We start from the raw sequence: 60,948 nt of genomic DNA, 5'->3' as shown, positions 1-60,948 counted from the left end.
CGGCAGGAGCACCCCTGGCCCCAACGGGCCTCAGGGCACCCGGGAAGCCGCACTCAGCAAGAGGCCGCGCTGCAGGCGAGAAGCCTCCTGGGCCCCGCCCACACCCTGCTGCGACTTCCCATTTGCCGCCGACCGACGCGCGCCTGTGACGTCATGACGCCCGCCGTCCGGACGTGCGTGCGGCGGCGACGGCGGGGTAGGTGAACGGGCGCGCGCCGCAGGAAGGGGCAGGGAGGGGCGGTGTAGCCTGCGCGGGGCCGCGACTAGGGGAAGGCGGGAGCTGGGGGCGGCGAGAGGCCTCCTCAGCTGTGGGGAACAGAGCCCAACGTGGAGGGGCCGCGTCCCTGCCACGTCTCGCCTGGCCGCGGGCTGATTCATCGGGCTTCCCCTGGCACTTTCCCTTCCTCGCGGCCGGGCCCCCGAGGGTCTCACTGATTCTTTTCGGGCCAGCACCTGGTGTGGGGGGCGGGACACGCCGTTTCAGGGCCAGGGTCCCCAGTGGGTTTTTCTGAATTGAGGCGGATGTGGAAGAAAACGGGAGTGTTTTTCTTCCCCATGTGGTCTCGGTAAGAGGAACTCGCCCTCTGGGGGGAACCGCCGCTCTTTGAAAGCCGCTTTCCAAGGGAAGGCATGGTTCTTCTCTAGTGGTTTCTGTTGGAGTCACCTGGAGGCCCACCTTATGTGGAAAACAGGGTGTGATGATGGAGAACGGGAGGCAGAGTGTGGGTGGGAGTCCGGACACGGTATGGTGGCGGGAAATGGTGAGTGGCAGCAAAGACGAGTCATGGGAAAATGTCCATTTTATAGTGCTTAGGAAATATGCCTGGGTCATACATTTCAGGTGTGTGTGGGAAAGTACGGTGATACACACATGTGACTGTGACATGTTCCGGAGGAGACCGAGTGTTCCTGCAAGTCTCTGAGTTACATTTTCTGGAACCACTCTTCTTGGCAGCCCTGTACCCCTCACGCTTTAACTGAAACCTGCCTCTCAGGCGAGTTGTGTAACAGTAAAATGCGATATGCAAGTATGGTAGTGTTTCAGGAGTACGAAACTGGACAGCTGCAAGCGTAACTGCCCCTCAGATTGCCACTTATTTCAGTTTTTCATCTGAACAGGAGATGAATGTCTTTCAATTGGTAAATAAAATTTCACTGTATCCCTTTGTTTTCCTTCACTTACAAATGTCATTGTTGTGCATGCATGTTTGTCTTGTAGGTGTGTGGTTGGTGACTTTCCCCCCAGATGCTGAGGTGCCTGTATCCCTGGCGCAGGCCCTTACTGAGCTGTAGTTGGCGTAGACTGTGCCTTCTGAAGCAATACCTATTTACAATGAAGTTGCAGTCTCCAGAATTCCAGTCACTTTTCACAGAAGGATTGAAGAGTCTGACAGGTGAGAGATTAGGATGCCTTTTCTTGCTTTGAAAGCCTGTGTCAACGGAGGAGCAGAGGGTTAACATTTTTTATCTGGTTTTTGTTGTTCTTGTTGAGCTAATGAGAGAAAGGTTTCCTATGGGTAATCCAAAACTATAGCCACTAAATCACGAGAAGAGGCTAGAAATGGCTGCAATAAAAAGCATGGCTTTTTTGTTTGCTATCCCGAGTACTTTACATTCCAGCATTGGGCCTACTAACTTAGTAAGTACGTACGTTTTCTCTTGTTTTATGGATGAGGCAACAGAGACTTAGGAATGCAAAATGCTTTGCCAAAGTTTTTATAACTAATAACTGGAGAGCTGGGTTTTGAACTTGTGCAGTCTGATTTCAGAACCCAGCTTGTAACCGCTAAGCTGTCTTTCCTCCCTAGGTATAAGTGCTTTCTGAGAGAACTGAAGGCAGAAGGAAAGAGGAGTCACCTCCACTTGTGCACGTACAAAGCTTATCTGGAAGGAACACAGGCAGTGGCTTTAGCTAAGTGCCTGCCGGCAGCAGCTTCATATTGCTTGCTACAGTTTTATCATTCCTTATATTGGTCCTCAATATCAGTTACTGCTGTTGCTGAAGCAGCCACACAGCTGCGTTTCAAAGCCTGTGTTATTTTAGTGGTGCTTCAGAACTATATTAAGGTGTATGTATGTAGACACATGACCTAAACAGGCTTTTTGGTTTGCAACCAAGGTTTGCAACCCTGGCTGTCCATTAGATTCACCTGGCGAGCTTTTAAAACGTAGAGATGCTGGAGTCCCACCCCTGATCTACTGAACTGGAATCTCTGAGGAGGATGGGCATCTATAAATTTTTATAAAACTCTAATAATTTTGATGCACCGAAAGTGAAGGAACCATTGTTTTAAAATGAGTTTGCTGGTCTTAGCTTATTCCCAAAGCTATTTTCCTATTCTTGAAATTAGATGATTTTTTAGGTACATGTCAGAGGTAAATGGTCCAGAACTTGATTCTTATAGGTTCTTCACGTGGTCTTGAAGTAGAGGGCCTAAAGCTGATGCTTCACTGTGGTTTTTAATTAAAGTGAAAAATGCTAGCAACTGGGGCCGGCCCAGTGCTGTAGTGGTTAAGTGCGCGCACTATGCTGCAGCGGCCAGAGGTTTCGCAGGTTCGGATCCCCAGCACACACCGATGCACCTCTTGTGAAGCCATGCTGTGGTGGCGTCCCATATAAAGTAGAAGAAGATGGGCACGGATGTTAGCCCAGGGCCAGTCTCCCTCTGCAAAAAGAGGAGGACTGACATCGGATTTTAGCTCAGGGCTAATCTTCCTCACAAAAAAAAAAAAAAAGCTAGAAACTCACTGTCCGATAGAAATATAATATGAGTCACATAGGTAATGTAAACTTTTCTAGTAACGACATTAAAAAAGTAAAAAGAAGGGCTGGCCTGCTGGTTGAGCAGTCAAGTTCACGGGCTCCACTTCAGCAGCCTGGGGTTCGCAGGTTTGGGTCTCAGGCGTGGACTGACGCACCGCTTGTCAAGCCATACTGTGGTGGTGTCCCATATAAAGTAGAGGAAGATGGGCACGGATGTTAGCCCAGGGCCAATCTTCCTCAGCGAAACGAGGAGTGGCAACAGATGTTAGCTCAGGGCTGATCTTCCTCACGGGGAAAAAAAAAAAAAGTGAAATTAATTTTAATAATTATTTTTAGTATATTGTCTCATTTAATCTCATATCTAAGATACCATCATTTTAATAGCAAATTTGTATACAAATTATTAATGAGATATTTCACATCCTTTCTTGTAAGTCTTCAAAATCTGGTGTTCAGCGGGTACAGACCATCTTAATTCAGACTTGCCCATTTCAAGTGCTCAATATCCACATTTGACCACTGTTTGAACAGCACAGGTCTAGACGCTCCAACTCTGGGTTGAATTCAAGCTTGTTCTTTCTTTATATGCCTTTCCCAGTTCCATTGCAAGAGGCCTCTTGGAAGAAAGGTGCCAAATAATTGGATGTAGGTAATTAACTCTTGGCAGCCTATCTCAGATCCTTCTGCATTTTTCTTTTGGAAACAAGGCTCTGGATATTGATTACTATAGGTTCTTGAACATCTTTTATTTTAACAGTTGCATTTGGCTTACTAACTCTGACTTCAAGAGCTGAATTTTCTCCACTTTGAGAGGTGAAGTCCTAAGGAAGTGAGAAACTAAATAGTGTGGTAGGATAGAAGTAGTATTTGCCCCCAGGGTCTTGTCCTTGAAAGACTGGCAAACGGGAGCATGGGCGTGTTCTGAAGGTGACTTTTCTAGGCTGTAGGGGAAGTGGCAAGAATGGAATACTAGTGCAGTGCTCAAGAGTTAGAAAATCAAGTAATTGCTTTTATGTGGCCTTTGCGTCTCTCTAAAGACTTGGGGGTTCTGGTAAAATACAATGTTCTGTATGAAAATATGCACAAAAACACAAAAAGGAAAAAAATGATGGCTGTTGTATGGTGATACTGTGTGGTTTAATATTCTACCAGTTCTCAAATCTTAATAGCTGCTTTGCCACATGTAAAATTAGTTTCCAGTGTGCAAGAATTTGGGAGGTTAGGATAGTTACTATGCTCATACGGGGTTTTATAATTTGTCAGTTTATTTCATGTAATTTATTTTTCCTTTTGCTTGAGGACAACTGTATAATGCTAGTGGCATATAAGATTATTTCCCCATTCTATACCTGAGACTGAAGTTCCAAACGTAGTGATTTCTGCCTAAGTTACACAGTGGATGAGCCAGGGCTTCTTCGGCCACTTGGCTGTGGTCCATACTCACTGCTGGGTGATAGGGCTCAGTGGTTAGCTATCAGCTGCTAAGGTATGTGATATCAGAAAGTCATCATATTAACATTTGGGATAATAGGAACAGCTGATCACTCTTGAAGTTTGGGAGTTCCAGCAAGTGCTGAAGAACAGATCGTTTGTATTCTGGGAGTGATAGTCATGCTATGTAGTAGTCTTCCTGCTTATATTCCCACTCACTGTCCATCCCTCCAACCTCCAACACTCAAAATTCAAAATTGTAAAGGGAAGAAGTGAATGAAAATTTGACTGGAAATTAAAATAAAACTAAAAAGATAGGAGACAATTATAAAAGTTTTCTGACACATTAATGTCATGGGCTTTTGGATTGCTAATGAGAATAATTAACCATAGCTTACTATGAGATGTGGCAGATGAAGCAAATTAATGCAGTTTTGGAATGATGAGATTCTGCATTACTTGAGTCTTAGGCTTAAATTTACAATTTAGTTGCATTAGGTGTTACTTTCACTGAGTTTGTATGTAGTTTACAAAATTTGTTGGAAGTGGAATGCATCCCTGTTTCTATGAGACTAAAGATGTCAGTAATTGAGGAAAAAAGGAGTCTTTAAGCTTTATAATCCCTACTGTTTTAGGTCAATTAAAAAATCATGCCTTTCTTGTAGGTTTTTTTTTTGGTGAGGAAGATTGGCCCTGAGCTAACATCCGTTGCCAGTCCTCCTCTATTTTGTATGTGGGATGCCTCCACAGCATGGCCAATGAGTGGAATAGGTCTGTGCCTGGGATCTGAACCCACTGTGCTCTGGGCTGCTGAAGCGGAGTGCGCGGAACTTGAACCACTTGGCCATGGGGCTGGCCCCCCGTTTCTTATAGTTTTTATGACTACTATTCCATACGGGCCCATACATATGCCTTTATATGCCTTTCTCAATTGTAGTAAAATGTTAGAAGTGTGAGGTTTTTGGAATTAGTTATCCATTTCCATAGGGCTAATCAAAATGATGAATAGATTGAGTTCTGGATCTCTTTTTCTGTAGTACAGTTGATTTATTGGGTGACTTTCAACTTACAATTTTATTTTAGTGGCACCAGCATCTTAAAACAGTGGTTATCTATGTATTCAGCCTTGGTCTTCTTCAGGCTGTTAAAGTAGATTCAAATGAAAGTAAAACTTGCCCATTTTTTGCATTCAAAAACATTTTCTTAGATACTGTTTTAATTTGAAGGAAGAAAACCTTAAAAAAAAATACTTTCCAGTGAAGCCACTTTTTTTTAAGCTAGGATATCACATTCACTTCCATTGTGAGCCAAGTTGGTATAAAGATGAGTAAGATAGATTTTCTACCCTCAGAGGTGGGGAGACAAAGACATAAACAGGTAATTTTAATATAATTAGTAAAGATAGGCCTCTCTGGTAGCTTAGAAGAAATTCACTTAACTCCATCATCAGGAGAGGCTTCCTAAACTGAATCACAAAAGATGAGTAAGGGTGAGTGTTTTACCCACTGTGGGTGGAGACCCATTAGTAGCCAGAAGTCAATTTGGTGGTCATGACCAGTATTGCAAAAGGAGAGGAAAAGAGGATAAAATAGAATAGCTTAAATTGCATGGTATGTAGTGAGGGTAAGTATTATTTCATGAATTTTTATTTAACCCCACTTCCACACACACACAAGTATGAGTGACTGCTATGAGAAATGTCTTTCTTAGTGTGGGTTGTGCTCCAAGACGTTTGATAGCCAGCCACTCAACTAGATGAATGAGTTGGGAAGGTGTTTAGATGAAGTGATTCACATGAGCAAAGTTACAGAGGGAAACTACAGGGAGAGTTCGGTGCTTGTAAGGTGTGATATGAAGATTAGTGAGACATGAGACAGAAATAGGTCACGGAGGCTCTTGGATATTGTGCTAAAGAAATTTGGATATTGTGATGTGACTAGTTAGAGGAGCAGTGGCATAGTGTAATGAAGCTGGTGATTTAGATCCCTACATCTAGACCATGGAGGCTGGATGTAAGGGGAGTGGTGCAGCACTGGAGGCAGGGAGATACATGAGGGCACTCTTGTGAGACTCTTATACCAGTACAGGAAGGAGATTAAGAGGCTCTGGACTAGGGAGAAATGAAGGTAGAGTCCAGATATATTTTGGCAGTCGTTAACCTTTTGGATCATGGACCTCTATAAATCTCATGAAAACTGTGGACTAACATACATGATTTTTATATTTTATTTTAAAGGACCATGGACCCCACGTTAAGGAACCCTTAATAGGGAAATGTAGTCAGTGGGACTTGATTGGAAATGTGGAGTTAAAGGAACATGAACACTTCCTCTTGGAGAGGGCTCATGGAAGTGGTATCCTTCTGGGAGAGCTGTTGGTTAAGGCAAGAAGGTAGAGGGAGGGAGCATTTGTTATTTTTTAGCAGATCATTTAGGGAGTCTACAGAGAATGGGGTTGGAAGGTTTGGGAAGAATAGGTAAAGGAGGAGATGACAAAGAAAAGAAGTTAGAGTAGGGATGGAGGATGACATTTTGAGTTGTGATTAGGGATGCTAGAACTTAGATGCATTTACCTGAAATCGCAGGTCAGTGCCCTCCAGCCAAAGACCACTAGGAACTCACCAAGTTGAGCTGTTACTTCTTGCAGTGAGGGAGAACACTGACCATGGAGAACCTTGGGACATCTTAGTGCAAGGGTTTTAGAAAGGACTTCTTGTAGGATTTGGGCTATATTACATGGTTTGGGGGCGGGTTTAAGCAGTGGGGCTTTGCTGTGGATTAGGTGGTGTCAGGAAGCAGGGATAAATCTGTGATTTATAATAATTCTTACCTAGAAGGTGAGAATACAGTGCAAGATTAAAACTGATTGGTAAATGAGGAGCAATCACACATATTAACTGCTATAGGGTGGTGTCTTAGTGTTCATGTCTTGTCTGTGTTCGGACATGATTATGAGTTGTCTTATCTTGATCCATCATAGTCACAGGGTGGCCCTGTCTGATGTGGATGTTCTCTGACATTATGTTCAACAGGAGAACAGCAGGGCCTAGTTGTGAGTGCCAGCCCAGCTCGTAACAACACCAGGGCTTAGCTGGTCATATCAGGCCAGTTCCTGGATGTCATTCTCACTAGGTTCCATATGGTGTCCTTTGGTCATATGGGTAGTTATAATGGACTTTGTCTTGTCCTATAGCTATAGAGGCATCAGCTCTGGCTCCTGGACTGAGGCCCTCACAGTAGTTCCAGTGTTCATATGGCTTTTCCAGAGCAGAGATATGAGTTGGTTTTAAACATCATATGCAGATTATTTCTTGAAGGATTCTTAGCTATAACATTTATCATACTTGGTGTGATAGGCTAATGTTTGATAGTTTCATGCATGAACATATTGCTTCAACATCAATACACAAAGAGAAATACATACAAGAACACTTCACATTTTTAAAGTATGCACATAAACCTGGAGAAAGAAAGCAGAATTGTTCACTTTACTCTTTGGTAATAATTCAGATTTATAATAATGACCTTGGTGCATTGTGGAATTCTGAATTATCTTCCAAAGCAGCAAAGAAAAATTCTGCAAGTTCCCTGCTTCTCACAGTTGTTGCGGGCATTCTAATGTAGGCAAGTCACTTCATTTCTATGGGCCGTGTTCTCCTACTTTTCATATGAAAAGGCTCAGTTAAATAATCTCAGCTGTCCCTAATAGATTGAAAAACTTTGTACTTCTGTGCTTCTTAAGAAACACATTGAAATAAAAAATATTCTTTGTCATCTCAGAATTATTTGTCAAAGAAAATCATGAATTAAGAATAGCAGGAGGAGCAGTGAGGGATTTATTAAATGGAGTAAAGCCTCAAGACGTGGATTTTGCTACCACTGCTACCCCAACTCAAATGAAGGAGATGTTTCAGTCTGCTGGAATTCGTATGATAAACAACAAAGGAGAAAAGCATGGAACAATTACTGCCAGGGTGAGTGAAAAGTGTGACAGTAATTGCATTGCCTTTTTTCTAATTTTTAAAATTTCTATATGTTTTTTTCTGGTTTAAAAAAAGAAAACAGCAAAAAGCCTAATAAAAAAATATCGGTGTCCTCTACCCCACCTCCAAAACCCTGCATCCTCCTTTGTTGCAGCCACTTTCAACTAATTTTTATGGTACTCACCTGACCTCCACATTTCTAAAAAAGACCTTTCTATGCTGCAGTGTTTTGTTTTTCTTTTTAATTTCCCAGTTTTAAGATGCTATCTATTGACTTCGTACGAGGGAAGATGATTTAGTGTTCTTACCTCACCCCTCCTCAACAGCAAGCTCATGTAATTCTCCTTCCCTCATCTCAGTATATTTATACCATAATTTTTGGTTAAATCAATATTCTGGGTTTACATTTATAAGTGTATTGTTTACAGCTGGATCGTGTAGTATATTATGACTACATTTCTTGTGTTGCATGGTTGGTTTTCCCTGCAGTTAATAGCATTTTTCTTTTACATAGCTTTCCATGTGCCACTAATTCATTCCTGTACTCTGTGTCAGAACTATAAAGTTCCTCTCAGTAGACTTAAACACATCAAGTTTCAGTTCCTTTTTTTTTTTTGAGCCATCTCACCTGGTGCAGTCTGTCTTCTGCTCCCATCTGGACATTCTAGGTGGGCACCCCACTCTCATCCTGGGATTTTCCTGCACCAGATCCTGGGAATTTCTTTGGCCTCTTCCTTATTAGACCTCCTGGTTCCTGGATCCCATGTGGTCTTCGTGCTTGGTTTATGCCCTCATTTTAATAGTCTGAAACCTGAGAAAGGCTTACGTGCCTGAAAATATTTTTATTTTGCCTTCACAGTGGTCTGATAGTTTGTTGGCTGTGGAATTCGAGGCTGGGAATCATTTACGCTCAGAAACGTAAAGGCTTTGTTTTCTACCCTCCGGCGCTGCCGCTGAGAAGTCAGAGCTCATTCAGATTTCTCTTTTGTTTGAAACCTGATTTTTTTTTTCCTTTTGGAAGCTTTTCTGATCTTTTTTATCTCTGGTGTTTTTAATTTCAAGATGAGGTGCCTTGGTTTGGATTTATTTTTTCATTCATTATATAGGGCACTTAGTGGGCTCTCTTGTATTTTGCTCATAATTTCATCCCCTTTGTTAAATGTCTTCTCCTTTGGAAACTCCTATTGCATGTCAGACCCCAGGGACTGATCTTCTAGTTTTATCTTTTGTCTCATGTTTTATATTCTCGTCTTTTATTTTACTTTCCATGAGATTGCCTTAACTTAATCTTCCAATCTTTCTATTATATTTGCAACTTTTGCTATTTTGAATTTTCAAGAGGTCTTTCTTAGAATATTTCTTTTGAAAGCTTCTTGTTATTGTTTCAGAGGTAACATCTTCTCTTATTTTCCTTGCAAAGGGGTTGGGGTACTAATTCCAACGTGAGGTGGGGCGGTTTCCCCACACCAATGAGCAATGCTCCCGACACCAGCTGGGTGTCCTACAATTCAACTCAATTCTGACTCTGTCTACCTGGCGATAGCATCAGATCCCATAGATTAAGGGCTCAGTCCTACAAGACTACACCCCTCCTCCCCACAATTTCAGATGCCAAGCACAAGCCCGGGTTGTTACCTGTGCTTCTGACCTAGTGACTACAGATTGGAGGTTCCAGCAACCACCTCCTTGGACTTCAGTCGCCAGTTGCAAGTCAAGGTTGTTACCGGTACTTCTGATCAACTGGCTATAAATCAGAGGTTCCCATGACTTCCCCTTGGGTTTGATTAATTTGCTAGAGCAGCTCACAGAACTCAGAAAAATTTTACTTACTAGATCACGTTTATTATAAAAGGATATAACTCAGGAACAGCTAGATAGAAGAGATGTATGGGGCAAAGTATAGGGAAAGGGTGCAGAGCGTCCTTGCCCTCTCTGAGTGCGCCTCTCTCCCAAAATCTCCACGTGTTCACGAACTCAGAAGTTCTCCAAGCCTTTTGGATTTTTATGGAGGCTTCATTACATAGGAATGATTGATTAAATTATTGGCCGTTGGTGATTGAGCTCAATCTCCAGCCCCTAGCCTCTCTCCCCTCCCCAGAAGTCGGGGGCGGGGGGCGGGGTGGGACTGAAAGTTCCAACCCTCTAGTCACATGTTGGCTCCACTGACAACCAGCCCCTGTTTTTAGATGCTCTCATCACAGGAAATTCCAAGGGTTTTGGGAGCTCTTCCAGAAACAGGTATGAAGACCAAATGTATATATTTCTTATTATAAATCACAATATCCCGCCTTATGGTACCAATTACACTTATTTTGACAATGGCTTTATTTCCTCTGAGCTTTTTCTTTTTTGCTGGTTGGCTTTCTTTAAATGTGGGTATTCTTTGGCTCTCTCTCTATATTATGGGTGATCTTCTAGTGTTAGCATAATGACTTGAGAGCTTTATTATAGTTTTGCATGGGAAGGGTCAGCCAGTTAGTTGTGGGAGCACCAATGTCAATGTCAGTAGGACTTTTCATTAGGAGAAATCAGAAGAATCCTCCAGTGTTACCCAGGTTAGAATAAAAGCCTACTTATTAGCCTTTTGGAAACCAAATGGGGAAAGAGTTGGCGGTCATGTTGATTTTTTCACTTAATCTTGTTTTCATTGTGCTTCATTCCCATGATCATCTGTCTGGTGCTCCAAGTTCTGACTATTTTCAGGTCTTTCTAGTGAGTTAGTCTCTGGGTCTCTGCCTGGGTAAGGGCAGTCTAATTGTTTGTGTTATGATGATTCTTAGGCTGTTTCTTATAATTTTTATGATATTTCTTATAATTTTTATGATGTTTCTTGTGATGATGTTTCTTATGATTTTCAAACAGTCTTCCTATTTCAAACCCTTTGCTTACCCTTTGCCTTCAGAGATACTTGTGCTTCAGTGCCCGAGTTCTAGAATTCTATAGAGAGAACTAGCTTGTTTCCAGAGAAGAATATATATGAGATTGAGAGGAATTCTAGAACAGACTTCTGGTGATCATTAGTGGCTTTCAGTTCCTAATGAAGAGATTCCAGACTTCTGCTTGGCATGTAAAACCCTTTGCTGTCTACCCCTAAATGCTAATGTGTTCTGTGTCAGGTATACTTCCTATTTCTCTCCACTGTGCCTTTAGTCACCTTTTCTCTTCATTTGAAATGTTCTTCCCACATCTGCATGTACAAATCCTACTTACTTTTCAAGGCTCAGCTCATGTGTCACTCCATCATGAAGCTACTCAACTTTTCCCAGCTGGAGGTAATCTGTCTTCCCAAGATATATGTAACACTTTAACTTCATTGATGATTACTAATAAAGGAGTTGCAGCATGTGTTAACTCTTTGTATTTCTTTATCAGTCCTTTGCTCAATGGTATATAATCTATAAATTGGTATTCAGCTCTTTGCAAACTGAAGCTATTCAAAAATTTTTCAAAGAAAAGCCTGATCTGAAATCGAAGAACCAGAATACAGTCATGTGCCGCATAACGATGTTTCAGGCAATGATGAACCGAATATACAACCGTGGTCCCAAGAGATTAGTACCATATATCCTAGGTGTGTAGGAGGCTATACCATCTAGGTTTGTTTAGTACACTCTATGATGTTCGCACAATGATGAAATCGCCTAACGACACGTTTCTCAGAACGTGTCCCTGTTCAGCAACACATGACTGTATGCTGTTTTAAGGGCTCCTCCCTTGTGCCATATCTCTTGTCAGAGTTGCCATTTTTGTATGTCAGACTCATCTTTTTTAATTAGGATGGTTTTATTATTTTATTTTTTAAAAATATTCTTTAGATTTATCTTTGAATATTGTGGGTGTCTTTCTGTTTCAAGGTATATGTGTACTAGTTGACTTTAAAAAGAAAGAAGATATACCTGTCAGTACCCATGTATTTTTTACAATCCATCCAGTGATACTAAAAACTAATTTTTAAAAAACATATTCAATTACAGCTTCATGAAGAAAATTTTGAAATTACTACACTACGGATTGATGTTGTCACTGATGGAAGACATGCTGAGGTAGAATTCACAACTGACTGGCAGAAAGATGCTGAACGCAGAGATCTCACTATAAATTCTATGTTTTTAGGTAATATATGGAGATAAAATAGTATTTTAATTCAATCTATTTGAATGCTTTAAAGTGAAACCTGCATTCTGGAAATGTTCTTCAGCTTGAGAGATTGCATTAGTTTCTTCTAAGAGACAGTGTAGCATATTGGTTAAAAGATGACTCTGGAGCCAAAATCCCTGGGTTCGAATTCTGATGCCATGACTCACTAGCTGTAAAATGAGGATGTCATTAGCTTCCTTTGTAGAGTTGTTGTGAGAATTAAAGGAGTTAACAGTTGTAAATCTTTAGAACAGTTCCTGGCACATGTACACATTCAATCAATGTTAACTTACTGACTGCATCTAAAAATGTTAACATTTCAGGTAAGAAAAATGCACACATAGATGCACCCTCTGTGTCCCTCTTTGTCCTCTGCACTATCTTTCGTGCATGCATGTCCCGCCCTTTCCTCTCTTCTGATGCCCATGGCACACATTGGTGAATGACGTCAGCACCTTTTCTTTTGCTGAGCCAAGATACAACCTGAAATTCTTTCATTGCGTTGCATTTTAGGAATCATCTATAGTCAGGCAGAATTGACATGTAAGAGGAAACCTATTTGTCATCTCAGTGTAACTTTTTTGTTGATGAAAGCAGTAAGAATCATAATGGGAGTCGATGTGAATTAGGTTAGTGTTTTGGTACATAATCGAAGCATTGTTTTTTTATACTTTAAATTTTAGACAAGCCCTTTATGTTTAAAACTTTGGATTACAAAAGAGAGAGATGAAGCATCCAGTATTCATAACCTAGTTTGTGGCAACAGTAATAGTGAAAGGATGAAGTAACAGGATTTCCTTCATGGAATGCAGAAGGGGGTTGTAGGCCAAGGTGGGATCGCTGCTAATTACATTAATGACAGTATTTCTAGAGTGCCTACTAGGTTCTAGACGCATCACTGGTCACTTGATATACTTTATCTCATTTAACTCTCAGAAGAACTTCATAAAGTGGGTATTAAACCCATGTGACAGATGAAGAAACAGATTCAGAGATGTTAAGTAATTTAGCTCAAGTCACAGATAGCCGTGATTTGAGCCTGTTTCCAAAGTCTAGGTGATTTATGAGGGAGCCCAGTTGGTGGCATGTTTTCTCTCCATTGTGTGGTCAAACTCCAGGTGTTTATTTCATCTTACGTCATTCTTACTCAGGGTAAACTGCTGCTCCAGGTAGTGCAGTGTATAAAATCTTGTAACTAGCTTCTCGTAAGCAAACTTAACTGAAGAGAGAAACTAAATATTCTTTTTCAAGATACTATTTTATAAAAATAAAAGCTATTCTTATTGGTACCACTGTTTTCTAACATTTGCTGAATCCTTATAATGTGCCAGGCGCTGTTGTAAGCACCTCACATAAACTGAATCTTCCTAACCACCCTGTGAAGCAGATACTGCTGGCTGGTAAACTGCAGACTTAGGATTCCAACTTAAGCAGCCTGGCTCCAGAGGTCATGTTCTTAACCACTACATTATTCTCAGCAACTCAACTTTATTTCTTATTTTCACTCACCATATTTTAAAAGAATGATATTCAGAGCAAAACAAAGTACACACCAATATGACACTCACTAATCCTTACTTTTAGTCCATTTTTCTGTCCAGGCTTTTTTCAAGCCTTATTAGATGAATCATGACTAGTTTTTGCTCTTATCATAGCCTATGTTTTTTTCCTCCAAATTTTGATCTTTCCTTTACTGAAAAAGACCTTAGTATTTCCAGACGCTCACCAGGGAGAGTTGAGTCTCTTCATTAAGAGAAATAGCCTTAAGGGACAGATATACCACATTTATTTGCTACTTTGTAATCATATTTTTATCTGTTTACTTACCTATTTTTTTCTTTTCATTTTCTGTTATTTCTCTTTGGATCTGGAGCCTTTTAAATTTGCGGTACATATCAAAATCCCATATAAACCAAAACAGCTTGGGAAGTGTTAAGCCTGAGCTTACCAGTATTGTTGCATTTGGGATAATCAAAGAGCATTCAAGTTCAAACAGAACTAACTTGACAGGTGGTTATTTTTTTTTTATTTTTTATTTTTTAAAGATTTTATTTATTTATTTTCCCCCCAAAGCCCCAGTGAATAGTTGTATGTCATAGCTGCACATCCTTCTAGCTGCTGCATGTGGGACACAGCCCTAGCATGGCCAGAGAGGCGGTGCGTTGGTGCACGCCCGGGATCCGAACCCGGGCCGCCAGCAGCAGAGCGCGAGCACTCAACCGCTAAGCCACGGGGCCGGCCCTACAGGTGGTTATTTTTCATAAGTAGTGGCAGTGCCTCCTTTCTGTGATGCCACAAGGTGAAATGTCTCTTAGGATCACTGAACTTCGCATTTGGATGGTTGAATGGTGCCTGTCTTTGCTCTCAGTGTTTCTCTTTTTCCTTCTTAGTCCCTAGGGTGGCCATCTGTCTCAGTTTCCCCGATAATGATCTATTTTCTGGGACATGAGCGATTTGTAATTTTAAAACCAGGAAAATCCTGGGATAAGTGGGATGAATTGGTTACTCTAGTAGTACTTGAGGTTTTATGTGCCTTATATTAAAATTGTTTTGTCAATTTTATTCTTTTCATTCAACATCTGAGAGAATGTAATGTGGAAATTTTTTTGAATGGATATTAGGTTCACATGGTTCAAAATTCATAAAATTTAAAAGGCTGCATGATGAAGTCTCCTGATGTAATTCACCAGACCCTTGCTGGCAGTAATCAAACTTGGATCTTTGCCAATCTGATAGAAATCTGAAAAAATGCTGATATAAACTTGCGTTTTTTATGACTAAGGTTGAAAATCTTCATTTTTTAAAGAGATTTCTTATATTTCCTGTATATATTTTTAGTTAATTTTTCTATTTATGTGGTCTTTTCATTTATAAGAGCTTTTTGTATATTATGGAAATTAGCCATTTGTCTCTATGATACTGACTTACATACATTTTTCTCAGTACGTCACTGATTTTACGCTTTGCGTTGTGGTAGTTTTTACCATGCAGGCATATTTGATTTTTTGTGTAGCTGAATTTATTAATAATTTCTTTGAAGGCTCTGGTGTGTGTTTGTGTTTTATTTTCTTGGTAATTATATTTTGAAAGGTCTTCCCCATTCTAGGATTATAAATTTTTTTCCTGTTGTTTCTTATTTATTATTTTAATTATTTTTTCCAGAGTATTTTGGCTATTCTTATTTTCCCATATTAACTTGAAAATCAGCTTGTTTGGTGTCTTCCTCCACCCAACTGGCATATTTCTTATTTAGTTTATTCTTGAGTCTATTATCTTTTTAGTTGCTGTTGTAAATGCAGCCTTTTGTTCCATTATATCTTCCATTGAATAGTGGATACAGATGAATACTATTCATGTCTGTATTTTAACTTTGTAACTCTTCACTTTGCTTAATTATTACTGTTTGTGATAGTTTTTAGTTGATTTTCTTGTGTTTTCCAATTCTTTTTTTTCCCAGTTGGATTCTTTTTAAAATTTTTTTATTGAGGTATAATTGAAATACATTATATTAGTTTCAGGTGTACAACATAATGATTCAGTATTTGCATATATTGCTAAATGACCACCACAATAAATCTAGTTAACATCTGTCACCATACATAGTTACAGAATTTTTTTTTCCCTTGTGATGAGAACTTTTAAGATCTACTCTCTTAGCAACTTTCACATATACAATACAGTATTATTAGCTATAGTCACCGTGCTGTACATTACATCCCCATGACTTATTTTATAACTGGAAGTTTGTACATTTTGATTCCCTTCACCTATTTGGCCCACCCCCATCCCCTGCCTCCAGCAACCATCAGTCTATTCTCTGTATCTATGAGCTTGGTTTTCTTTTTTAGATTCCACATATAAATGAGATCATATGGTATATTTCTGTGTCTGACTTATTTCACTTAGCATAATGCCTTGAAGGTCCATCCGTGTTGTTGCAAATGGCAAGATTTCATTATTTTCTATGGCTGAATAACATTACAGAGTGTGTGTGTGTGTGTGTGTGTGTGTGTGTGTGTGTGTGTGTCACACTGTTTTCCAATTCTTATTTGCTAATAGTGATTTTTTTCCCCGTTTTCTAATGAATAGGTTTTGATGGTACTTTATTTGACTACTTTAATGGTTATGAAGATTTACAAAATAAGAAAGTTAGATTTGTTGGACATGCTAAACAGAGGATACAAGAAGATTATCTTCGAATTTTAAGATATTTCAGGTAAGAATTCTTAAAAATTTAATGATATAGTTTTTAATATTATTACTAGAGCACAATTCTGGTCATGTGAAACACACAGCAGATCAGTGTACAAAATGGTGACATCCCAAATGTCTGTCCCCAGTAGAGACTTAGCAGACTATTAACTTCTGAGTGAGATATTAATTAGTTCATATTTTCATTCCCAAAACATACACATATTTACTCTATTCTGTGATGATCTTCTATATAATTCAGCTTTAAATCATATTTTTAAGTGTCCATTTTTCTTTTTGACTGAATATTTCCTGCACTGATCATTCATTACACAGATAGTTGCGTGCTTACCGTAGGTCAACCCCTGTGCTAGGTGCTATGAACACAGAGTAATGAATGAAAGTTTGCCTTCATATCGCTTACAGTCTCAGGTGGTCATGGGAAATCTCTTAGATGAACCTGTTAAGTATGAAATGCATTTGGATGGTTTTGTGGGTAGCAATGATTTTTTTTTTTTTGCTGAGGAAGACTTGCCCTGAGCTAACATCCTGAGCTAACATCTGCTGCCAATCTTTCTCTTTTTTTTTTGGCTTGAGGAAGATTAGCCCTGAGCTAACATCTGTGCCAATCCTCCTCTATTTTGTATGTGGGTTGCCACCACAGCATGGCTGACAAGTGTAGGTCAGCGCCTGGGATCCGAACCCACAAACACAGGCCACCAAAGCGAAGTGCACGAACCTAACCCCTGCACAATGAAGCTGACCCTCAGCAATGATTTTTTTTTTTTTTTTTTTTTTTTTTTTTTTTGTTTGTTTTGTGAGGAGATCAGCCCTGAGCTAACATCCGCCAATCCTCCTCTTTTTTTTTTTTGCTGAGGAAGACGGCCCTGGGCTAACATCTGTGCCTATCCTCCTCCACTTTATATGGGACGCCGCCACAGCATGGCTTACCAAGCAGTGCGTCGGTGCGCGCCCGGGATCCGAACCAGCGAACCCCGGGCCGCCGCAGCGGAGCGCGCGCACTTAACCGCTTGCGCCACCGGGCCGGCCCCTCAGCAATGATTTTTAAACTCTGAACTCTAACCTTTTTAAAAACTAGTCTAACTGGTTAGTTTATATGTCTAGTTATACTAATTTTTTGCTGGTTGGGATCACTCTCAGAATATTCTACAATATAGAGCCTACATATTTTGTCAATAAATCCTATTCCTTTAAACTTGAGTATTTGCAGTCTTTCTTTACAAATAACAGAACATAGACTGAGACTTAGCCATAATTAGTCATTTAATGTAGATCACTAATGAACTGAATTTTAAAGATATGAGTGGTAGAATGGGTGTACTTTAAGGCTTCCAATTCTGAGATTCCATGAAACATGCTTCAGCATCTGCAACTAGATTTGTCATATTTAAAACTCTTCATTAAAAGTATTGATGTGTACAGACACAGGTAAGCAGTGAGGGATTAAGACTGTTCCATGATGGCATTCCAGTCTTATTTTGGTGCCTTTACAAGAATCCTCTGTTTTATTCATTTGCTATAAGTACCAATTCAGGAACTGCATTTAATGGACACTCCAAGTGTCTCAGTCAGCAATTTGGAAGTGAAAGTGACGAGGGGGTTCTAGTTCTGGCTAACTTTGAGAAAGTTACTTATATTTTATAGGATCTCAGGTTTTCTCATCTGGGAAAAAAGAGAAGGTGGAGAATTGACCAGATGATTTCTAAGTTCCCCCTAGACCTAATTCTATATTGTTTCTCATTAAATAGATGTGCAGGATAGTACCAATAAAATGAAAAATGGATTTTTCTGGTGATATGCCAACACAGAGGTAATACACTCCAAGAATTTTGTTTCGTAGGTTTTATGGGAGAATTGTAGACAAACTTGGTGACCACGATCCTGAGACTTTGGAAGCAATTGCAGAAAACGCAAAAGGCTTGGCTGCAATATCAGGAGAAAGGATTTGGGTAGAATTGAAAAAAATTCTTGTTGGTAACCATGTAAATCATTTGATTCACCTCATCTATGATCTTGATGTGGCTCCTTACATAGGTGAGAGCAAGTTATAAAATGTTTGCATTTTTGGCAATGAAACACATCTGGTTTAAAATTTCACAAGGAAAAAATGTTTGAAATTTAGTTGAAGAATTCTAAAAGGAAAAATGGAATATTTTAAAATAGGATCAACTTGGAGGTCAGGGGTAGGACGGTTTTGTCACGGGTAGGGAACAGCTCAAAGACAACCTACTACAGTGATATAAAGTGGCCTCTGGAGTCAGACAGACCTGGGTTTGAATGAGGCTTTGCTCCTTACCAGCTCTGTGACTTGGGTTAGTGCCTTAAGTGTTAGTTTCTGAATCTGAAAAACAGGTATGAAAATAATAGCATCTATCTAATGGAAGGGCTGAGAGATTCAATGAGTTAATACATGTAACGCACTCAGAAGAGTGACTTATACATAGAAATTATTCAATAAATGTAATTAATATTCAGAAAGAACAGTGGGATTGTATCATTTATCACACTTCAGGAAACTTGGGTATATTTCAGAAAAAGACAAAATTACTGAAGAGGGGGTAGACATTCTATGATAGAATGTCAGTGTAAAGTCAAGAATTTGTAATTGGAATAAGTATCCCTTGTGACTATGACACCACCATGACCACTGCTGCCTCTAGACCTGGAAACGAGCATTTTAGGACTTCCCTTGGTTTGAGAATGATATGAGAGAGGATAGCAAGAGTGTATCAGTAGTTTACCTGTAAGATGAAGCATCAGATTGGACTAATAATGAGTCCTAGTGACAGGGCATTTCTGTATACTGAAACAATGGCTGGTTTAGGATTTGAGTGTTTTTTATTAAATTTATCCACTGTAAAAATGGGTGAAAAATGCTTTTGTCCCTACAGGCTTACCTGCTAATGCAAGTTTAGAAGAATTTGACAAAGTCAGTAAAAATGCTGAAGGTTTTTCACCAAAACCAATGACTCTCTTGGCCTCATTATTCAAAGTACAGGATGATGTCACAAAATTGGATTTGAGGTTGAAGATTTCAAAAGAAGAGAAAAACCTTGGTTTATTTATAGTTAAAAACAGGAAAGATTTAATTAAAGCAACAGATAGTTCAGAACCACTGAAACCCTATCAAGACTTCATTATAGATGTAAGTATATACAAGGCTTGGTCAGAATATAAATCATTGTCACTAACTGTAGAACTAATTTAGTAATACTAAGACCCACAATGTATTCTGTGGATTTCATTTATTTTAAATGAAAAATTTCACATCAAGCATTTATTTTAAATTTTAGGATAAGATCATTAAATCTGTGTGATGGAACTAAATGTTTGATTTTGGCACTTAGTCTAGGGAACCTGATGCAACTACTCGTGTATGTGAACTACTGAAGTACCAAGGAGAGCACTGTCTTCTAAAGGAAATGCAGCAGTGGTCCATTCCTCCATTTCCTGTAAGTGGCCATGACATCAGAAAAGTGGGCATTTCTTCAGGAAAAGAAATTGGGGCTCTATTGCAGCAGTTGCGAGAACAATGGAAAAAAAGTGGTTACCAGATGGAAAAAGATGAACTTCTAAGTTATATAAAGAAGACCTAAAGTTGATGAGAGCTGGCTACTAAAAAGCAGAAATTTTTGGTAAGACTAGTTATTTTTTTTCCTCCCCCTTAGTGAGATTTAAGAGACTTGAATATATAGCTGAATAAAAGCCAGCTTAGAGGACATCTGCAGAAGAATAAAGATCTCATTTTGTGAAATATAATTATATTTCAGGCACTAAACTGATGTCTACCTCCTCTTAATCTGACTTATATCACTGAACCTTATAATTCTTTTGGAATCGTTCCTACTGAGAAAAGTATATTCGGCCTCTCCTATCTATCCATCTTAATATGTCTAGGCTTCTTTAAAAAAAAACGTGGTTTTTTTTGTACGGGGCAGTACTAAGATTGATCTTAAAAAGTGGTAACTGTCTTGAAGAAAAAATGTTTCTTAGTGTTGGCAATTGAAATAACTGGGCTATTTTATACAGTAATTGTCTATGATAAGTATCATTTCTTATCTGAATTCCAGAATAAACTTGTGTTTGAAAAGAAAATAGTTGACAAATTTGCATAAAATACCCTATATAAAATGTGAAGACTGGATGTGTCCTACGTGGCTGCCATTCATACATGCAAGACTTCTAGGCAAGCTATATTTCAGTATGTAGCTGATACTCTCCTCTCTCATGATTTCCTTAACTAGGCATGCTAAGCCTGGGAAAGATTAACTTGAGGGTTACTCTTGAGCCTGTTATTTTAATAAACATTTCCTTTGGAATTGGAAGGTAACTGTATTTATGTGGTATCTGATGGTATATATCAGGTAGCATATATACAGAGGGACAGTACTCCTGTCCCTTTAAAGTAAATGTTAATTTCTTTCATTAATTAAAAGGATATGACCTACATTAAAATTTCCACGAACAGGTCTATACATTTGCTTTTTAAAGATTTGAGCCTTAAATGCTTTCAGTGGGTAAATGGGTGTATAGCACAAAGTATTATTTCAGTTGCTATATTCTGACATTTTACAATTGATTTTCCTTTCTGTGTAGCCAGTCATAGCATCTTTGTACTCTATGGGCAAATAGCAATTTTGGACCTTGATAAAACAATTTTGAAAAGCATATTTCTCTTAAAGCCCAGCTAAGAGGAAGTGTGACAAACACTCAGTGTAACGGGCTGTGGTGCAAGGGAGGGGGCCTCAGAGACAACTGCGCACAGGTCAGTAATTAAACGTACTATAAAATAAGACATTGAAATATTTAAGTACTACTAAAATAGATGTTTGGACCTAATATCAGAGAATTCCTACTATTCTATATAGGAGGGATGTTGATTTAGCTACTTCAGAGGTCTGGTTTTGTCATGTATAAAACACTTGAAAATAGTATTATATGCATGTTTTTACGTATCAGAAAATTTTATTTGCAAGTGTCAGTAAACAATATGGAACATTCTAAGATTACACCCTTCAGGGGGCAAATGTAAAAGCAATGTTCCCTCACGCCAACTGGTTTGGATTTCAATGTAAAGAGGTGTGGTGTGCTGCTGCAAAGAACTCCCTGGAATCTATTTAGAGTAAGTTTTAGTTCAGTGTAAGACTGATGAACAACTAGTAAAGTCATATAAACCCAAGGTTATTAGTAGTAGTAATGAAGTAAAGCTTCGAAAAAAAGTTACAATCTTGAGCATATTGACAGCATTCTTGGGTTGCTTTTCATTTACTCTCTTTACATAAATATGTAATACGATATTAATGTTTTCAGTCTAGGCAATCAAAACCATTGCATGTTTGGTAAAAGACAAAATACTGATAAATTAAAACTTAAGAAATTTAACAGTCTGTTTTTGGCCTCATACATTTTATCCGATTAGTCGAACTTTTCCCAAAGCAGTGAAAGAATATCAAAACCAAAGTTAATTACGCAAATGTGAAAGGATCGGATAAACCCTTGAATGTATAAGCAAAGAGGTAGTGGCAAATGAGTCTATCTAGAACTTTATCTTAAAAATTACTTCTTACACCTAAATTATCTACTTATGAGTAGATATTTTACATTATTTAAAGTTTACTTACAGATTTTCTTCAATTTACATTGAGTGAAACAGCCTAAAAAATAGCATCTCTGCTCCATAGTAGTTTAGATACAAATTAAACCTTGGAACAGAATAACCAGGGTTATAGTTCAAACAAACACTGAACAAATATATAAAATACTGTTTTTCACTAACGAACACGTAAAGAAATGAAAACTTTATTTTGGGGCTCAAACTGCATATTTTACCTCTTTAGTATTTTCAAAATTTACAAAGCACAATATCTCAGAGAAGCTCTAAAGGAACAAAGCCCTTAATATACACTGCCTTGCCTCTTTCAAAAAGGAACATGTACTTGTGCATGGCACCCTGGCTTTTGGAACGTCTGCCATTTGGAGCACTGATACAAACATGCTGTTCTGTGTTTTGGGATCATATCATTATAATTAACCTCACATTACAGGAATTTCAAATATGTTTTGTGCAGGAAACAATCTCATCCCTTTCAGAGATGTCTTCGAGTCCTCTCAATGACAGACATATCAGAGTCCACAGAGTAATGGCACCAAGCTACTAAAGTAGATACTCCAGAAAACCAAGTATTATAGACTTCTTTTCATTGTCTTCAATAGTACTTTCATTCTCTTCAATAGTATGTTTTAATTTAAATCTTCAAATACAATTTGACTAAGAACCTGCAACCTTCCATGTAATGTTGCTTTTCTACTTAGGTATGCATCAAAAGTGGTAATTTCCAAAGCAGATCTGATTTTTAGAATACCAACTTGTTAAATAACTTTATCCTTACCATATTTGTTTACAAGCAAAGTATTACTTTGTCTGGGCTTATTTCATCTTCAGTGTCTGGTATTGTGGGCAACAGAGCAGATCGAGTCAAACCCCAAAATTTCTGAGGTGACATGTCTTTTTTGGTGGCTGTAAATTTCCATCCAATATGGCTTGCACAGATCCTACACTGGGCAATAGTCCAGGCATACCTACAAAATTAAGGAAAGATATCAGCTAAGGAAACACATTGTTGTACCCCAAAAGCCTATCATCATATAAACCTGTTATGAAGATGGATCTTAGAGCCAAATTCTAAGGGTTGAGAAGAATAAATACTCTGAGCTTTGATCTGTACAGTTCCATGAAACCTCATAAAAAGATTTTCTAGGGGCCAGCCTGGTGGCATAGTGGTTAAGTTCATGCACTCTGCTTTGGCGGCCCAGGGTTTGCAGGTTCAGATCCCGAGCACGGACTTAGGCACCATTCATCAAGCCATGCTGTGGCAGGCATCCCACATACCACGTAGAGGAAGATGGGCACGGATGTTAGCCTAGGGCCAATATTCCTCAGCAAAAAGAGGAGGATTGGCAACAGATGTTAGCTCAAGGCTAATCTTCCTCACCAAAAAAAAAAAAAAAAAAGATTTTCTAATTTGTACATTTCATCATGGTAATGCATCAGTCTTTTATATATATGTTACTTGTTTGTGTTCTTAAGCTATGTTTAAATTTTTTTTTCTAATGCTGCAAAAGAAAAACATCTTAATATGGATTTCTTTATACAAATTGCTGGTTGCCAAGACCACATTCTAACTCACACCTGCTTTTCCTTTGTTGTTTTGTATTGGAGACAAGTTAAGTTAGAAAAACAGCAACCACCTGTAGAAATATGCACTTTTTTGGGTGAGTCAAAATTGGAAGGGTGATGGGGAAAAATAAACCAAACTATGTAACTGCAACCCTTTCCTTACTTTTTTCCTAGGTATTGCCCACATTTAGTATTTATATTAATAAATTAATTCTAGTTTTAGTCCTTAAGAAGGGTGTCAAATAAGAGTGGACAATCCACATGGTTCTAGGTCCAGAATAATCACTAATCCTTACTCAGCTTGCCTCTTTCAAAATAAAACACTGACCCAGAATTTGGAACAAAAGACAAATAATAGGGTTCTTGAAGATAATATGGCTGAGGGAATTGAACAGGATCCCAGGTGGTGCTGCTGGTCCCAGGATCATACTGTGAAGGCCACTGGACTAAAGCCAAAAAAAAGGCAAAAAACCCCCACAAACTAGAAGAAAAGCAGGAGTCAATGGTTTCTGCATCTTTCTTGTTTACCACTGCTTGAGCAACATTCTCTGGTTTTACATATTACAGAATATGGTTTAAATAGAGTTTTACTGGGTCATAAATCAGTTAATTTTCAGAACGAGCTGATAGGAAATGAAAAAAGTTTAGATTAGCTGTATAGTTGATTTGAGGATAACGGCAGTTGCCAATCTTCTTTCTCCCTAACTTTACATTCAATGAGACTATGGAAAAATAGCTGTTTCTAGCCATTCATGAAAATGAAGAGTATTTAAATAGAATTATTCATTTCATTGTCTATTTCTGATTATAATTCTAGCAACTCTGCTTAGGACTCTGTTTTTCTGCCCAATTAAGGCAAAATCAAAAACAAACAAACGTCACCACCACCATCATATTACCCGGGAAACCAGCTGTGCACTGTAGAAGGCCGGCCTATCAGATTCAAGTTGCAAGCCTTATACACGGTAAGGGTCTCATGCACGTAGCCATGAGGATTCACGTAAGCTGCCATTGGCCCACATAAGGATAAACTAAAACAGAATCAGCACAGAGGATAAGTAAGTCAAAATGAAAAAAAAAAGTAACAGATATTTAAAAAGTTCACCAAGAAATAAGGTTATAAGAGCTATAGTTTTTAACTTTTTAGTTAGTTTTAGATAATAGAATCCAATACAATAACAAGAGATTGGTAGTCAGCCCAGTTTTATTCTAAATGTTTTCCATGATGACCAAAAGGAAAACAGTACTAGGTTTTTAAACCTTCTAAAATGTACAGAGCTCAACTTTCTCTAAAGGAGTCTCCAAGAATGGACATGCAATGGAAAGGTCCCATTTGATCATTTTGGGTAGCTTATTACTTTGCAGACAGCAGTTTCCTTACCGTCTTGATTTATAATGATGATGAATTTATCATAATTTTTGAACACTCATATCACACAGCTTCAGCACATGTTCAGACGACTGTCCTACTTTATCTTGGCCCTATGTGGCAAAACTGATGTTTGATTGAAATATAATGCATGAGGCATTCATGTTAGGTCCTGAATTACTAAGAAGATATTCTAACATACAGATGTTGTATAATATATAGATTTTCAACAAGGACAGGGTGAGAAAGGATTGCCCAGTTGTTTTAGTTTACCATCCTCCTTACCTCTGAATAATCCCTTACTTATCCATTGTTGTTCTGAGGACCCAATCAGGAAGACTGTCTTACCTAACAGTGAGTTAATTCCCCATATTTCAATTGCTGAATGTTTGTAATTTAATGGAGGGAAATACACAGAGAATGGTAATATAGTCTTGACTATAATTCTGTTAAGGCAGTTGGGAAAATGTATTCAGAAGTATACTAAAAATGTAATAAAGATCTCACCTGAATATTTCATTTTTGGTTGTTATTTCTGTTTCTTGACATTGTTTACAGCAAAGAGACGTACACTAAAAAATTGAAGAGAAAATTAGTGGGGAAAATTCACATTCATTTAATTATGTAATTACATAGCTCATCAAGAAACTTCTCTAAGGTATTGATCCCTCTGAATGTCATATTTTCCTTCTAACCATTCAGAAATATAGTTTTAAAGATGGAGCAAAAAAACCAAAATCTGAGATCTGACAAACTCCCTCATAAAATTAATGACCTTCTAGGATAAAGAAGTAAAGACTGATATATAAAACCACAGATGTTCCATGTAGAAATCAAGTGTTCACAAAGTCTAAATGAAGTTATTAAAGGTATTCATTCATATTTGAGGAATGCAAAACAACTCAAGTTTCTTTCTTTAAAATATTTGTAATGTAAACCATGATGGGCAATTAGTTTTTTAATTGCATGACTATAGGAGTGGACCCCATAGATAATTCTCTTGGTCCAAACAGTGCATCCTAGCTCTCTAGACTGACTAAACATGAGTATCACAAACATATTCACTTTACTCACTTTATTCATAATGTCTAGTTCACAGCGAAGTCGTTGGATAGCACTACCAATTTTAAGGAGCTGAATTCTTAATACATCATCAATAGGAAGACAAGCAGCTACTCTGTAAGAAAAATCTTAAAGACATGGTGGGTTTTTCAAGTTTTAAACTGATGAAGATGAGTATCAGATAACTTAAAAATCAGATAATGTCCCTTTGAAATAAACCCTTCTCTACAGGGTTCTCAAAGAACATATTTCACACAATTATAAGCAATATATCAAGTATATACTCTTAAGAAGTTCTAAAATGTAACCTCTTTTCCCATACTTGTTTTTGTAAATGCCTTCTTTCAAGTTAAACATGAAATCAAACTCATGTTAGAAGAAGTCACTTATTTGCTACGAGACTAGAAAAGTAGCTAACTGTACCTAATAAACAGATTTAGAAATTATATGTAAATAAGTGCTGGAACTGGGGTCACTTAAAACCACCTTGAAGAATAGGGAAAGGAGAGTCTACACTCAGAAAGTGTGTTTTGGATGTGAGCCATTTATTGCAATTTGAACTTTTTATGAAAACCTTGCCTAAAATTGGAGTGCTCACAGAATTTAAGAACTTTGTTACAATTAACTAAAAAATACTAATTTTTTTTAACTGCTCAAAGCAAATGTGTATGCTTTTCATAGCTAATAAAGATGTTAAACTAAAATTTTTGGTTTCATTAAACAGAAAACATATAATTTCTTTTAGTAAGACATCACAGTCCACAGGAAGGAAACTGATTTTTCATACCTACTGGATTTGAAGGAAGAGAATCTTCTTTTAGATTTTCATCCCATTCATGTAGCTGTTTCTTGATTCTATCCATTAAGGTTTCCTTGATGTTTAAAATAAAAGTAGCCATAATAAGTTCACAGACTTTTTATAATTTACTGTCAGCTTTTCAACTCTTTTTAATAAAATGAATAATTAGTAGCAATTGAAGGCATCACTATGTAGTAAAATCTGAGTCCTAGTTTAAATATGTCTGTTTTCTTATGCAGCAATGATCCAAGCCCCAATTCCTTTGCCCAGCAGCATGGAGTTGGTCTTCCTGGCCTCTCTCCCACAGTCTGGCTATCTTGGGGCACGTGCTCCTGACTCACTGCCTTGCAGGTGCTCTGTTCTCAGCAGCTTGGCACTGGCCTCTCTTCTCCCCCTTTCGAGGAAGCCTTTTCTGACTCAGTCCATAGGGATTCTGGCCCTATAAATGGCAGTAGCACTTGCTATCTACATACCTTATTTGGTTCCTATTTACTACAGAAAAGTGCTTACTATCTTTGCACAAGTGTAAGCAAAAAACACTCTTGGCTCTTGTGTACTTGTAATGGCCCAAAAGCTGCTGAAGAGCAGAGTGGACTGTAGTGTCCTTTAATCCTGTGCATCTGGTAAGTGCTCAAAACCTATCTGTTTAGTATTCCCAGGACTCCAAATCTGTGGGCAAGGTGATTCACTACGGGAAATGACTAGTATTTGTTGAATGTCTACTATGTGCCAAGTACAATAGTTACCATTATCCTCATTTAATAGATACTCAAGGAATTTGCCCCAAAGCAGAGAGACTGATAGAAATCATGCTTTGAAAACAGTCTTTTTGTCTAAAATGCAGATTCTCTGAACTATTCCAACAGTCTGTCTTTTACTGAGTTCTGCAAGATGTGGCGACACCTAGTATCAAAATTTGAGGAGCAAAAACACTTGTGGATGCATCAATTAATACACTAGGAATCAGGAGATATAATATCCTTGTTTAGGAAAAAAACTAAAACATTGTTATAGAAGGATTCTTTAATTTTCTAAATGTAACTACCACTTGACCTCACAAAATTTCAAATTGTTAATAAACCTTAAAATGTATCAGTATCTTGTCCTAAAGTTATAAGCCACTAGAAACTGTGGGAAAACTAAAAGTTCTATGAATGAAAGGCAAAGCCTACGCAGCAGTGTCTCTGATTCCTGCATGTTCTACTTAATATAACAAATGGCATTAGTTTTGAAAATTAAACACCACTGAGTATGAAAGCCTACGTTTTGCTCTAGTGACCCTTAATTATGACATGGATTACTGTAGAAACAAAAAGTTCAAGGTAAGTTACTTACAGCATCATATAAGGAATACAGCCAGCGAGGCCATGAAGTCAAATTTGCACAGTGAAACTTTCTCTGAAAAACAGAAAAAAAGCCACTTAAAAGACCACACAGAATAAAGATTCTTATGGTGGAAAGAGCCACATGTGAAATACGATTTTGGCCCAGGAAAAGGTTTTTTAATTTCAAAAAGAAAATTTTGTAGATAATCCCATAAGAGATGATTATCTATTAAGTCGGACACTCATGTTTGTATATCCTTCAAATATATGTTGCAATTAGAGTCTTGCTTCTTACTGAAAAGTTCAAATATTAAGATTTCAATACTGAAGACAACTAAGTAAAAATAAGATGAACTTAAAGAGTGACTAAACATCACATTTCTGCTAACCACATTATTTACCTTTATACTAATACTTGTCCAGTATCTGCAGTGAAAACCTCAAAATATAATCCAAACTGTCTTTGTGTAAAAACCTTGAATGTCTCTCAACTGAATCACCATAGAGGTAAACATAAGAAGTGAAAATTCCAAAAATAAAATGATCATATACTTGAGACTTCATGATCAAGTCTCCCACTTCATAAAACTCAGGGAAAGGAGAAAACCATTACGTGTCTCTTCCAATTGTATTTTGGGATCCGAATGGAAGCATGCCTAAATCCATAGAAAAATGTGAATTATACTTAAATTCCTGTAGAATTTCAATATTTGATGGGAAGACTCAATAAGATGCCAGTCCTCAAAGTATATATTCAGTGCAATATCAATGAAATTGGAATTTAGAAGCCTAATTTAAAGTTCATCTGGAAGAATAAATGGAAAAACAACCAAGAAAATTTGGAAAGAGAAGTGTTCTACAAGACACAAAAATATGATCGAAAGGATGCATTGTGGTAGTGCTGTTAATAGCAACAAATTGGAAACACCCTGATCATCAATCAACAATAAATAAATACATTAGAAAATGTTTACACCAGGGGATACTCTGTCCTTGATCAAAGAACAGGCATATCAAACCTACAGAATATAATGATCACCTTCTTCTCAACAAAACAAAACCTACATATGTACAGATATTGGTAATTTTGTAAACAAACTTAATTGACACAGGGCATGACACATGAAACTGGGTAAGAAAGGAGTAAGGTAGATCAAAAAGGACTTTACCAGAATGGAACAAGAAAAGTAAGGTAAGCTTTGACAAAATAAAAGGGAATGTACGCTGGCACCTGCAAGACCAAATGAACAGGTATGCGATGGGGAAACATGGGTACACAGCACACATGGAAAGGACTTGGGGGACTTAGTTGATAGTTATGAACTAAGCAGTGGGCTGTAGAGCTCACCCCCCTACTCCCTCCACAATCTTACTCTAGCTATATTAGAAGTCTAGAATCTAAGATGAGACAATAATGTTAATCTTCTGTGATGGTCAGAAATGGTAACTTTCATTGTCAGGGGCCAGGATGCCAAAGAGAGCGCTAGAGTTAACATCAGGGATATTTACTTTGGAGCTGCCTCTCAAGGAGACATGATACTTGTTTTCAAATATTGTAGGATTAGGAACTGCTACAGGATGAGGATAGATTAGTTCTGGAAGGCTCATGAGCTATAGCTCAAACCAATGGATTCCTTTTTTTTTTGTGAGGAAGATCAGCCCTGAGCTAACGTCCATGCTAATCCTCCTCTTTTTGCTGAGGAAGACGACCGGCTCTGAGCTAACATCTATTGCCAATCCTCCTCCTTTTTTTTGTCCCCAAAGCCCCAGTGGATAGTTGTGTGTCATAGTTGCACATCCTTCTAGTTGCTGTATGTGGGACGCGGCCTCAGCATGGCCAGAGAAGTGGTGCGTCGGTGCGCGCCCGGGATAAGAACCTGGGCTGCCAGTAGTGGAGCACGCGCACTTAACCGCTAAGCCACGGGGCCGGCCCTCAAACCAATGGATTCTTTAATGAGAAGAATTTTTGCCTCAATATAATCCGTCTTATATTTGAAGTTACCCAAAGATGGTCTGGCATGGCCTCCAAGTACTCAGGTAGTGCTTTCAGGTAATGCTCAGGTAGTGATTCAGTCTGAGTCAGACCGTAAGAACTTTAAGGTACCCTCCAGCTCCAAGGAGTTCCAAAAGCTAATGCTAAGGATTGTTGTTACGGTCCAGTTACAGAATAAATAATGCTACTAACAGCCCACCAGATAACTGAATATTCAGTAACAGCAACAGCAACCACTTTACATGTCTTATAAGAATTCTATAAGGTTGGTAGTATTATCATCCCCATTTTAAACATAAAGAAACAGAGGCACAGAAGGATGGTATAACTTGCCCAAGGTCACAGTTAGTAAATGGGAAGTGGCTAGTATGTGCATCCAGGGAGTCTGTGACTCTAACCATTATTTATTCAATAAACATTTTGAGTGCCTAGTATGTGTCAAGGCATTTTTATGCATTGGGGTATCCCAGTGATTAAAACAATAAAAAAAGACTAAAATCACTGCCCTGTGGAGCTTACGTTTTAGTAAAGAGAAGCTTACTTTCCAGAGGTATACTTAGAATTACAAAATGACAAAGATCCAATGAAGTTTCACTTTCGCTGACTGACACTCCCAATTCAGTCATTAATATAGACACATCAGAATGATCACTTTTGTAATATAAAAGCATGTAATTTTATTTGGCACCCATGTCAAGATAAAAAGAAACCAAAATAATTTATTCATATATAAACATTACTTCCCATTATAACATAAAGAGAGCAGAATATGGCATGCTCTGTATTAAGAGCAATGCACTGGGTCAAGGTGGCTACTATGCGCTCTGCCACCACCCATGCTTTGTGAATGTGAACACACTGCAGTTTCAGGTGTATCAGTTTCCTACTTTCTAAAGTGAGAAGGCCTCTAAAATTCTTTATTGGGATTATTCTGACAGATTCTACAATTCTATTTACAAATCAATTAAATATTCTTACTACATCTTTAATATTTGCGATATGCTTTATATAGTCAACTATACAAACTCAAGAGAAGTATACCAGAAAAGATTAGCTAGCTTTTACAGAGCAACTGCCAAAGTTTAAGCCACTTCAGTATCCTCAAATAAGAGTCCCATTTAGATTTCTGGCACAACAGGAGAGGCTCCTGGCTTATATCTGGGTAATATTGATGATAAGTCCTAGCAATTTATGAACATTCTTCAAGTATATCAACACCACGATTTACTTCATAAAAGGGCTACACTTCAAGAAAACTTTAATACTAGCTGAAAAGTTAGGTGCTTTTTAAAAAGTGACCAGTGACTGATTCTCCAGTGAAGTATTTACTGGGAACAGGATTTACTACTGAAAGAGGCAGAAAAGCCCTTAAAATAAATCTCTGTTACCTGGAGGTAATGCATCACGTTCTTCCGTTTTTAAGCCTCATACTATAGCTTCAGCTTAGCCTCCCAACAATCCAGAATGTTCAAAAAATGTGAAACTCCACTTAAATGGTTCTTTGAAATGCAGTGAAACTGGAAGAGTAATGTGAAAGGCTAATCGTGAATAGTAAATCATCACCATTGATTTACATGGTGACCCAAGGTGGTCATTTATTGTACTAAATCCCATCACAATCAGCAGTGTAGATGATGATAATTTACCCAAATAATCCAAAAGCTACCAATTTTTGTTTCCTTCATTTACCAAATTTCCATTTGCTTATAAGAACTGGAATGGAATGATAAGCTCTTTCCTGCTCCTGAGGATCATAAACGAATAATGGCGGATACGCAGCTTACAAGTATAAGATGTGTGCGGGGGAAATCACTACTCTGGCTGAGGGAGTCCCCGCTTACACAGAACCTAAGATTTCAAGACTTTTCTTCTTCTTTAATATAAAAATAGACAACAAATACTATTGCTCTTACTGCTACTAGTATTATTGTAGAACAAGGCAAAAACAGATTCTAAAGTTTTATGGAGAAGTTAATAAGCAATAGCAGCTAAACGAACCGTGAAAAAAGAAGAGCAGTGAGGGGGGTTACCAGTCATGTTTTTATTTACACAAATTATAAGTTGTTAACAGTTGTAACAGTATCGTGGTGGTACATTAACAGACTGACAAGAGAGCAGAAGAAAAGTAAAATAAAAACCATGAATCTGGTTTATAATTAGGTGGCACCTCATATCAGTGAGGGAAAATTGCGCTTTTCAGAAAATGGAAATGGCACAATGGGGAAAAAAGTAAAGTTGAATTCATCTCAGGATAAACTACATGGATCAAAGCTTAAAAGTTCTGATTTCAGGGGCCGGCCCAGTGGTGTAGCAGTTAAGCGTGCATGCTCTGCTGCAGCGGCCCAGGGTTCGGATCCTGGGCACACACCGACACACTGCTTGTCAAGCCATGCTGTGGCGGTGTCCCATATAAACTGGAGGGAGATGGGCACGGATGTTAGCCCAGGGCCAGTCTTCCTCGGCAAAAAAAGAGGAGGATTAACAGATGTTAGCTCAGGGCTGATCTTCCTCACAAAAAAAAAAAGGTTCTGATTTCATTAAAAGCAATAAAGTCAAAAGTAGAAAGTAAAAGATTACATTTTTTACTTTTTTAAAAAATGAAGATTCCTTTGCACAGGGAAGTCATTTCTAGCTGTGATTTAGAATACAGAAGTATTAAAAAAAAGATAAATTTAATTACATAAGAAAAAAAACCCTTCTGTATGACAGAGCACACCAAAAACAAAGTTAAAAGACAAATGACAAAATAGCGAAAATGTCTGGAACTCATTAATTACAGACAAAGGAATAAGCTTCCTAATGTAAAAAGAACTAGAAATCAACAAAGGGCAAAGATGAACAGATATTGCTTACTAAAGGAAATACAAATTGCTCTTAAACACAAAATGTTACACCTCATTCATATTCAGAGAAATTCAAATGAAACCTCCAACAAGATAGTGTATTTCACTTATCAGATCAGCAAAAATTAAGGTGGCTACTACACTGTGTGTAAAGCCACGGTGAAACCGATCATCAGAGTACAAATAGGAACAACCTCCTTAGTAAGGTACTTTGAAAATATCTGCCAAAATAACAAAAGCAGTTGCCCTGCCATCCAGTAATTCCACTGCTTAAAATTTAATCATATATATTTACCTGTATGAAAGGTCATTTGTATACAACACTTAGTGCAGGTCTGTCCTCCACAGTGGACTGGTTATATAAATTATAGTGTATCCATACAACAGAATACTGTGCAGCTTTAAACAGAAGGAAGCAGTGCTCCCAAAACTGATACAGAAGAATCTCCTACACTGTTAAAAGACAATAAGGTCCAGGACAGCAGGTATCCTTTTACATAAGAAAGAGGAAAGAAATAAGAATATTTATTTGTATCTTCATAAAGAAACTCTGAAAGCAGACTTAGAAACTAACCTGTGAGCCCATGTTTGAGGACCCTGCCCTTCTGAATTAATGCTCAGTTCCTCCCTGCTCTGTATAAGCAGGAGCAACCATGGCTTGTAAATTTAGCACAGACTAGAAAGATGAGCTTCAATCACTTTCTTAATATGTTTCCACATTTGATTTCTTTTTACATTTCATATTCAACTCCTTTCTGATTAACATAATGGGGCTTTATAAAGGAACAAGTAGATAGTCTGGGCAAGCAGGGAGTATACTTAAAAACATTTACATCATACTCCAAGTAGGTTAAAGAAAAGTTTCCTCACTCTGTGAGAATCCCCCTACAGTAAGCCCAGAGAAGAGAGAAAGCACTATGATAGGAAAGGAAGTAAGTAAACATTAGTTACAAAGATCAAAGCATAGAATAAGGAAGGTCTCCAGATGGAAGCGGGTTTTGGAAGTGTTTCCTAATTATACTGGCCTGACTTCTTAATCATTAGGGGCATCTTCTCTAATGCTCCCTTGTCAGAATGGAAGATTACACAAAAACACTTCTGGAAGCTTAAATAATTAGAGGTCATTTAGAATGTTTAGTTTTCCATGCCAAATGTTAAGAGAGGTACAAACAGTTTTAAGGTTAACTGAATACATCTCAGGTAGATGACACTTCTACACCTTTTAAGTATCTTTTCTGCTGGAAAAGTGTGTGGCAACCTGATTAGCTTGAATTACCTTAGAATCATCTAAGCATCGCCCAAATCTGACCATGTTAACTACTTCTCAGACATGGAGACACATGGATGCACTGCTTCAGATCGTGGTGGGATGTACAAGTCAGACATGAATAACTCTATGAAGAGGAGTGAATTGAACCTTAGATCTGTCTAAAGACAAGCACTGTTATGTAATCCAGCCCCCTGGTAAGTTAGTGTCCAGCTAAAGGTGAAGTAAGCTGAACCACTGAGACAGTACCACTGCAAACGGAGTTCCTGTCAGTGGTATCTGCCATCCCCTTTTCCTGTGCTAGACTTTCCCAGCCTATACTAGACAGAATGGCTCTAAGTGGTTTCTCTAAAGTAGAACAGTTTGAAGGTCATTTGAAGTCCAAAATAGATCAGCCAGCAATTTTTCTTGGCCTAGTATCTAGATCCAAATTTCAGAACCTAAGAAACTCTACTCAAAGTTTAAACATGAGAACCCTTCAAACAATCTGAAAAATACATGGGATGAAGGCATTTTTATCTCCTAAAACCTTTTATGCCTCTCTCATTCCTCAGCACCTTCTGTTTAGTCCCTGGCAACTCTGAATATGAAAATAACTGAGGGCTAATGTTTGAGAGTCCAGAATTATTGGAGAAATAAGACCATAGGGAAAGGTCAGAGGAGCTGGTTCCAGACAAACACGTGCTTCCTTGGTCTTCGCAAGTCTGTCTTTCCTTGCTCTTGTTGAGCCAGTAATAACCCACTTGCAAAGGCCTAATTCTGAATTCAATGTGAACAAGCTAAAGTGCTTTAACCATAGAATAGGAAGAACTTAATTAGTAATTCACACAAAAAGTAAATTTAAGAAGCAATCTTATTTGTTTAACCCAAGTTCAGGTTTAAGATGGCAAAATCCTGCAAATAGGACATAGAACTAGTAGAGTACTTAAGTCAAGAATTAACTACAATCACTCTCACTCTATGCTTAGAACTTTGCAAAGAAGAATTAAATTAGGATTTTTAAATGGTTAATAATTTTTAAAAACCAATCTTGGTATACAAGAATGATTACATAAATCAAAATACAGTCATACGCTGCATAATGATGTTTCAGTCAACGACAGACTGAATGTATGATGGTGGTCTCATAAGATTAATACCATATAACCTAGGTGTGTAGTGGGCTATACCATCTAGGTTTGTGTAAGTACACTCTATGACATTTGCACAACAAGGAAATCACCTAATGACACATTTCTCAGAAGGTATCCCTGTCATTAAGTGATGCATGACTGTACTAATACCACCTGAAAAAAATCCAGTGATTGACGGGCTGGCCTGGTGGCATAATGGTTAAGTTCACGCATTCTGCTTCGGTGGCCCAGGATTTGTGGGTTCAGATCCTGGGTGCGGACCTACACACTGCTCATCAAGCCACACTGTGGCAGCATCCCACATATAAAAATAGCGGAAGATTGGCACGGATGTTAGCTCAGCAATAATCTTCCTCAAGCAAAAAGAGGAAGATTGGCAACAGATGTTAGCTCAGGGCCAATCTTCCTCACCAAAAAACAAAAAAAAATCCAGTGATTGAAATGAAATGCACAACTATCTAAATATTGAGATGATACGCAGGCAGCATCTTTCTTTCTTTTTTTTTTTTTTGTGAGGAAGATCAGTCCTGAGCTAACGTCCATGCCAATCCTCCTCTTTTTGCTGGGGAACCCTGGCCCTGAGCTAACATCTATTGCCAATCCTTCTCCTTTTTTTTTTCCCTTTTTCTCCCCAAAGCCCCAGTAGATAGTTGTATGTCATGGTTGCACATCCTTCTAGTTGCTGTATGTGGGCTGCTGCCTCAGCATGGCAGGACAAGCGGTGTGTCAGTGCGTGCCCAGGATCCGAACCCGGGCCGCCAGTAGCGAAGCACGCGCACTTAACCGCCAAGCCACCGGGCCGGCCCCTGCAGGCAGCATCTTGATGCAGTTACTTGCCACATAACATCTCAGTACCACCCAGTGCCAAACACACTATTAGGTACTAAATGACTCAACAAATTCCAAAACCACTCCCTGAAGCCCATGTACCATCAGAGCTATCTTTTACATACTTATTTTCAGCAGTTACATTTAAAATGACTATGACAACAAAAGCTTCCACTGTTCTACTGTTAAAATAAACAAAGGTGAAAGTATATTTAAAGTGTCTGTATCAGGTTTGAAAAAGAAGTACTGCACAACTACATAAGCGTTGCCCATAAACCTACGGCAGTACCACTATTATTAAATCTTCAAAAATATTAGTTTCAAGGTTGCTTGGGAATCTAAGCAGTCTAATAACTTTTTCATTAGAATCTTCTTAGAAACCCTAATTAAAACACACAATACCATGTCACAGATTGGTCAAGTGAAATACAGAGTAACAAGACGAAGAAGTCTCCAGAAATCCAGTTATGAGCCTGATGCCCACCAAGCTGTCATCCTGCACAAGGTTCTCGCTGAAAACTGGATGAATTCTACTGCAAGAACATACTACTAGTCAGTAGTGTAGGAGACTCCTTTATAAATAACATGCACCAATTTATATCAAATTAGAATCTCACTCTTTATATAAAAATTAAAACCTTCACTACTCTACTCGACAAAGAGTAAGGGACAATTAATGCAGGATTTCTCAGGTTACAATGGGAATTGTCTTTCCATATTTTTAGAAGATAAATCTCAAAAAAAACCCAATTTATTCTTAATCTAGAAACTAGTAATCTTTTCCTTTAGGCAGAAATCAACTACTACCTATCTTATACTCAAAACTGATACATGTTACAAATGAGCAGGAAGAGGCTTCATCAGTTTTTTTCCTAAGAGAAAGAATGATGTAGCCAAAAGGACCTACATAAGAATTGATGCCCAAACAAGCAGTATTTTTAAAGAGCACCTAGTCTCAAGCCAATTTTTGTGATGTCAATTGCGTTATACAAAAAGATAGCTAAAAAGCTTTTCTTTCAGAAGTCCAGAAGAAGTATAATTTACTCTACTACTACCATGTGCTAACCCCAAATCTCTTTTCTTTAAGGTAATGTGTTTATGATTCGAGCCAAACATCTGATTTGATTATAGTTTAGTAAGAGATTCCTGTAGAATTATCACAAGCTATGAATTAATACATAACTGATAGGCATAATAGCAAGAACACCTTACAGTATTGTGACATTTTACTACTTTTGTAAACTGCTTTTACATAAATAGCTGCCTATGAAATTTTTAGAAGCCCCAGCTATGATGAAATGCAGCCAGAGTACAGCCGCAGAAGGTGTCCGGGGAATGAACCATGCACGTTGTGTTTCTTCCTTAAAAACAGGAAGAAAGCAACCTGTCTTCATTTTTTGAAGGTACATAAAACATTAGTTTCTCACCTTCTGGTATTTCTGCCACCATTTATATGAATACTGGTCTTCCCGTGAGACAGGTTTCGAAGGAAATATCTGGCACTTATTGAGGGATTCTAACTGAACTGCAGACATGGTTGAAGGCAACACACATTCAGGAAGAATTTGCACTTTCGCTTGCTGGATTCTAAAATAAAGAGAACCAAGCATGATGTTCATTTTCAAGATAAACTAACTTAAACTATTAAGTTTCTAAACATACAGGTAATTTTAAATTCTAAGATTTTCAAAGTTTTCTTTTTAAACATATTCACCAAATGCTGATGTTAAGATACATGAAATTTTCAAAAATTACTATATTTCATAAATCATACCAAAGTTAAAACCAAAGATAACCTAAGGTATGGATTTCCAATCTCACTGTGGAATGGAAAAGGAAGATTTTAACATTTCAGACAAATATACAGAGTCTATAAATAAAGTTAAAAAAAATCAACATACCAACTACTACTACTCTGTATCTTGACACTTCCAAATTAATTTCTTAGACACCCCACCCCTCCCATCTCCCCATCTCCTTATGCTGCCTGACTCTTACACCTATCCCTTCTAATAAATCATCTAACCTGAGGAGTAGGTAGCGAAAGGAAGCGAAAATCAAGAACTCATTTACATGGATGAGTTAAAATAAGACTAGAGAATTACATGTAGCCTTTATTTCTAGGTGCATTCCTTTTCCCATTCTCAAACATTTAACTTGAATATGCAAAGAATGAAAATACGCATTATCTTTTTTTACTTAAACTCTCATGATAGTCATCATTTCCAGAATGCTACTTGAGAATATCATAATCACAAACATCTTTTCATGAACTAATGCCAACAAGAAGGTTGCACCCACAAGCTGTTTTCTTGTGAGTCACTATATCTCCTGGATATAATATATTTTGAAATACAGAATGTATCAGTACATTCAAATGCTGGGACAAATCACTCTGAGATTAACAAAGTCTGATATTTTAAAAGTGGCTGCTTCATTATTAATTATGTTTAGGAATTCTAAAGTGATCTTTCATATTAACCACTGTCTTGACCAACAAAAATTTATGAATGAAATTTTGATATTTCTATTTATTAAATGAAAATAGCTAATTGTGTCTGAAAATATCTAGGTTTAATTTAATGATAATATCAGACTCACTCCACTAACTTCATTTCTTTCCTGCAAGCTCAAATTGATGTCTACATGACTTTGGAAGATGTTAAAAAAAAACTGTGTTCAAATTATGTTCAAATGTTCTTATATTATTAGAGCTCCTGAAAAAAAAAACCAAAATCTCAATTTTCTTTACCTGACCTTATGAACACAAATACTTGGTAATCATATTTTTCAAGCCAAAGTGTATACCATTCTATAGAAATTTTTAGAAATCTGATTCTTCTTTAAGGTCATCAGTAACTAAATTAAAAATTATGTTTCACCCAACTATTATGTAAGATTTTATTATGATAAAAACATTAATGTTACTGAAAAATTGGCTTGCTGTTATCTTAATAATGAGTCTGCGGTACAAGCTGTCTGAATTGCCTTGCAGGATTAAGCGCTGCTCTCCGTCACTTTTGTCAAACAGGCCCAGGACTGATGCACACACACGGCCGGTACTTCTCCCCACAGCTGAGATTTGTTTTGAACATAAGCTAGTTCTGTGTCTTTCCGATCTGTTTATGGCAGTTGTTTTGTGATGATAGTTACATTAATTTATATAAATACTATAAAAACCAATGAAATCTGAGTACAAAAATAAAATGGCTTCAATGAATTTTAGGTTGAGCCATAAAAAATGTTTTTGAAATTAGGTTCAGACAATTCTAATAGCAGGAAAAAAAAGCACAAATCTGGAAGGATTCTGCACTCAAACTGCCTTGTGATTATCTTTACAATCTCTCTTTAAAGAAAACCTACAGGTATAAACTGGAGCCAGATAATACACAATGAAAGTGGTTTGTGAGAAAAAGACTGCTGCCATCTCCAATCTGCAGACCCAGTTCAAAGAAAGTTATCTTGTCTCTCCATCAAGTGAAAAATGAACGAATGTACACCTATACCTTTTAAGTTAAAATAAAATATTTAAGGTATATATGTATAACTTTTTATGATTTCCAGCTTTTGGTTTTTTTATAACTTTTTCTTGATACCTTTTACTTTCTATCTTTTTTCTCCTCTTTTCCCCCCAAAGCCCCAGTAGATAGTTGTATGTCATAGTACATGCTTCTAGTTGCTCTATGTGGGACGCTGCCTCAGCATGGCCAGACAAGCAGTGCATTGGTGTGCGCCCAGGATCCGAACCAGCGAACCCCAGGCCACCGAAGCGGAACGCACGAACCCAACTGCTATGCCGGGAGCCGGCCCCTGATTTCCAGCTTTAATTAACTTTTTTGAGTAAGAATTACTGGTCTCAATTATGATAGGTAAGAGGACTTCTTCTCTGATTCCAAATAGAGTATTAATGTTCTCTTCTTCTCTACATACTAAGAAATACTCAGGAAATTCTGAAGAGTCCCACAGTGCTTCAATGATATACTTCTATTTGTTTTTCATTAATTTTTCAAAAAAAAAATTTCCATGTGTTCAGAAGATGCTAAAGAAATAAAGACTCAACTTAGAAAAGGCTAGAAGGTAGTAGTATACTTTTTATATATGAAGGGTTATTTATATAAAAGACAAATGACTATTATCTGGTACTACTGTACTGGAGAAAAGGAAAGTGGCTTGAGTTTCAAATGTGCTATGGAGAAATTCTGGTCCAGTGGAAAGAGCACTAGTCTTGAAGTCAGGGGACCTAGAACCAACCAGCTCTTGCTTACTAGCTGTATGACTTTAGGCAAATCACTTAACTCTTTAAGAGTACTTGGTTTCCTTATTTGGAAAAAGAGGCGATTGCACTAAATTATCTCCATGGTTTCTTCCGTTTCCCCATTTCTAGGGAAGGTAGTTACAGGACCAGATGGGCAGTGGAGCCAGAGAAATCTCACTCCACGGAGGCCTTTTAAATTAAGACACACTCACCTTTATGGGAGGTCTTAACAGTAGGTCTATGGAATACTAGCGAGAATGTGCCCCTTTCAAGTCTTGTCCAGCCCTATTAGTTTGATGCTAATCTTTATTATAAATATATACTCCTTGTTTTCAGTTAATGGTCTACTGCCATCTTGTGTTCAAAATAGTTTTTCCACAGTCAAAAGTCACTGATAACAAGACAGTCTCAGAAATATACTTTTCCCCAAATCAATTTTCCATTATGGTTTCTGGAATGCAGTAGTCACAAATAATCAAAATTTTATAAGCATGAGGATAGGAAGTACTTTAAAAATGGAACTGTTAGTAAAATCCACAGTTACAAAACAGCTTGCTAATCATCTTAATGCAGAGCCCTCAGGAGGACATTCTCTCATTCACGTAACATTTATGGTCCTAAATGTAAAATATAAAGAAGTCTCATTCATTTTCCTTGAACAACTCACCTATTGAGGGAGACAGATATACAATGCTGTAATGACAGTACAATGCATTCAATGCTGTGCAAGTCTGCACAGTGAATGTTCTGGGGGAGTACCAGGAGGGAAGAACTAAAACCCTTAAGGGCTCAGGCCTCCCATCTCTCATTATTCTATGCTCTCTCTAGCCCCAAAGAGTTGCCTGATCCATCCACATTTTCATAATTCTGTAATATTTATGAATGCCCACTATGTGAACAAAACAGACAAAAAGTTCTTGCCCTCATGCAGCTCACGCTCACGTTCTTTTTTAAATCTTAAAAAAAACCTCTGAATTTCCATGTGTTCAGAAGACATTACCTGTGCAAAACCCAGGTCTGACGAGATTTTCAACTTGGGTTATAGATAAGAGACCAATTCACTAGGACTGGGTAGAACCCAAGAATCTTTATCTTTCTAAGACTTCACAGGTGATTCTTATGTGCCACAGTTGAGACCCATTCCCATAAGAGATAACATGCAACGATCAGGACAAATGCTTTGTTTTGTTTGTTTTTTTAAGAGGATAAAGTAAACCGGATTTCTTTTAAATGAGGTTAATATTCCTTACAATTATGAAAAAACCCTAACCATGAGAGCCATGCCAAACTGGTAACTGCTAAAATGGTATACTCAGAGAATTTCTAAACTTTATAAGGTACAAAGACAACAAGCATTTATTGATCTCTTTATTATGTATGTAATACACTTATGGGTGACATAAAATTCTCACTGGAGATAGGCATTAAATGTAAATGGTTTCTACAGCTCAGATGGAGCAGCTGGCAGCTGTAACCAACATGGCTTTCAAACACCGCAGGAAGGCTGTAAACACCCCAGCTGTCCCAGTGAGCAGAGAGCTCACAAGCCTCTGGCTTCCTCACCTTTTCTTACTCTGAAGAGAGGTCTTCAATCCCAAAGAAGCCATACCCCCAATGACACTGCCCTTTGGGTTTATATTACTTTTCTCAAACCTGGAGGGACATTAGAATCACCTGGAAATCAGAAAAAAGATGCCGCAGCCTCATCCCAGGCTAATCATTCTCTAGGGATGGGAGATGAGGTTGGAACTCAAGCTTCTACGGTCTTAAAAACTTCCCAGGTGATTCTGATGCACAGCAAAGTTGGAAACCACTAGGCTATACCTTCAAAGGGAAAAAGAACAACTAGTTAAAAGTTACAAAATGTGAAAGGTCAGTAGACTACAAAATATATAAGAAACCCATTTTATTTTAAGATGTTTCCATAGCTTTAAGAGATAAGGTATTTCTTACCCATCTGATTGTGTTCTTAGCTCAAGGACTTTGAACCTTTGTCTTCCGATTGCTTTCACTTTCACTATCTCAATTCCAAAGTCCTGTTCTTCTCGATAGGCATATATCTCTGCTGTTGTTCCGAACTGTGCTTCCCTTTCCTGTATATTACTTCCGAGGTAAATTTTAGAAGGAAACAGTTTTGAACATTTAATTTTTAAATATGCAAAGTTGGCAAAAGCAATACACATGGGAAACAATTTATAGCAATAAGCCCTCATGAAAGCTATTATAATTCTGTTTATGTGCAAATCATATGGGGGAATTTAGATATATAAGGAAGCTTCAGGAAATACAATTAGAACACTTTTAGGAAAAGAATAGATTTCTAGTCACTGAAAATGACATAGGACTGATAGGGGCTTAAACTCTCATTTCCCAAACCAAACATTCTTTTACTTCGGTAGACCATCATTTCTGCTGCTTATCAGCAGCACTATACTGAGGTGGGAACTTCCTGTATTCATTTCCTGCCTCTACTGCAGATTTCCTCCAGTTACCAATAGGATACTTGAAATTCAGCTTCAGTTTACCAGTGGTCTGTAATGGGACAACTTATGAATTTTGAGAGAGAGAAAGAACAAGACATTCCTTTGTAAAAGTAATCCTTTACATTAAAATGTAAAAGTCCTCTTTGACTTCAAATAAAGTCAGTCCTTGAAAATGATTCTAGAAAAGTTTTTCATTAAATATTAATGATTAAAAAAATTTCAAATACCAGACAGTTCAATTGCGTGTAAAGATAAATGTCTGATTTAGATGGTAATGATAATAACAAAAATACTCCAGCTTGCCCTTTCAATCTTTTCATCAAAATTTTTTACCTCACTACCTTACCCAATATTCTATGCATGCAAAATAATCATCAGTTTTGGCTTTCACACCGACCTCTACTGTGACCATACATGAGAGAGACTATGTTAAGCAAATTCACTTTAATATTTTACCTGTATGCAAGAACTGCAAAGGTTCTATCTTTCTGAATTAAATTCCGCACCATACTGACTTCTTGAGGGCGAGAAAGCTGAAGAGGTAAGGTCTGCCCAGGAATCAGGATCATCATCACCTGTGGCAGAACGGGAATCACCTGACAGCTGTCATCATCGTGCAAAGTCCTGCCATGAAATTCTTCCATATCAGAGCCCAGATACTATTTAAGAACATACATAGATACAGTGTCACTATAGATATACAATAAAAATACAGGCTCAACAGACTAAAGAGAAATTAGAGTAAAAGAAATATAAACAGAGGGTACAAATATTTAAATAATAACCTTGGTATCTTAACATCCCTCAGGAAAGTTTAATTTCGACTCTTAGAAGTAGAATTTCTAGTATTTTGTGAAGAATCTCTCATGTACAAATTCAAGAGCATATTTTTATTTCAAAACATTTTATTTTGACTAAGATAAGAAATATTTCTATGTCCAAATACCACAAATGATACGTATAAAATGTTAGTATATTAAATAACCACAGAGTACACAGTAGTACAGAGAATAAGAAGTACTTTAGTAGCTCCCTTACTAGCAAAAACATCAGGAGGGTGACAATTCCTCAAAGAATTACACCAAGACATAATATGAAACTGCTTAAAAACCACAGTAAGTGCGTTTATCTATTGGCAAATAGCCCATGTCCTCACTCACAATTTCTGATGTGAGTTAATACACAGTAATGCTAAGATCAGTCACTTGTTTTCAGGAACTTTTATCTACAGTTAGATGTATATATCTGTTATATTAGATCTGTTACTGAATTACATACTGTATGTGATGTTGGCAGACTGGTGTCAAAATTTATGATGTTTGGTTTTTTAGCTTCTTTGCTATCCTGGTCTTCAACTTCCATTTCAATTTCATCTTCTTCCTCACTCTCTGCTGCAAAAGTAGAATAAGAAAAAAAGATGGATGCATGAAAATGTCAAAGCTATGTCTTTCAAATGTACATTTCCTTCATGAGGATTCTGAGCCCTGGAGAAGAGGGCTTCTTCTTCTCAAAAGAATCACTCACATTTGGTAACCTCTGCAGGACTGCGAAGAGGCAGCCAAAGGGCTGAGGTCTATGCTGGGCTCTGCCACTAACAACTCTCTTTTTAAATCAACCTTTTATTTTAGAATAGTTTAAGATTTACAAAAAAGTTGCAAAGACAGTACAGAGTGTTCCTGTATACCTCATATCCATTTGCCCCTATAGTTAACATCTTATATTAGTATGGTACATTTGTCACAACTAAGGACTCAGTGTTGGCACAATACTATTAACTAAACTCCACATTTTACTTGGATTTCCTCAGTTTGTACCTAATATCCTTTTTCTGTCCCAGTGTCCCATCCAGGATACCACATTACAGTTAGTTGTCACGTCTCCTTAGCTTCCTCTAAGCTGGGATGGTTTCTGATGGCCTTTACAGTTCTGAGGAATACTGGTCAGGCATTTTGTGGAGTGTCTCTCAATTAGGGTTTGTTTGATGTATTTCTGATGATCAGACTGAGGTGGTATGTTTTGGGGAGGAAGACCAGAGCAGTGAAGGGCCGTTTTCACGACGTCCTGTCAAGGGTGCATACTACCAACACGACCTGTCGCTGCTGTTGCTGACCTTGATCACCTGGCTGAGGTCGTGTCCGTCAGGGTTCTCCACTGTAAAGACACGTTCTTCCTCCTTTCCACACAATACTCTCTGAAAGCAAATCACTAGGCACAGCTCACACTTAAGGGGTGAGGAATTTTGCTCCATCTTCTTGAAGGAGCAATATCTACATAAGATATTTGAAATTCTTCTGTGTGACAGATGTGTCTCTTCTCCCTTGCCAGTTCTGACACCTTAGACAACTCATTCCACCTGATTAAGCCTTAGTTTCCTTATCTGAAAAATGAAAGGCATGAACAAGGCAATCCCTAAGGTCAAACTCTTAACTTTAAAAAGTTCCTATAGAAGATAGGAAGGAAGCAAGGAAGGAAAGAAAGAGGAAGGAAGATCCATTAATTAAAATTGAAAAAAGATATTATTACCTGACAGATTTTCATAGCAGTGACATCACCTCCCTGGCTGTCACTACATTATTTAAAAATGAAATGTCTGTGATCATTTTCATACGAATTTTGCTTTGGAATTTTAAATTTAAAAATAAAGTTCACATGAAACATAAAACATATTTTAAAAGAAATGTCTTAGAAAGCCTTCTCCACACACAATTTTTAAATTATTGAAAACTAAGCTGATCTTTAAAAATCTGATGTTACTAATAATAGGGATGAAGGTTAGAAAAAGTTACATTATATAGGTGCTATTCTATTAAATGGGAGACTGTCCTTTTTATGCCAGTTATGGGTAAAATTCCTATTGCAAATCAATGGTTGTCAACTAGGGGTGATTTTGCCCCTCAGGGGATTTTTGGAAATGTCTAGAAATATTTTGGGTTGTTATAACTAGGGGAGTCCCACTGGCATCTAGTGGGTGGAGGCCAGGGATGCCACTCAACATCCTACAAGTCACAGGACAGTCTCCCACAACAAAGAATTCTCCAGCCCAAAATGTCAGAAGTGCCGAGGCTGAGAAACCCTGGCTTAGACACACCATAAAGATTTACTGAATCTCATTTTTGAACTCATATTTCATGTATTTTTAAATGCCCCAAATAAACTTCTAAATAGATAAACTGTCACTACAAAATAGTCATTATCCTTTGTATAGTTCATTATTTAAATCAGACTACCTCCAGCTAGGCTCCTGACACGAATATACAAATGTTTTTCAACATGGTAATTGCCTCGGACTTTCTAGTAATTCTTTTTTTTTTTTAATAATTTTATTTATTTTTTCCCCCAAAGCCCCAGTAGATAGTTGTATGTCATAGTTGCACATCCTTCTAGTTGCTGTACGTGGGACGCGGCCCCAGCGTGGCCAGAGAAGCGGTGTGCCGGTGCGCGCCTGAGATCCCAACCCGGGCCGCCAGCAGCGGAGCGCGCGCACTTAACCACTAAGCCACGGGGCCGGCCCTCTAGTAATTCTTAAGAATTCCTAGATATATAGCTTTGTCAGAGAACAACATAATTATTTCAACTAATATTCAAATGGTCAATGGTCTAACAATCCATACAAATTTTTCCTAAGAACGTAGAAGTTTCACCAAGAGATAACAAAGAAAAATCTAAACGGATAAGAAAAATATTCTGAATCTAATTCCTTGTATCTACAATTCTGACAGCATGGCTTTCACTCGGCAGGTGGAGAGACCCACTTTATTGCTCTACTACAGAAAGTTTAAAAGATCAACCATTCACTCAAAGGCTAAAATTCATAATTTTAAAATTTACATTTTAACTGTTCTGGCTTCTAGTCTCTAAATGATTTCCTTATAAATAGTGGCCTTTCTCATAAAGCTGGCTGAAAGCCACTTCCCCCTACTTAGCTGTTTATCTATTAATGTTTCCTTTGGCCAAGACAGATTCTTTGCATCTTAAATATTAAACTATTTCCTTAGCACTTAAAGAGAATTACCCTTCAAAACAACTCATACTACACGGATTTATAAACAATCCACTGTTTCTTTACAAATAAAACTCATATATGATTTAGAAAAGCATTATTATTATATCTATAACCTCTCTGATTATTATATCTATAACCTCCTGATTTTTTCCAACAAAACACACACTGACTGTTCAGAAGCACCAGGGTGAAGTCTGATGAGTCATCTCATGCAGGAGCACCATGTGAATAACAACAGAACATCAGTAGCCTCCCTATTGTATTCACCATCCTCCCTCAAACAGTGGATTTAGCACATACAGAGTTGGACTGATGTCTCTGAAATGAACAGCTCGGCTCTTTCAATCCAAGGCTGACACACTTACCCTTATGTCAACTCAGCTAGGTTGGTCAGCAACAACCACTGACTCTGACTCTGGTTTATTTTATTTTTTATTTTTTTGTGAGGAAGATCAGCCCTGAGCTAATATCCATGCCAATCCTCCTCTTTTTGCTGAGGAAGACCGGCCCTGAGCTAACATCTATTGCCAATCTTCTTCCTTTTTTTTTCCCTTTTTCTCCCCAAAGCCCCAATAGATAGTTGTATGTCATAGTTGCACATCCTTCTAGTTGCTGCATGTGGGACGCCGCCTCAGCATGGCCGGACAAGCGGTGCGTTGGTGCGCGCCCGGGATCCGAACCCGGGCCGCCAGGAACGGGGCGCGCGCACTTAACCGCTAAGCCAAGGGCCGGCCCCCTGACTCTGGTTTATTTTTATACAAAAAGGCCCTCCTATCCGGTGAGCACACATTCAGTCTCTTTCTCCTCCAATCCATGCAACTCCTAGTGGACAAATGAATCCTACAAGCATAGTTTTCTTTAGGCAACTGCCTGAAACCCACAATTATTACTTAGCAACCCACAGAAAAAAACTCCAACTCCACTGGCACAAGATGCAAGCTGCCCAACAACTCAGACCCAATCTACCCTCAACCTATCCTCAAGCCTTATCTTCCACAACCCTATTCTAAGTATATGCTTTTGGATGTCTCCAGATCCACCTCCCAGTGCTTTTCTCCAATTGCTTTGAAGGACCATAACAGCACTCACTTATCTGGCCCTAAATCAACTACTTTCTGCTAGTTATATTTTCAGGGGCCTCATATAGATTATAAGCCTCCTTAAGTACCAGACTGTGTATCATGCCTTTTTTCATCTCCACACCACCTCACACACTTCCCTGGTCTACAGTGAAGGGACTCAACTAATAGTCTCGGTTTGGCTGATACACCTCTGGGAAAGCATCTTATCTATAGCACTCCATGACAAGTTTGTACAATAATTCCACGCGTTTTTTAATGTCCAGTCTTCTAACATAAGGCCAACGTCTAAATTTTCACAAAACGTAAAGAGAAAACTGAGTTTAACTTCACACTCCTCAGTCTAAGCAAGCATACTGTACCACGTGTTTGAACTACTTGCCTAAAAAAAACAGACCAAATACTGTCTTGGCAGTGAAGTGGTTAAGAGATACCAGCTATACCGACAGACAGACTCAGGTTGGAGTCCCGGCTCTGCAACTGTGTGACCTTGGGCAAGTCATTGACTTAGCCGGCCAATCCATTTCTCACCTACCAAATCGGGATCAGAAGAGTGATGTGCAGAGAATGAAACGGAGAAATGCATGCAAAGCACTTACTGCAGGGGCCGTGACATGGTCAGTGCTTAATACACGTTAGCTGTCACTCTTGATCAAAAGAAAGAAGTCCAGGAAAAGTAACTGCTGCTAACCTGATCCAATCCCCCACGCCCCCCTCCCCCGCCCCGAGTATCACAGCATTTCCTTGGAGCCAAGTTCTGGACACACGGGGGATGGAGAGGACGGGGCCCTGCCCTTGGGAGCAAACCCCTTTCCTCGCCCCCGGCCCGGGGCCACCGAGCCGATGAGAGAGAAGCTCCGGGATTCGGTCGCTGGCCGGGGGCCTGACGTGCGGCCGCTCCCGGTGCGGCCCCGCCGGCCTTGGCGCCCCCGGCCCGCCCCGCTCCCCGGCCTCGCCGCGCTCTTCGCGGCTCGGGCCTCGCCCCTCCCGCTGCTGGGGACCGGCCCCATGCGGTTACCAGGCAGGAGCGGCAGGTGGTTGCCCATGTTGTGCGCAGCGTCGTGCGGGTCTTCCTCGTCGGCCATGTCTGTTTACCCGCAGAGGAGGCTGGGACAGGGCGGCGCCCGGAGCGCCGGGGGAGGGTCCGCGCTGCGCCGCCGCCGCCGGGCACCGGGGCCACAGCGCCCTCTGGCGGCCCCCGCGGGGCAGACAGCGCGCCGGCCCAGGCCTGGAAACATTTGTGCCGCAGGAGGGCGGGCCGATGGGCTGCGGGGTCCGAATGCTGTCCCTGTCCCCGGTCACTTCATGCCCGCCGCGCATCTTACAGAGCCCTCACCTTGTTCCAGCCCCTGGCGTGACATTTTACGTGTGGGGAAACTGAGGATCAGATTTTTGTCTCCACGTCGCTCTTAACAAAGGGGGCGGGAAGCAAATAGAAAGCCGTTTATACAGCATTAGCCCCAATTCTTAAAATAACGGGTATATATATGAAGACTGGGAAAATGCATCAGTTATTCCGAGGGTGGTAGGATCTAGCTGATTTTCTTTTCAACAATTTTCAGTAGTTTCTATATATATTCCAAAATTAACATATATTAATCAGAGGCAAAGACTTGAAATGATGATTACACATAATAGAAAAGGGCCCATGATTGACTGGTAAGTAAGATTGTCAGACTATGAAATAGCCTACTCATTATGACTTCAACTAAGTAAAAATAAGTCATTATGTGGCAAAAAGACTAAGGTAGGCAAAAATGAATATAAGTCTGTTACAGTAGTGGGGTTGTGACTGGTAAGATTTTTGTTTTGGATGATGGACAAAAGTTTTCTTAGTGTCTTTTCAATATCATTTTTTTCAGCAAAGGAGGAAAACTGAAAAATCTTTAAATGAAATAAAATATCTAAACATGGTGTGGAGGGGAAGCAGCAGCATTGCTCTGAAGAAAACAATAATGAATCTGAGATTTTAAAAACTGTTTAGAGAATTTGCCTCACTGAAGAGTTAAAACCCAAAAACCTCCTAGTAAGTGAGGCTCATGAATCCATTCTGTGTCTTTCTGCTTTCTCTCCCTGAATTACTCTGTGGCATTGGTCAAGTCATCTATGGCCTCAGGCCTTAGTTTACCCGTTTGCAAAATGAGAAGGCTAAATAGTGTCCCAGATTTGTTTGTTAATAATGTCCGTGATATTGATGATAGCATCGCCTTTTATGATCAGGTTAATAACAGTCACATATAATACGTTATTGTGATGGGTTAGTGGAGTTAAGATGATCACTCTCATCAGTTGAAGGATGATTCTACGCCAGAATGACAGAAACGAAAATTCGGGATAGAATGATAGGATGATGAGGGAGTGGCTGGGTGGGTGTTTGTGTGTGTGTGAGAGAGAGAGAAAGAGAGAGAGAGAGAGCAAAAGCAATATATATCTACATGTTTTATGCTGTAGCATTATTAATCTTACTATGATTTATAGAATTTGAATAAACTGTGCTTGCCTGCAGCAGAAGTTTCTTTACACAGCAAGCATCTGGCCTCCAAACAAGGAAGCTCTGACCTTCCTGTGGTCCTCCCCAGAGGCAGCACCAGAGCTGTGGTCTGCACCCTGGGTCAACCAAGAACCCTGTGGATGAGAAAGGACAGCCGTAAGCCTGGCGGGGGTCAGCAGATGTGGGTGGAAAAGCATTAGCTCTTTCTTTCTTCTTTTGTGCACTGCTCCAGGGTTACTGATGCTGCTATCTGCATATCTTTCACTCCCCACTCTCCTCCTTTTTCTCCCGTCCATTCTCATTCACCATCTGCTCCCTCCTTCGTTTCATGCCTCCAGAGTCTACCCAGTCATCCATAGCTACGTCTTTCAACAGGGATAACAGCAAATGATCATTGAACAAAAACTACTAAGTAAGCAGGTTTCTTGGATTAAGCCCTGGTTATTAAAACCCAAAAAGGAAGCATGATCATTTGCCATTTATTTTTAATTCGGTAACTGTATCCTGAAACAAGGTATCATACTAAGTTCCTCACATTTCTTCTTGGCTTGCATGAAATGTATCCATTGATAAGGAGCTCTGCAAACCAGAGGGAAAGGAAATACACAGGTTCATAGATCATTGCCTCATGGCTCAATTAACTTTCATAGTACATAATTAAGGCTAGCACTAGATGAGAGAACATGTGAATGCAGAAGCCTGCTGCTCTTTCAGTTTCTGGCTTCTACACCATATTAGCAGCAATCCTGGGAAGCACATACTGGGAAGAGACATTTCTGGCTCTCTTCGGTTTTTTGTGTTCTCTCTCTCTGTCTATTTTTTAATGTGTTAAAGAATGCTACTACCTTGCTCTAAGCAGTCAGTTATCTCTTGCCTGGATTATTGCAGTAGCCTCAGTGCTGGTTTCCTGCCTTCCACCCTTGGCCCCTAGAGTTCATTCTCAACAAAGCAGCCAGAACGATCCCTTTAAAGCACAAGTCCGATCATGTGACTCTGCTGCTTAGAACCCTTCCTTCACTCCCTGTCTCACTGTAGTCATCCTCACAGTAGCCCACAAGGCCTTTGTAATGCACAGTGGGCCCCCACATCCCGCTCTGACTTCCCTTCACTACTATTCTCCAGGCTCTCACTCCTCTCCATCAACTCTGGCCTTTGTGTTCCACAACCAAGTGGGGGCCACTCCCACCTCAGGGCCTTTGCACTGCCTTTCCCTTCGCCTGGAATGCTCTCCCCCCACGTAGCAGCATGACTTGCTCCCTTATACCTTCCAGGTCTTTGATCAAATGCCCCTCCCTAGGAAGTCCTTCCCAGACTACCAACATCAAATTACGACTCCAACCCTGGTCCCATCACCCTCTCTCCTCCTTCTCTGCTTTATTTTCCTGCAAAGCATTTATCAACTTCTAAAATACTATGAGGCTTACTTTTTAAAATTGTCCTCCCCCCTCTAGGAACGTAAGCTCAGTGGGGAGGTCAGAGATCTCTGCCTCTTTTGGTTACTCATGTGTCCCAAGGGCCTAGCACAGGGCCTGGCACTTAGTAAGTGCCCCAAAAATGTTTCCTGATTGAATGAATTGCCCAATTATGGCAGACACTGTTGATTGGCCCAACATCAACTCCTCTCTTCTTCCTTGCTAAGAACCTTCATTTTGTTTGGGGCAACGGTGTGCCAGCCCCCTGGGTCATGTTTGCACTAAGCTCGTCATAGCCCACTCCCCTTCCCCATGATCCTTTGCAGCTAGTGGTGGCCACATGACACTGTTCTGGCTGATATGACTTAGAGGAAGTCTGCTTGGCAGCCATGGAGAATAGCAAGAAGGGAGAACAACTTCCGGAAAAGATTTTCCTTCATGATTAAAGGAAAAGATTTTACTCCTGCTCACTCCTGCAGGGATGAAGATTAAGCTCCATGTTGGTTTGATGGATAAAACCAGCCAAACAGCCAAAATCATTTTGAAAGGAAATCATGGATTTTAGAAAAAGCAAAGCTAGATTTACTTGTAGACATATTCTGTTATCACTTTTAATTAAGAGATTAATTCATTAATTTTGGAACTGCATAAATCTTCCTGTTCTTTACCCTTTGGTGCAAAAGCATGTGGAACTGACAGATTTGCCTTGTTCCAAGAGCCCTTTCCTCTTTCAGTGTGGCCGTTCTCTCTACCAGTCTGAAGACAGAGGTCAAAAACTGGTGACCTCCCAGCGAGAGTTATGAGGATTTGTTTGGTCTTTGTGGTATTTTGAGTTTTTGAATTAATTGACAACATTTGGAAATTGAAGAGTATACATACAAATATTGATTTCTTTTTAAAAATAGGAAAATTTAGTAATTATAGATGAGATTTGTGCATGGGAACAATTGTCTTGAACTAAGTGGCAGCCACCCCCTTAGAGGAACAGCCGCTGCCGGCCGGAGACCCCAACCAGCCAGTGTGTTACCTGCCCAGATCTGGCTGGCGTTGTGTTTGCAACCACTCATATGAGTGTGTATAGATAGAGTGACACCACGCCCAGGACAGCCCTGGTATGTGTCTGGCATATCAGAACAATTACTACCAGAGCACTGACCGCCCCATTCCACTCTCCAAAGTGTGCCAGTTTGGACGATGAGTTATATAATTACATGACCCACAAAGGTGTTTAGAGCATTGTGCCAGAGCTGTGTGGGTTTAGACAACCATCTGTTTGAGGGTTCACATTCACATTTAGGTTCCCTTGATAATAAAGGGTCAAAGTTAAGGATCTTTCAATTCTTTGAGGTTCTGTGATTCACTCATAAAGGGGATCATTTTTATGAAGTTTCCCTGAACTATTCTAGTTGTGCTGTCACTAACTTTGAAAAATATCCTTTAGAATAAAATCACGGTAATTCTCTTGTTTCTAGTCTCCAGAAACCACAGTTTTCTAAGCTTGTCCAAGTGGAGAAATCTTTTTAATTTTTTGGCAACCTAAATACCAGGAAAAGTAATAATATATCCAGCAATGCCATCTTTTCTTTAGTCTACTTTTCACCTTCCAGGGCTGGGTCTGGCAGCAGTCGTCGTGGGATGTGTGTTTCAGCATCTATTATCCTGTAAATCCCACAGTTACAAGGGAATGAAAGATGGATCTTGTCTGCTTTATGCAGACCTAGAGGGGCGAGAACAGGGACCTGCTCTGTGAGCAGACATAAAATCAGATGTAGTAAGAATATTTCATAGCCCCTTCAAAATGTTGACAATTTTATTAACTACTCACTTTCATATTTCAGTAATATGATGAATAATTTGGGGCTTGAAAAATGCTTTATATAGATGCTTTATATACATCTGTCACTGCTACGGTAATATTTTCAGGTCCACCAGAGCCTATTCAAGTCTCAAGCATGTTGGATTATTTGCAAAAATGATTATTTGTGATGATACTTAATGTTGCAATTTACTGAGACTTCCTGCCATCCCATCCATCTCTGACTTGACAGGTAAAGTAGGGAAGATTTTGCAAGACAGTAAAACGTTGGGCAATTTGTGGTTTTAAACTTGTGTGCAAAACTGTTTCCGTGACTCACCCAGTAGCTTTTTCTGATGCCATGTGCTGTTTCCACTGTAGTCATGGCAGCAAACAGGTAGAGTATTGCAGAGAGATGAACACAAAGCAAGGAGGGAGGAGTCCTAGGTTCCAGTCATTGCCTTCTTTTCTACCGTAATCTTGGGTCACAGCTGGGTTGTTTCAATGTCTTCCCCTTGGCCTTGTATTCTTGGCCTCATGTGTAGGGGTTTACAATGGCTGAGATGCATGAGGTTTTGCTATAGTAACAAAATCTCAGTGGCTTAACACAACAAGTGTACTTTTTGTTCAAATCAAGTTTGCTATGGGTTTGATGACTCTCTGAGATGGATCCCCAGTGTAGGCTGCCTCAATCTTGTGGTACCTCCATATCAGTACATACTTCTACAATCACTTATTGCCAGGGTCAAAGAAAAGAGCTTGGAGGATTGAGCACTGCCTCTTTTTTTTTTTTTTTTGGCTGAGGAAGATTCACCCTGAGCTAACATCTGTTGTCAATCTTCCTCTTTTTTTGCTTGAGGAAGATTAGCCCTGAACTAACATCTGTGCCAGTCTTCCTCTATTTCCACAACATGGCTGATGAGTGGTGTAGGTCCGCGCCTGGGATCTGAGTCTGCAAACCTGGGCCGCCGAAGCGGAGTGCACTGAACTTAACCGTTATGCCACAGGGCTGGCCCCGAGCACTGCCTCTTAAATGCTTCTGCCTGCAAGTTATGCACATCACCTTCATTCATACTTCACCAGCCACAGTGAATCCAAGGGCCAAGCCTGACTTCAAGGGTCGGGGAAGTATAGTACTCTGTATTTTGGTTGCATTAGTAACATCTGCCACAGGGTGGAACTAAATCAGAGGTTTTCCTCTGTGTGTGTGCGTATGCATATATGAACGGATATATATGTATATGCACATATATACACACGTATTCATATATATACATATATGTTTCAGAATACTTTGACTTAAATGAAATTTTACATGAATGCATAAATAAATAAATATAATAAATGAAAGTGGAACTGCTGAGGTTGATGCTTTTAGCTCTCATCACTCTTTTACACTTGAGGGGGGCCACAGTTCAACAATCCCTGGACAGCTCTAACATGATGTGATGCTATCCAATGGCCAGGAACTCAATACCTTCAGAAGCTACTAGTTTAAAAATAAGAGACCAACACAGTGACCACATTCAGATGTAACCAGCATGAGGTATCTTGTCACACCTGTGCTATATGAGAAGGTCCAGCAACTCATGAGGGGAATAAGAAGAGAGAGAGAAAACCGATCAAATTAAGGTCTGAATAAATATAATTCCAAAAGCATGAAGAGGATTTGGGTCCCCAGATGCTAGTAAACATATCCTTAGCTGCAACTGACATTAGTCTACCGTTTGTATTACGAAGCAGAAAAATTTAGAACCTAGGTGTTAATTGGGAAAGTTATTTCATATGCAGTTATTAATAGATGCATGACTATTGTGGCTTTCAATTAATGAAAAATAGAAAGATGGAGAAAAGAGAGTCTAATAGTGTATTCCAGCAGAGGAGCCAACTGGAAAGCCAAGTAGACAGAAAAAGGCTAAGATGATTTGCAAGCCAGGGTCCGAGCTGAGAGCAGAACCAGATGTGTTCAGAGACAAAATCAGAGTAAGACTCCAGACTCTGAATTACTTGGCTATTCTTCAACTCAGGTTAATAAGCATATTCATTGAATGTGTTCTATGTGCCAGGTGTTGTTACAGGAACCAAGGAAACTGACAGGGAAAGAAAATAGACAGAAGTGCCTGTCTTCACGGAGCTTACATTCCACTGGGAGAATGCGGATAATGAGCTAGTCACAAAAAAAAGACGACTAAAATGTAATCTCTGCCCTTGGCTGGGTTATAGTTTAAAGGTGGAAGAAGGGAAGGAGGCTTATAAACAAGCTAACAGGGTATCCGGTGCAGGGGGCCACATCAAATATTTTTTTTCTCAAGAGAAACTGATATGTGAACCATATGGTTGCTGGAGGAGGAGACACATTTCTATAAGGAATGCAGGGACCTTCTAAGAGGGGAAGGATTAAGTAGAAGGTTGGCCTCAGCCACACTCTTTCAAACTGCCGGATTCAGCATTGACACAGGGCTATGGTGTGGTGGTGGCAGCAGCAGCACACAGAGGCTTCTCTTTCAATTGTCCAAGTTCAACAATGACATCAGACCTCTGCATTTGGCTGAAGCACCAGCCGCAATTTGGACAATGAGCAGTTGGTAGGCCTTTTACTGCAAGCATCTTAGATATGCAAGCACTGAAGAGATTTATCACTCACTTATTTTCCTTCATAAAAATTACTTATGGACTTATACTAGCCATCCAAGAGCTTAATCAAAATTAAACACCAAAGAATAGGGATCTTATGATCTAAAAGGATTCACCTTTAGTCTTCACATCTAGAAATGTATCCTATGGAAATAATTGAAAGAACAGACAAAAATTTAATGCACGAAGATGTTCATGTTAGCATTACTTAAAACATGCAAGTTAGAAACAAACTAAATATCCAGTATTTTATGAGTCATCTGATATCTTCCTAATGAATTATTTCTCTGCCTAAGTGAACCAGGGTCAATTTCTGTTTGTTACTGAAATCCTGGTTGATATATATGGAAAAAAAATTTGTAGACAAAATAATATATAACTAAAATAATGAAGTAGTGGTTGCCTCTGGATACTGGGATATTTTTTCCCCACTGGTTTCTAAAACATTTCTATTTTTCCAAGATGTCAGAATTATAAGTAATTTATGAGCAAACATATTTGTAAGTAAGGACTTCCATAATTAAAAAAGAAATTAAAAGGAGGTGTATTTTTTTTTTTCCAAAGAGGTCACAATCATAGTTGAGATAAAACACTCATTGATAATAGCATAAGCCACAATGTGGCAAGTACTGTTGAGAAGAAATTCCCGCCACGGGAGCACAGCATGTAAAGAATTACTTCACTGGACGGGGTCATATACTGAGCTTGAGATTCATTGCTATCCAAACAGGAACATATAATATCCCTTTGAGTGGACCAGAGCATGGGCCCAGTATCATGCTCTCGAGATTGCCACTGTTTCATTGTAAATTTCCTGTATGCTCGGGATTCCTGGCAGCCTGACAGAGCACTTCCTCTAAATTAGAAGACTTGGCTCTGGCTCTGTCACTCATGAATGGGCAAACGTTTGCTAAACACCTCCTCTGGTCTGAAATCGATACACGTGCTTTGCATGTGTCCTTCACTGAATTTACAGCAATCTTGAGATGTAGGTGCTATCATCTCTGTTTTTTAGGATCATAAGTCACTTTTTCCATATGAAACGGGAGGTTCAGGCTGAATAATGTTCTAGGTCCTAATCAGCTTTCATCTTCTATGACTGTGAATTCAAGTCTGCTGAGATTTTAGCTCTCTGTGTGTTCCTTAACCTGTGTCCTATCCGCTTGGTCCCTGTCCCACCACTGCCTGAATCTACCTCCAGATTCCTCCTTTTGCCATAGATTTGCAGCCCTATTCTTGCTTCTTATAGTTCTGTGTGACACCCCTCAGCTTCCCCAAGACAGAGGATGAAGGGAACCAAGTAGAGGGGGCTCGGAGACAAGGAATGATGTTGGTTTCACGATGGAGCAGTGTTTCTCAGGGTATGGCCTTGAGTCCACTGTAGGCGACAGGGATCTTTCTGGATAGATTGTAAATGTATTTCTTTTCTTTGGAGATAGTAGACATAGCTCATAGATTTCCATTTTAATGCACAACTAAGGACTATTTATTAATAAAGTTTAAAAATATGGATAACTAAAACTTGGTTTTCATAAACTAAAATTAGGGCATTTATTAGAGTTTGCTAAAGACTTTAATTTTCTATTCTATCAAGAGGTCTGACAGTCACACAGAGCATTGGCAATATTGCAAAGCTTCTATTGAGAACGTGCAAGCAAGAAGCGAGGGGATTCCACGACTTTTTGGCAGGGGGCTGTATTAAATGTACAGCATCACTGCTGTCTGCAGTTGGTCTTGGTTTTGGATTGTTGCTCTTATTGATGCATTAATTCACATAGTTGAGAAGCTATGTTGGGATTTGCTTTTGTTGGTCATTATGTTGGTTGACTGATGCATTTTCAGAGATTTTATTGTTATGTGCTCACTTCAATGCTTAGCCATCGTGGCGTTCTTTCGCCCTGGAAAGCAGGAATGGATAGCATGGGTAGAGGTAGGGCTTTTGCTCTGCTGGAATGAGTCAGGGTCTAAAAAGCCAGAGAGCCGCTGATTTACAGCCCAGCCTGATGTCCTTTGTGCTTTATCACATGGCCATTTTCCCGTCGGCGGAGTCCTCAGTGCTGGCTGAAGACGCTTGGGCAGACACCATATTCCAATCAAGCAAACTGACTGTGCTGCTTTAAATTTATATCAGTCCTGTCCCTGGAAAAGCCATGCATCCTGGGATTAGCCAGGCCCGCACCACAAGCTCTCTCTGTGCCAGGCTTGGGCTTGAAAGAACAGAGTGGTGAAGCTCTTATTATTCTGAAACACTCAAGCATAAATCTTGCTGATGATAGAGTTTGGCCCAATGCCTCGGGCAGTGATATAATCCATGAATACAAAGAGCAATAATCCTTTTCCTGCAAAAGTATTTCCTACCTCGCTCAGCTCAAGTGTCCCTTCATCGAGAAATCTTTCCTGATCTCTCCAGACAACTATGGCATTTGTCACTTTATTTTGAAATTTTTTTTGTGTGTTCCCTTGCCCAGCTCTGTGGGGAACCACACCTCACTCACCTTTGTATGCTCAGTGAATAGCCCCAAGTTGGGAGGTGTTGATCAACAATTGTTGGACTGAATTCAACACAGAGAAGATGTGACGGAAAAGTCCAGCTTGCGTCTATCCAGTCACGGTGTGCGCTATTAGAGTAATGGCTCACAGAGAGAACCCAACCATCTTTAAAAGCAGTATAGACCTCCAGACCCCAAGTTAGGACAAAAGAAAGGTGGAGACATTGAAGATAATGATTGCAATAACCTACCTTAGCGGAATGCTTTCCACCTGCCAGGCCCTGGGGAAGAGACTTTTCATCCATTATTTCAGTTAATTCCCCCCAGCAACCCCAAAGGTAGGCATTTGTAAATTCACAAAAACGGAACCAGAGAATTGAAGTTCCATGACTAAGGATACACAGCATGGAAGCAGCAGAGCTGGGAATTCAAACCCAGACCAGCCCGTCTCCAAAAAGAACTTAATCGCTACAGTCGAAGACGATGAGAGGCAGTATTTGCCTACAGGTAGGACAGGCAGTGTGGGAGGAGGTGAACAGCAGAAGGGAGGAGGGTATGGTGTAAGCCTTGGCAAATATGAGAGGCATTTAATCCCTAGAAATAGCAGGGAAGGAAGAATGATGGAGATTGGGGCATGCACTAGGCAGAATAACGGTCCTCCAAAAATGTCCGCATCCTAATCCCTGGAACTTTTGAATATGTTACTTTCTGTGGCAAAAGGGACTTTGCAGATGTGTTAAATTAAGGATCTTGAGATTGAAAATTATCCTGGAATATCTGGGTGCCTCCAGGTAAAAACTAGGGTCCTTATAAGAAGGATGCAGGGGGTCAGAATCAGAGAAGATGTGATGACAGAAGCAGAGTGAGGTAGGACCACGAGCTGATGAACGCAGCGGCCACTAGAAGCTGGAAAAGGCAAGGAAACAGATTCTCCCCTAGAGCCTCCAGAAGGAACACGGCCCTTCCAACAGCTTGATTTTAGCCCACTGAGACTGATTTTGGACTTCTGACCTCCAGAACAGTAAGATAATAAATTTGTATCCTTTTGAGCCACCCACTTTGCGACAATTTGTTACAGTGGCAAAAAGAAACCAACACAGGGCCGAATGCCAAAGGTGTTAAAGTGGGGAAGAGATTTCTGAGGTCACCTTGGTTTTGGGGTGGGGATGGAGCAGGGTGAGCAACTGGGGGAGCGTTTTTCAAGGTGGGCCCACCCTGGGGTGCTTGTTAAAATGCAGATCCCTGGGCCCCACCTTAGAACTTCCCAGTCTGATTGCTCAGGCAGTGACCCTCATGACCTGTGCTGCTGTGACAGAAGGGTGACTATCAAGTTACAACCTATCCAGATAGATAAATAAACAAAAGCAGCTGACATGAGAATATTGATTTGCACTGGCCTTTGTGGAGGGGAAAATTCAGAGCAGATCTAGGATAAAGAGGTTGCTCACTGCCCCCTACCAGCTGTGGTCATGGAAGTTAATTATCCCTTCACTATCTTTGTTGAATGGTGACTACGTTCCAGTGCAGTGTTAGGTGTTGAGGACACGCAACGGTGAACAAAATGGGCAGTCCATCCTCCCCCAGAACCTATAGTCTAGTGAGAAAAACAGAACAGAGATGGATTAAATAGACACGCGAGCATATGTCATAAATGATGAATGCCTTAAAGAGAAAGTCCAGGGAGCTATGAGCCTCTAACTGGAGGACCTGACCTGCCTGGTGAGAGAAGGCAAAGAGATAGCCCTCAGGAAATGATATCTGAAGCATTAGTAAGAGTCAACTATGGGAAGGGGGTGTCTGTGGGGGAGGCGAGAGAGTAGCAGGAACAGCATATGCAAGAGCCCTGAGGCAGGAGGGACCCAGTAGGCTAGAAGTCAGGGAGTGAAGGTGCAAGTGGCTGAGATGAGGCTGCAGGGAATGCAGCACCTGTGTTTGCGTGAAGAATTTTCACCTTCCCCAAAGTAATGAGTCATGTTGTCAGGTTT

The 60,948-nt window shown here is 39.3% G+C and overlaps 2 protein-coding genes across 4 annotated transcripts; one reads left to right on the top strand and one right to left on the bottom strand.

Moving 5' to 3' along the window:
• Nucleotides 1–282: 282 nt before the first annotated feature.
• On the top strand, nucleotides 283–21,761 carry TRNT1 (tRNA nucleotidyl transferase 1). The gene is made up of 8 exons (XM_058563508.1): nucleotides 283–566; nucleotides 1,220–1,394; nucleotides 7,975–8,168; nucleotides 12,152–12,290; nucleotides 16,404–16,530; nucleotides 18,367–18,560; nucleotides 19,418–19,671; nucleotides 19,874–21,761. The coding sequence occupies exons 2-8, from the start codon at nucleotides 1,247–1,249 to the stop codon at nucleotides 20,120–20,122; spliced, it is 1,305 nt and encodes a 434-aa protein (XP_058419491.1). The 5' UTR covers nucleotides 283–566; nucleotides 1,220–1,246; the 3' UTR covers nucleotides 20,123–21,761.
• Nucleotides 21,762–22,309: 548 nt separating this feature from the next.
• On the bottom strand, nucleotides 22,310–49,235 carry CRBN (cereblon). Of its 3 annotated transcripts, none has more exons than XM_058563492.1 (11): nucleotides 49,161–49,235; nucleotides 44,339–44,451; nucleotides 43,517–43,719; nucleotides 42,531–42,680; nucleotides 37,750–37,909; nucleotides 28,269–28,331; nucleotides 26,922–27,006; nucleotides 26,147–26,262; nucleotides 25,580–25,644; nucleotides 24,603–24,734; nucleotides 22,310–23,105 (listed from the first exon to the last, which is right to left on the bottom strand). In XM_058563492.1, the coding sequence occupies exons 1-11, from the start codon at nucleotides 49,225–49,227 to the stop codon at nucleotides 22,925–22,927; spliced, it is 1,335 nt and encodes a 444-aa protein (XP_058419475.1). In that variant the 5' UTR covers nucleotides 49,228–49,235; the 3' UTR covers nucleotides 22,310–22,924. The 3 variants fall into 3 exon arrangements, with proteins under 3 accessions (XP_058419475.1, XP_058419479.1, XP_058419485.1); XM_058563496.1 differs by having other exon boundaries at nucleotides 43,517–43,635; XM_058563502.1 differs by lacking the exon at nucleotides 24,603–24,734.
• Between the last annotated feature and the right edge of the window lie 11,713 nt (nucleotides 49,236–60,948).

The sequence above is a fragment of the Diceros bicornis genome, chromosome 2 (genome assembly GCF_020826845.1).
Source record: "Diceros bicornis minor isolate mBicDic1 chromosome 2, mDicBic1.mat.cur, whole genome shotgun sequence".
In the NCBI taxonomy this organism is placed as follows: Eukaryota; Metazoa; Chordata; class Mammalia; order Perissodactyla; family Rhinocerotidae; genus Diceros; species Diceros bicornis.
The sequence above is the reverse complement of the archived record's forward strand: the minus strand, read 5'-3'. Positions and strand labels throughout refer to the sequence as shown.

Coding starts and splice junctions, on each gene's coding strand:
- TRNT1 (XM_058563508.1), top strand. CDS start 1,247: ATGCTGAGGTGCCTGTATCCCTGGCGCAGGCCCTTACTGAGCTGTAGT. Junction 1,395..7,974: donor AGGATTGAAGAGTCTGACAG/GTGAGAGATTAG, acceptor TTGTCATCTCAG/AATTATTTGTCAAAGAAAAT. Junction 8,169..12,151: donor ATGGAACAATTACTGCCAGG/GTGAGTGAAAAG, acceptor ATTCAATTACAG/CTTCATGAAGAAAATTTTGA.
- CRBN (XM_058563492.1), bottom strand. CDS start 49,227: ATGGCCGACGAGGAAGACCCGCACGACGCTGCGCACAACATGGGCAAC. Junction 43,720..44,338: donor GTCTGCCAACATCACATACA/GTATGTAATTCA, acceptor GTTCTTAAATAG/TATCTGGGCTCTGATATGGA. Junction 24,735..25,579: donor ACCAAAAATGAAATATTCAG/GTGAGATCTTTA, acceptor ATTCTGTTTTAG/TTTATCCTTATGTGGGCCAA.